Source organism: Sander lucioperca, chromosome 6 (genome assembly GCF_008315115.2).
Source record: "Sander lucioperca isolate FBNREF2018 chromosome 6, SLUC_FBN_1.2, whole genome shotgun sequence".
Classification (NCBI taxonomy): domain Eukaryota; kingdom Metazoa; phylum Chordata; class Actinopteri; order Perciformes; family Percidae; genus Sander; species Sander lucioperca.
In genome coordinates, this window is record NC_050178.1 from 9,348,971 (window position 1) to 9,411,205 (window position 62,235).

Sequence of the window (62,235 nt, forward strand, 5' to 3'; positions counted from 1 at the left end):
GCAGGCAATGAATGATTATGATGACTAGGGCCATCTTGCTCCCCCCACCCCCAGCAGAAACCCTGGCCTTGGCCCTGGCTCTGGCTCCCACATGCACTAGTGATCTGGCTCGGGTCGGCGTGGGTGAAGTGTCACCACCAGGCAGGGTCTGTTCTGTCAGCTGTTGGGGATGACAGCAGGAGAGGAGGGGAGAGCAGAGGAGAGATGTACGTAATAGAGGGTGAGGGAGATGTACAATAGGTGAGGAGCAAAACATCATGAAAAGATAATTGGTAGAGTGAAATCATGAAAAGCCAACAGAGGGAACAAGAAGAAAGGCACAGGGGAGAGAAAAGATAATATTGGAAGGCGCAGACTGAAACAATGGATAGAAGGGAACAGGTTTTGTGGAGGTGTCATATCTGCCAGGCCTTATGCAACCTAGAGCTCATGCAGATGGCACGACTGCTCAGAAAGCAGGGTAAACAGTCCCAGCTAACGGCTTGCCCCCTCTTGACTCAGTACAGTGAAAAGAAAAGAGCAAATCACTGGAGAAAACATTCCCTCATGGGGATTAAGAATCTGTCAGGTCAACCACTGTACAGTGGATAGGGTAAGTGAGCAGGGTTGCAAAGGGTAAATGTGTGGGCTCATTTATTAATGGCAACTTTTCACAGTGTTTTTGGCACTGTCAGATCACTGCAAGGAAGTGATTACTTATCTCAGCATACTGAGCAGAGAGGAGGGGTTGCCAGTTTCTGTGAGACTGAGGTTGGAAGTACACATGTGGATAGGAGAAAGACCTGCAGGTTTTCCACTGGCTTATGACAAATACAGAGTGATTGTATACAGAGAAAAAATAAAACACAGGAGGGTTACACGATGGTGAAATTTATTTTTTCCCACAGAACATATTCCTAGTCTTTTAGTGTCCAGAAAACAGCACCGCAAAATACATGTGTGCGTTCACTCAAAATACGTGGTTGTGTGAGCCAGCTGATATAACCTTCCATTTTGGTTCTCTTCGTCCACTCAAAGGTCAGCAATCTCAAGACAGTTTGCAATTGGTCATTCATCAAAGTTGTACTCCATGTGAAAACAACAACATTATCATTCATTTGGAGATGCCACCATTTAAGTCCAATATTGACTTTTTTTTAGCTGTGTTTTTGGTATTTGCTAACCCCTGGGGGAAATATCTAGCTTTTAGCTGCTAAATGCTGCATAATATTTCCCAGCTAATAGTTGCTACCTTTGTCTGTATGCTGTTAGGTGCTGGGCAGTGAGCTCACAATGGATTATAGCTGCTTTAATTTGTCCTTAACCCAGTAACTGTACCCAGTAAGACTTTCCATATACTCATGATATATTCCATTTTCTTGGCATGGGCTTTTATTTGAAAATGGCACAATGCTTACTACACATTAGTTTGCATGTTGAGAATTATTTGGTATTATGGGAGAGGGTTACTTACATCTTGTAAAAACTTTGCTAACGCTCAGTAGGTTATACGTTCAGACAGTCACTCAGTCAGCCAGTAGGTCAGGTCAGCTGATTTGCTGTGTAACAGTCCTGCTGGGGTGATTAAAGGAACTGTGACAAAGACGCTGAAAGGCGATGAAGGGGGGTAATGGCCAGCTGTCACACACAGAGGGACCATAATGGTCACTGCAAATCCCACCACCGTCTGAGCCTCTGAGTTTCTTCTTTGACGTCAGCTTCCTGCTAACTGACTAGTCATCTCTTTGTTAACCTGTCACTGAGCTTGTTGACAAGATGAGTTAGATGGGACATTGTTGTCACAATCAAAGGTTCAGTCTGGATTGATTCATTGTATGAGTAATTCACTGAATACATACTACACATGTAGATTTAAATTACACCGATTGATGGATTTCAATGTTGAAATAATAAAAGGTTATTTGAAATAAGAAATGGGTCTGCAATGGTAGTTCAGGCAATCACAATGTAACTCAAACAACCCCATATAAATACATTTGGTTTTCATTCTTTATGCCTATACCCCTGCTGATTCTTTGCTGCATGCTTCCCCCCACTTCTACAGCCTTCTCTTGCAATACATATATGTGATTTCAACATGTTTTCCATTCAATGACAGTTGTGTTAATTTTACTGTTTTGGAGTATTCATTCCTCTCATATATGTAATTACAATGTATTCAAGGTATTACAGAACAGCCTGTTCACAGTAACATTATCTTCTTCACTTTGTTGTGTCTTGTGTTCTCAGGCAGGTGCAGGCAGTAAATGAACTGTGCATGGTGCACCTGCCGGAGACTATGTGGGTGGGTGATCCGCAGAACTATAGAGTCTCCCCTTTTCATTAAAACAGTAGGCCTAGTTTCACTGGCAACATCGTTAAAATGTTCTCCAAAGCCAACAGTAACATTGTTTCTTCTATTAGTACTTCTTGTAAATGTTGATATCCACACCTTATCTGTGGATTGTACCTTCACACTGCTGTTAAGTCATTAACAAATGAAAATTATTTCCTGATGTATTTTTATCATGCTTTTTCATTTCAATTAATGCTCCCACTACATTTGACAGGCAAGTGAATTTAATTTATCGCAAGATTCTAATGCAGGGATCGGTTTTGGTGCATTGTTATTTTAATGACACCAATGAGAAAGTAACATTGTCACCATTGTAGAATTTACCCATAAGAAAGCAGTATTTAAGTTTGAAGAGTTAGCGTTAGTTAGTTTGTGTAAAAGATTAAAAAAAAGCAATCTATTTGTTGATTCATTTATTACTAATCAAATTTGAGGATGCACATATACAACTATGTTTCTAAGTGCTTAAACAATAGCTCAAGAATGGATTATGGGAAATAAATCAGTCATTTTTAAGCAGGGATCAGATCATGTGTTTTTTTGGAAATATCATGCATTTTCAGCATAGTCAGCAGCATGTGACTTGCTCCTGACGCAGACACAGCAAGTAGTGACTCGCTTCTGTGTCCCCAAACTGTAACACCCCCTGCTCCTGTGCTCCACATCAAAACAATTAGTGGCCCTTGGCCCCAAGCTCTACACAAAAAGGGGGGTGAACCTGTGTTCCCCTCACACAGAGGCAGTAGCCGATGGCTCCTTGGCTCTTCCATAGCAGGAGCAGTAGGTAATGACTCCTGCCTGCCACGGTGGACCTTAATTTGTTATTGTAGCAGAGCAGCTGTGCAGCATGCAGCAGAGAGCAGGTGGCAGCCTGGCAGGAGTGGAGGATGGGGGGCTGGAGATGAGGGGGAGGACAGGAGCGTGTGGCATATGTGGGTGGCTGTAGGGGGGTGGAGGATGGAAAGATGAGGGTGGATGTTTATGTGTGTGTTGGGGGTGGTATAGCTCACAATCATCTCAGCCAACACTGACATATTATGCTTTTAAAAAAGAATAACACGTTAGACTCTAGATGGAGTCCAGATCCTTGTGTACTGGCTTATATGAAGCTCAACAGATGACACACAAAATATTCAACTTTTGTTTTTACCTTTATGCTTGGTTGTATGGTGTTACATTTTAAATTATAATTCATCATTTATGACCACATATTATCAAGTGCAATGCATCCTTTGCATCGTTTCCTCAGGCTCTCCCTATCCTTCGATGACAATTTGTGGAGGCATTCCAGACTATAGATTTAGACTCTGAAAAACAAAATCAATACACCAACAAGTCGAGGTCATAAACGACTTTGCTCAAGGCAATGGAAGTGTGTCTGCTGTGAGGATTATGTGAGCTGAGCGCTGGTGTCCTATTGTTGCCGCTTGGAGTTAATCATTGCAGAGACGTTTCCCTGCTGTAACAACGGAGCGTTATTGGCTTTCTGCTTAAATGCTGACAATTAGTACCGCCCACTCAAATATTCTCTGTACCTGATTCCTGGTGGTGGACCGGATCGATCGTCTCCTGCAGGTTTCGTTCCATTCTATTTAATTCAAAAGAAGTTTTTTAAGTGTTTTAATCTAGTAGATGCTCTGTAGAGAAGATAAACTAAAGGATTTTGATCGTATCAGTCATAATTCTGCCAAGAGGAAGAAAACTCAAAGACAGAGGAGCATGGTCGGAATGCCGAGTGCTTTAAATTGTAAGTAGACCTTAAATTATGCTTAACATGCTGTGTAAAATGAAGCATTACACTTTACTATTACCAGAAATAATTTACAGGCTATGTACATTTGCACCTGTACACTATCATACATCACGCTGAGTTAAAACTAATTGCCCGTATGTGCTTGATCTCATTTCTATGTTTTACATATTAAGGACCAGAATCTCACCTAAAAGGCTGTATTTGCCTCGTAATGAGCCTCTCTACATAATGTGGACAGACAAAACCCCCACTCTATTATTTTCAGATTCTTCTCCAGGAGCAGGCTAAGTCCTCAGAGGAGACCTTTGAATGTGTTACTTCAGATCATATCAAATCATTATAATGACCAAACAAAAACTCAGTCATTCCTTTGTCTGCTGAGATCTTATGCTCATTACGATCCATTAAAGAGTGAAAATAAACTATGCATAACACACTCTATTGGATGCATTATCCCTTATAAAAGCCACAAGACAGCTATTATGCTCCCATTTAATTGAATAGCAGCTTTCTGTCTATGTGTCTATTCAGTGGAGGATTTGGAGCCCTTAATCCACCAGGCAAAGTTTTTTTCTCTCTCTTTCCACCATCTGGACTTTACAGCTTTTTAAGACAAAAACACCAGGCGGTGTGAAACCAGGCTGGAGCTGCTGCTTGATGCCAGGAGGAGTTTTTTTTTCCCTTTTCGCCTGCGGTTTCTGCCTGCTTTAAATCAGGGGTCAATAGTACAGTCCTGCAATGCAAGTGGGGTCAGCAGGGCCCGAGGGCACGGCTGCAGGCCTCCATGTGTCACTGTGGCTCCCCTCAGGACTCCAACTGGTCCCCTTTCCCCCCACAGAGAAACAAATAATCGCATGACAAAGACATGACTGTAATGCTGATGGTGATGTTGTGGTGATGATGATAATGATGGGGCTACAGTTGCCACCAGGGAGCAGCAGAGGGTGTACTGTAATATAAAACTATAAACATGATGGATTCTGAGTTTGAAGTTTTGGGAAAATGTGGTTCCAACTACAATCCACAAAAGCTCAAATATGTGTGTTCTTCTGTTTTATCGTAATCGTTGGAGTAATTTGATGTTTTGCAGAAAGCTAAATAGCCCTCTGGGAAGCAGAGAGGATGTGTGTACACTGCAAGAAAATGTGTTAAAGAGAATGAATGCTAACATTGCTCACACTAGTCAATCATTTCCATTCAACATTGATTCAATTAGCTCGACTTAAAAACATGTGGATGATTTGGAACCCCATGAAAAATTTCCCTTTTGCCTTTTTCCTTCTTTTCTTTGGGGTGGGTTATAGAGTCAGATTCCAATCCTCTGACATTAAAAGGGGAAATAAACGACAAAGGGGCCCTGCAGGTTTGCATTAGAGACCTAATTGGTTTTGGCTTGAGTGGGCTGTTAGCGTTGCCAGACGTGGGCCCTTTGTGTTGTGTTGCATGTGGGAGAATGTGCCTGTGCTGGAGGTAGAGAGAGGTGCCTGCAGATCTTCTCTGAGTCATCCCTGCACAGTTTCTTGTCTTTGTGAGCTGTTTGTATGCATGTGTGTGTGTGTGTGTGTGTGTGTGTGCGTCTGCTGTTTGTATGCATGTGAAGTGTCTTTTCAGGTACATCTGTTGAAAATGTATGCAAATGCATTGTGTTGCGTGTTTTTTGGCGCGCTGCAAATGCTTGTTTCTGTGTGTTGCTTATGTGTCATTAATGTTGTGCTTTTGTAATATGTGTGTGCTTGGGTGTGTGTTTGTGTGTGTGTCAGGCTGCTAGCCCAGTATCCTTCTTACTCCCTCTGGTCTCTGCGTGGGTCTTTTCCACCAGCACTACCACCTGTTAGTGTTTTACTCGGGCCCCAGGGCTACAATGACTGCAGAACCTTTCAGATTTGCTCATCAAGCCCATCAAATCGGCTCCCTTACCTCAAACCTGGCTCCCATTTCCTATCACAGGACCAATCTGAGCTGGATTCCCCGGTGCACTTTAGCTGAGTCAAGATGGTGTGCAGTTGAACTGGTTTGAGCTGAATTTGATTAATGACTCTTGAGCGACAACATTCAGTGTGCTGCACTGCTGGATCGCACTTAAGTGTTTGCAAAGTGTGGTTTTAGTGGGAAAGGAGATGTTTAAACACTTACATTTATGGGGTCATATTGTTGCCCAGTGCTCCACATGTGAGAACCACAACAAAGAATCTGGCATCTTCTGTTGGAGTAATAGTATGTGACCAAATGGCTGTTTAAACAGATTTGAATTGCGTGTGTCATATCTACTGTTATGGATCACATGCTGTATACAGTAAATTGGAGTCTAAGATTTGAATAAAGCCTAATTGTAATGAAATGTTTACTACCCAATGACAGGAAGAGAAAATATATAATCTCTGCATCCTATTATCAAGTTGCCGTGTGTTGAATCCTAAAACCACTGCAAACACCATCATCAGTCTTTTCAAACAGATAGGATTTGTCATGTTCCGTGTTTCGTGAGACCTCCGAGCTTTCTGTCCCATTGTCTGTTTCCAATTCAGCACACTGTGTTCCCCTGCCTATTACTTCAGACAGTGTGGCAACCTGAAGCAAAGCTTAAAAAAAAAGAGAAAGAGAAGGAGTGACCGAACAGTTAAAGGGAAGAAGAAGAAAAAACAGTGAGAGAAGGGGAGTAGAAAGGGATTAACTGTCAGGGAGAATGTGAGGCTAATTGAAGCCAGTTTTGCACAGCTGTTTCTTGTTGCTGTGCCGCACAGCACAGAGCGGCTAGAGAGGATAGGATCCAGATGTGATCTTGCGCCAAGCATCACCCGCCAATAACAAATCCTCAGAAATACCAGCCGTACAGGAGACGTGCGCAATTAGGGTGTCCGAGCTCACCCACCTCCTGACAAAACATCACATGTCCCGCCTCTGAAAGATAAACCCAGCTCTGTGCTTCTCAGTCATGATTGCAGGTCTCAGCCTGGCTCCTGTGTGTTGTTAACACTGTCATTTTGTTATACTGCCAGCCACCGCCATGGCCTCTGTATTCAGGTGTCACTCGGTAGCGTAAACATCGCTTTGACACATTTGACTATTATAAAAAGGCGCCTCGCACGGTTTGGAGAGTGTTTTTGCATATTTTTATATGGCTTTTGAAACATTCAACCAAAAGGGATAAAAGCTTCTTTTGTGTGTTCTTCTGTGTTAAATTTGAATCATCATGAAGCAAAAAAAATCATGTATCCTTTATCAGGATGGCGGCATGCAGGTCCCAGGATTGTGTGCAGGCATTTATTCGGTCTTCTACTCTAAGTGGAGGGACATTGGCTGTGAACAAAAGGGCCCAGTCACTTCAGAGTGAATCAGAGTGGTCAGAGCAACAACAAAAAAAAGTGCAAGTGAAAGGAACTTATCACCACATTATGCTTTTTTAATGCCCCCTGTCTCTCTGTTCCCACTCATCCTGCGTTTAACTGCCCCCCTCCCCCCACCCCCCATCATTTCCCACTTGGCTCAGACAAAGAGGGGTTAGCATTGGTTCCCCCTTTTCTCCACGCCTTCCAGGGTTACCCCAGCGCTTCTTTCTCACCTCCTGTTTCTGTCTGACATTCGGCCTACCTCCATCCGTCCTTCTTTGTTCCCCATCTTTCTCTCCCCGTTCCTTTTCCATCTCATTTTATCCTTTATTTTTGTCTCTCCATCCTCGCTTGTCTGTCTTGGCCGCCACGCAGAGAGTCCAACTGCAGCTGGCCTGTCATCAGCCAGAGGAAAGCTGACATCCAGCTGTGTACAAGCTCTTATTGAAGACTCTGAGAAGAAGTCTCAGTTCATGGTTTGACAAGATATAGGCAAAAACACACAAAACCCTATTCTTTTTTTCTTCTTCAATTTGCCATTTCCCCCTATTTTCTAGAGAAAGTCACTCGCTTATTCTTTTGTCAGTAATATTTCTGCATATTTAAGCAATATACATGTTTCTTTTCTACTTAAAATGATCATGAATTATTAGCTAGAACACATGTAATGTTTATATAAAGCACATGCAGCAAGCATATCCAGCAAAGTCTGACCCAGATAATGACTGCTTCACATCCTGACAGATAACGATGAAGATGATGTGTGGCCTTGGCCTTGTCACACTTTATCAGACACTCACAGTGAATGTGACAGAGGATCTAATAGCCTAAGCCAATATCACTCCCAAGCTCCCGAGTGTCAGTTGTGAGTTTTATGACTTTTGTCAAGTTCACCTCGTCTGTCCCTTCTCTGATTTCACTCCTGCTGGGCCTTGTGCTGTCAGAGAATGGGACCTGCTCTCTCATATACACACATAAACTCACATTGCACTCTGTCTGCTCTTGCTCCCAGTGTGGAATGTGTTCTGGGTGCTGTTGTTTATGTGTCTTGTCCTCAGCTGGTGTCTCTGCTTGTTGTCTTTGCTTGTTTGCTGTAGCGGAGTACTGTAGCGAGACGTCATACCCGCGGTGGGTTTGCAAAGCAGGTGCTGCCACAGTCTCCTGCTGTCCTGTTCGGAGATATCTGTATGATTTTGTCTGCAAATCTAAGCAGGAATGACTGGGAAGGCAGGGGGAGGTTTAGTTGGATTTGTTATGTCTTGAAAAGTAAAAGAACCAGAACAAGTAAAACTGTAAATACACTCCCTCTCCATTACACAACACACACACACACACACACACACACACACACACACACACACACACACACACATTGAGGATTGTATCACAACATTGACAAGCCCAAACATCCCTGAGGCTTAACCTTGGGAAATGCCAATACATGCCTCTGAATGTGTGTCTGTGTGTGTGTGTGTGTGTGTGTGTGTGTGTGTGTGTGTGTGTGTGTGTGTGCGTGCGCATGTGCGTGCGTGTGAGCAAAGCCAACCGTTATCTTTGCTCAGCTTTAATTGAGCCCGTCAGAAATCCCCAAAACTATTACACGCACACGCACACACAACACACCCACCCACCCACACACACACACACACACACACACACACACACACACACACACACACACACACACACACACACACAGAGTAAAGGCCGGAGGCTCTATCTCTGCCTGGCCAGGTGTTCCTGGCTCCGCTGCCAGATGAACCACCTGCAGATCACAGGTGTTGCCATCGCCAGGCAAGAGAACAACACAGCTGCTCCGACAGCCTCAGGGAGAGAAAAAGAGAGACATGGAAGCGTTATATAGAATCATAGTAGCAGGAAGCTTCACATCAGGCAAAAATACACAGTATAAAGGAACATTGAATCGTAGGTGGTGTTGTCATCACATGCCTTTCAGTAAAGACGACCTTCCCTTTCTTAGCCTCACTGGCGATTTGAAACAGTTTGGTGTGCTGGCTTTGACAAGAGTGGGAGTTGTTATGAACGTTGACACAGCATGTAAGTCCATTTATTGTAATAACATTGAAAATAGAAGGATATCCATGCTATTGCATTGTATAATTTGTTAATGGCTGCTCTTTTTTTCTGTCCATTAGTGCAAGACACATTAAGGCAAGCTGCTACCTTTGAGCAGTTTGCCACCTAATTGTTGAGTCATTTTTTACACTCAAAATAATTTTATAATTATTATACTTACTTAATAATGCTTCTTATAATTAAATTATTTCATATCTGAACCCTGGGGCAAACATGTATGTTTTGCATTAGTGAGTATGGTGACAGAGGGAACAAGATGATATTAGTTTGTCTTCATAAGGTGACACCCTCTATAAAGACTTAACCCATAAATTATGTCATTTCAAAAATCACAAATCTTTTACTGGCCAGCTGTTAACAATACACAGTACTGTCACTAAAATAAAGCCTGTTGTACTGAGAGGAATGCCCAGTGCGTAGTTACTCACTGTATGTGTTATGTCTGTGTGTGGGCTTGTCCACATCTTAGCGAACGCACACTCACACACAACTTCTCCCAAACATGGAGTTGTTTATGAGCACTATTCATTTTTATGTGCCAACAATTGGGTGAGGCTGGCAAGTTCTGATCCGCGGCATCATTTTCCAATTAGCGAAATTGCTGCATTTAAGGTTTTAACTGTGAGTGCCATAGATGGATATCCCTGACAGCGTATCTGGTACATAAGTTAAACAAGAGAGCGGCTGGAGAGAGACTTTGAAAAGTGCGTTGGTTGTTGAATATCGTTTAAGGGGAGTTATTGGTGAGAAGGGTTTGGCGTCTGGCTACGCACTTGGCTTCCCTGTGTGGAAACTTTAGGAAGATGCAGCCAAGTGAGCATGAAACCCACCGCTCATAAATTTTAAGCACACATTCAGCCACTCTCATTCTGCCTCTCTCATACCAACACACAAACAGTTTCTCACTCACTTTCCCTCTCACTTATAAACACATGCTTGTCTCTCTCTCCCTCCTACCCGCACTTCTTATATTTACTCATCTCTATTTGTCCCTGTCTGGTGTTTACACACACACACTAGTTGCACCCTAAGAGCAGCCGTGTGTCTCCCCTCTGTGTGCAGAGTGTAATAGGAGATCTGAGGGTTTTCCGTGGGTGAGTAGGCGGGTCAGACCTTACTTAAACTAATGGCTCCCAGCAGTGTTGAATAGCCAGACACACTGGAGCCGAGGCCTGAGGTTTTGGAATGCCACTGCCGGCTCAATGCCTGCCTTTCATCGGCACCGAGTAGGGGAGGAAAAGAGAGAGAGAGAGAAAATAAGAGAAAGGAGGGGGAAGAGGAGGAGGAGAGAAGGGAAAATACGGGACCCGTTTGTTTTGGGTGATATGAGGATGCCTGAAAAGGAGGGCACAATAGTCATGGAATGGACGGACAGAGGGGGGAAAGGGCGGGTTGGTGGACTGTGGGGAAAGAGGAGAAGGGAAAGGCGTGTTTGGGCTAGTGGGGTGTCAGGACAGGGTTAAAATACCAGTCAGTGGTTGTTTTGTGTCACAGCACCCATTTGTTTTTAACATCTTTGGGATGAGCTATGAATGAGATGCTAGCAGTGTGAATTTCCCTGAAGGAGCGACCTTTTTGTTGTCTCCAACCATGTCTGTGTTTATTTTAGAAGATTACAAGGCCATACAAATGTGTTCAATTCAGTGACATAAATGCTATTTGCTAACCAAGGCACATCATACTTTTTAAAATGGTCAGGATATCTCAACGCACTACGTATGATTGGCAATTGTGAACCATCTACTAAGTGACAACAGAAAGAGGCACAGAATTAGAAGCTTTGCTCTGAAAACTAATCCTATGTTATCAAGCAGGTTTGTGAAAAGGTCTATCCATTCAGCCACACTGCTTAACAGAATCATTCTGTGGTTTGTCAAATGCCATTTAAAGGTTCCCTCTGGAGTTTTAGACCTCTATGGAGTTGATTTTCGATGAGTGGGTCCCCATTTTGTTTATCTTGTGCATGCGCCCGAGGACACACATGCACATTTGGGAAACACTATACACAGTTCTACCAATGGTGTCGCACTATTCCACTGATCAAGGGGGGCAGTAACACACCGAAACATGCAGCACTGTGCCAGCAATGTGCCAGCAAAGACAAGAAAGAAGAAGACTGCAAGCTTTTAAACATCAATGTAAACAATGCTGGATTTAAAAATACAATTTTTTATGAGGAATGTTTTTGTAGATCTCAAGGATACACATCATGCATTTTGGTGAGTAACACTGAATGTAAACATAACTTTTCTTTGTTTACAAGCAAACTCCACAAGTGGAAGAAGATTGAAATGTTTTTTTTCTTTGGTATTTGAGTACGTTGAAAAGCAAATGTGTGTGTGTGTGTGTGTGTGTGTGTGTGTGTGTGTGTGCCATCCTCCAATACTACTCTTTAAAAAGTTCACTGTGCAGAACCAACACATACAGTAAAATCTGTTTTTTCTTTATATGACCTATCGTTTATCTGACCCTGCGGACAGAGAGAAAATAGCCCTCACTTTAGTCTTCATTACTACCGAGAAGCATCTGATTGGATCGCTAATTGTGTTGTTTGCGTTGTTGTTGTTTTTTTTTTGTTTTTTTTACAGTAAATGGTCCTCCAGACAGACGTGGACCTGGAAAATAACGTGTCCCTATTAGATAAATATGCTGTAGAAGATGTAATGGAAAATGTGGCCATGTGAGATCAGACAGGGAAATCTATGGCTGCATCAGATTAGCGAACATCAGGAGTCTGAACAGTGATGAGATGGAGGGAAAGAGGGGAAGGAGAGGGAGGGGAGCCATGCTGGTAAGATGGTTGGGGGGAGGGCAGGGATGATGAGGCTTGATGGGAAAAATAACTACATAACATGGATAATTAACCAAAAGAGACATGTTTATCAGATAGCTAGAAAGAGAGACATCTGGTTATTTGACAAATTGTAAGGGGCCCTGATGCACAAAACCAATGTTCTTTGACCGTTGAGCTTTTGCAGGTGTCAGAGTGGGCAGTGATTTTGCTGTGTGTCCGGTACTGTTGTCTCCAGTCAGTTCTTATTAGCAATTGAGCCTATTCAGCAATGTGATTGGTTGTTCAACCTAGCAAACCAGTGATTTAAGCCGGTTGGTGTGGTTGCTCCTTCTCTGTCCGTCATTTGTCTTTGTGGTTTTTTTCAACTTTATTATAAAAGGTAAGTCATGGTGAAGCGATACAAAGCCTTGGTGGACCCTCTAGAGATCTCTGGCACGTGAAACCAAGGGGGAGTTGGGCCAGAATTAGCTGTTCTGGCTCACTTTCCACACTTGTATGACCATAGACAAGCTTGATAACTGATAAGGCCACATTGACATTAAAGTGCGGATACTCGACCCGAGCCCGACGGGATATTTAGAAATGATGTTCGGGTTCGGGTCGGGCTCGGTCACATCAGCGCGATAAGGCATTTGTTGTAAAATGGTGCTGCGGCTCCTTTAAGAGAGCTCAGTGCGTGTGTGTGTGTGTGTGTGTGTGTGTGTGTGTGTGTGTGTGTGTGTGTGTGTGTGTGTGTGTGTGTGTGTGTGTGGAAAGTGGGCAGAAGAGAGATAGAGAAAGAGGAAGCAGACGTGTAGATGCGACCGGAGCAGAGTTGGTGGAATAAGTTTAAGTTTTGTACACAGTGTGTGCGGTGTCTGAAATAAACCCCAGACTGAAAGCCAAGTTCATTTATTTGCTCACCAGAAACAGGATTTTAACCCTGACGTTATTCATCATATATGAATATGAATATCAACGATATTCCCCTGGTTTTCTGATCACAGTCGGAAACGAAGCAATCAGGAAAGGTTAACACATTGAACATTTTAAATTAAACAGCTTATTAACGTGTGCTTGTTCCCCCGTGTGCGCTGATGCGCTCATCTGTTGACATTTCCGAATGCCTTCCTGCAGTTGCTTAATAAAAGCTTTCCACACAAACAAACATGTGTCATTAGTATGAGAAAAAAATTTGATTTTAACTGTGTCGGACGCGGGCCGGGCTTGGACAGAAAAATGCGGCCCGATCCGCACTCTAATTCACATCTAGAGATAAAACGTATGAACATTTTCATATCAGGGTTATAGTGACCAAAATGATCATGGTTATCAGTATTATTTCAGTATTGTTCAAATGTGCTATAAATAAATAAAAACAATATCAGATTTGTATTAACATTAAAGATGGCAGAAAACAGCAATAAAAAAGAAATTTCTTCACATTCTATGCTCAAGTAATGAGATCTAATCTTTTACAGATTTGGCAGCACTGGTCATGCCTGACCAGATATGCTAAGAAAGGGACATTTCACTGTTTCATGCATCGCTTATGGGAGGGTTTTCAATTGTCCAGCCCAACTCTGTGATTTAGCTTGCAAAAAAAGATATTTTTTTCATGAAAAGTTTCCCTAGTGCAGGTTTAAATGAACACCATCTTAAGTAAGCAAATCCAATATAAAAGCACCACAACCCTTATAAGCAAAGCAATGTAAAATTGTGCATGTAAGAATTATGCTGGACAGAATATACAATGAGTTTTTAATAGCACAGTAATCAAACACGGTTTAATGATAATTAAAATTTGAAATGGTAATACTAACCTTCAGGAATTTTACCGTGGTTTATCATAAAACCGGTAACCGTTTCATACCTATTCACATCAGACACATGCACTACACGCACACAATATCTCACAAAGATTAACTTAACACAGTGTGAAGTGGAAAAGCTTCTGATTGTAGGAAGCTGTGGCTGGGAAAAAATACAAAGCCGCAGCACAGGGTTTTTTTTAACCTATGAAAATCTCTGTCATCGTTTCACACTGATTTGGCAGCAACTCTCCCAGTGAAATCCCATCAGCCAGATTACCCTTTCAAACCCCTCCATGAATGCTGAGAACAAAATGCTCTCACTTGTATTGCCTTATGAAAACAACGTGATTCCAGTTGCACAGTGTGTGTTGGAGGCAGAGTTTCGGTTTTCTTCAACACCTAGCGGAGCTGACGTGGCATGCTGCCCAAGAGACCTTGTTTCTTCAGAGGATATCTCATATGTCCCACACGGGAGGACTGCTGGTGAAAATATTAAGTATGGATTAGGATGTCCATACGAGACCAGGATCATGGGTATGCAATTCAATGGAGGGGTCAAGATTGGGAAAACATGACGGTTACATAACTTGTTGGTATCTTATCTTCTTTACCTGTTGCAACATGCCCACATCAGTGAGCCCTTGTTATTTTGCTATTGTTGGTGTGAAAGCCCAGATATCAGGGGTTAATTTGCCTTTCAATAAAATGAAGGTTAGCCATTACATTCCCTTTAGAGATGCAATCTCCCATTCCGAACACATGCACCACTTGTGTATGCCATTCATGCAGCCATGGGCAATCTGCATCGGCATCTAATGTCATGGTAATGGAAGCTTAGAAAATACTGTTCCCCTAGAGGCACATGCGCATCCAGTGATTCAGGAGTGTAAAGACCGTGGTAAAGGTGAATGCATGGAGTTTGTGGTCAATTACATATTTGTTTTCTTGGTCCATGAAATATCAGAAGGCTGAGGCCACTCTACTTTTTACTCACCTGTATGAAAACATTGAGCAATACTTTGAAAATGTCTTTAAATGACATAATTGAAAAAAGCAATGCAAATGCATGTAAATGAAGGCACACACACACAAAACATTGAACCTTTATTCCTTCTGTGGTCTTGAATGCACAAACACACATGGGGACGTGGAATGTTCTGACTTTGGTGATATCTCGTTTACTCAATCACCAATTCTTAAAATTCCCTCTTGTCCTCCGTCTCTGCCTCTCATTTTTTTCTGTCCTCTAAAAAATGCTGTTTACTTTTTCTAAAAGTGGAAGTTTGGCGAGGGAGCGTGTGAACCGAAACAGATGCTGCATACTCTCTCTCTCTGTCACTCACTCTCTCTCTCTCTCTCTCTCTTTATCTCACTCGCATATACACAATGGCAAACAGCTGCGTGAGGCTTGAGCAGCTACAGTAAAAGGAACCCATACAGTATGCATACATAGTATTGTATGCACAGTATTGTTTACTCTCTTGTTTGGGATACTTTTGAAAAGACCAGTGCTCAGACTTCAGGACAATATACTTCAAAGTGCTGCAAGAGACCTTTATCTATATGTAAAAGTGGTCATAAGTACCTTTCTGATGATTGTACATGGGGAAAGAAAAGCGGTTGCTTGAGTGCTGCCTGTAAATCCAATATTGAATGCCCTGTAGCCTCTTAATTGATCTCTTGTAGCTTACAATGACAAATTCTACTGGCCTATATAATCCCCCCCATCACAATGACAACCAGCTTCTCACATTTCCTTCAAGGGTAAGCAGAGATTCAGACCGGAACAGCCCTGCGTTAAACCAGTGCACAGGGCTACGTTGCTGGGGGGCGTGTTGCTTCAGGTACCGGTGAGAAATACGATCCAGGAAGTTCATCTGGAGTAACAGATTAATGTGTTTTAAAGGCTTATCAGACACATGCTTGTTTCTGACAGTATTTAGACTTAACAATAAATAGTTGATTTTCATGAACTGATAATGAAAATAAATTGTTAGTTGCAGCCAGTTTTAGTGTTGTTGATCATACGGCCGAATAAAAATTCTTGAATAAGACATTGAATCACATTTGTTTTTTATGTTGCCACTGTTGTCGTACTTCCTGTAAGTTCCCCTACAGCTTTTTTGGAGAAAGGATAAAATCAGACATGATTTAACTTAGTTTTCAGCCTACTGTGGAGAAAACGGCAATGCAATCCAATAAGCACGCTCACTGATCAGCCACCTGCCTGCCATTACACCTGGGTTATAATCTAAATCTGCTGTTAGCCTTTGTCCATCGGTGGGATCAGTTGGAGCTCACCACCTTCTATGTGCTACAATAGCATGTGGGTTACAGTATGCAGGGCCTTCCTCAGTTCTCCATCTTTCCACCCCCTCCATCTCTCACAGCCACATGGCCCTTCCTCTGAGCCTGCTGGCTGACCAGATGCACCCTGAATAAAGCAGGCCTACAAGGAGAGAGGAGGGGAGATAGAGGTTATTATGGATGATTACTCAGTCTAAATCTAGCTTTCGACAACCCACTGAAATGTAGCAACCCCCAATAAGTTTTTATGTGTGATTGCTTAGAAATATTTCACATCAGTGTCAATTTTACCTTAAGGGCAGAACAAAAAAGAATTACATCTTAATGCTGTTCATAAGTGTGTATTGTGCATTTGGGCAAGAGAAAGGGGCAGCACCTTCTCCTAATGAACTGTTTGTATTTATCCTACAGCATTTGCTTGTTTGTTTACACAGCCAAGTGCCTGTGAATTCTCACACGTTGATCATGTTCTCTCAATTGTCGGTTGTCTAATTAAAAACAGATTAAAGCTTTATTTACCCCAGGCTTAGAATGAACTGAGCATCATCCTCTGCACTTTCCAGAAGTAAACTGGTGAAGGAAATAATAGGCAGGAGTGAATAAAGCATGCAGGCTGCCCAATCTCAGCCGGGCTCCATTATCTTAACCTGCATTGTGTCTAGAGCAGCACTTGTGCGCAAGGCCGGGTATAAATCAGACAGTGATTTAAGTTTAACTCAGTGAAGATGGAGCGCAGGGGATAAGAGAGTAGAAGAGGAGCGAAGAATAACTCATTCATGCTCCTCAAGTGTCCCACAATGGATTGGCTGGTGAGGCAGCGCTGTGCGCCGCATTAAGAATCTGAGACAAAAGAGGGCATCAATGAAAGAGCCTGGAAGGAGGGGGTACTTAGTATAAAAACATTTTAAAGGGAGAGCCCCTCTTCTCTTGAAGGGGTAAAGGGGAGGGTGGTAAGGAGTGGGGTTGCAAAGGACCCCCTCCCTCACACACACACACACACACACACACATGCAAATGCAAATGCACGCACACACACTTTTGTCTCTGTTGGCACGGCCTCTTGTTTAGCCTTTAGGTGCCAAAGCAATTAGTTATGTTAATTGCAGGGGCCATTGCCGGTGAATGCAGGTTGAATAGAGCCAGTCAGCAGTGGATGATTGGCCAGGATCCATGGGGGAAATGGGTAGGGGGGTGGGACAGAGGGGGTGGGGGTTGTGACATCACAAAAACGGAGGAGAAGACAGTGTGTGGGAAAACAGGGGAGGAGCTAGAGCCGAAAGAGAGAGATTGAGAGAGGGGGAGCCTCAGAGCTTGAGAGAGCGAGCGCAAGAGAGGACGTAAAATTCATTGAGAGAAAGAGAGTTAAAGACAATAAATACAACAGCGGAGGCAGATTGAGGGGAAAGAGATAGTAAGATAGAGTGAGCTTCACATGAGAGAAAGAGCAGCAGCAAAGACACACAAGGAAAGTGAGAGAGAGAGAGAGAGAGAGAGAGTGCGTGTAGTGCAGTGTTGTGCTGGTCTACTCGGTTATCTGTCTCCATCTGGGTGCCATCTGTGTCTCTGGCTCTGGCCTTCGCCACAACCGGAGCTCACATATGTGGGAATGCAAACACATGCCTGACATATGAAGGCGTGGAGTCACAAAAAGAGACAAAAAGGAAAGGATAAGAAAGCAAATCCCCGCCACTGCAGCTGACTTTCTCAAAGGACTGAAGAGTGGACTCTACTAGAGTGGAGGTAGGAGAGAAGAGTGGGGATTTCAACATGGAATTCGTGTCTGTGTTTTTCTATGTATTTTCAGCAAATAATTATTACTATTTGTAAGCGAGTTAAGTGTGTTGCTTTTGCAAAGGATGCATTTATGTGCATGTGTGCGTCTGTTCCATCCTAATTCCCAGAGCTACTCTGTACTGCTGTACAGATGGTGCCTCCTCCTTTCCTCTTATCTCTTCATCCTTATCTTCTGAGGTAGGAGGGATGAATTTGTCTGCCTGCTTCCTTTTACCAGCACACAAAAAAACTTCTGCTGCCATATGGACAAGCTGATGATTGTCTCTGAGGCTCTTTTTATCCCGTTGTTGAAGTTTTTATATGATTATTTTCTCTAGTTAAGCTTTTACGGAATAATTTCTCAGGGGAACTGCATAGAGGTAGTCCAAATGTTCCCTTTCCTTTTTCTGTTTTTGTCACACCATATAGCCACTAAATCAGTCCGTTTTAACTGATTTAACTGATTAACTGAACTTTCAGTATTTGGATTCATAGGGTAACATCTGTAGCAGTAGCAGAGTTTTTGAAAATGGATGCTGTGGCAATCTGCTACTAAGGTTTTAGTGATTCTTCCAAAAAAAAAACTCACATCTTTAGTCAACCAAAAGTATCTACATAGCCAGGTTTAGCAGCTAAAACATGGAACCTTCCTCTCATTTGCTTCAACTTGTGGCAATCAGAAGAAAAGTCGAATCCACCTGGAATGATTATGATATGTGGGAACAGACTTTTTATTTCTCCTATATAAGTAATACTTGTGTGTAAACATCCGAAACTGCTACATCAACTGGATAAATAAACACAGCAGTTAGATTGGCTCTGTGTGTGAAAGGAGATTATCCTGCTCAGCTGTCATTTACTCAGATAGTAATCAGTTTTTCCACATGGCAAGCAGAGCAGAAGAAAATAGGTAGAGAAGACGTGTGCATCTGTTGTACAGTATCCCGGACATATGGGAAAAGGAGGGAAACTGCTGTGTCTGTCTTTCATGCTGTGCCTACATGTTACACAACACCGACATCAGTGGGATAATGCGGATCCCAAAAGTGCAAATGTCACATTGTTGCACTATGGATATTGTGTATCAGTAACTTGAGTTACAATGTTGGTACACCATTTTCTATATTACCCATCTACAGTACCTTGCGGGAGAAGATGTGTGGATAGAGGGAGGAGGAGGAGGTGTGTGAGGGAGCAGCAGATAGAGAAAAGGCAGAGAGACCTGGCTAGTGTTACGCCAGACCAGACCAGTCCATCAGGGAGATAGGAGCGACTTACTGTCGGCTGCACAGTCTCAAACCGGAGACCCCTGTCTGGTCTGCTGGACACTGTCACACTCCTGACAGCGGGAACTGTTGTGCATCTGCATTTGTGTGTTTGCGCAAAGGTCCAGCATATGTGATGTTTATTTTAGTCAGACATTTTATCTCACATCTATTCATTCGTGTCAGGCAGTTACTGTTTTTGTCCTGGATTTATGTGGCTTTGAAGTTTTTGATCACATACTTGATATCTGTATACGTAGGTGAGTCTAAGGAAGTGAATGTGTGTGTACCAGGTGTCTTGTAGACATTGTGTCTGCTCAAGTACAAGGTTGTCTTATAGCTCTTTGTAACTCTTCCTCCGTCTTTTTGACCTCCCTGCCAGCTGTGAGTTTTTCTTCTGAAAGTGTAGTAATAAATGGAGAAACAGAAAACCATGACCCTTGCTCACCATGCTACTATCTGAAGAATTCATGCACAGAATACCCCCCCCCCCCCTTTTTTTCAACACACACATGCACATACACACATAACAGAGCAGCTGCTTCAAGAGTTTGATGCAGGAAGTGCTCTATTAGTTCCAGTAGTGCGGACTGTGATATCTGGCCCCAGGGGTTCAATGAGAGGTTGTGTGTTTGAATGTGTGCTCGCTTATGTGTTTGCGTGTGTGTGGACATGAAAGGGTTAGGTCATTTACTCAACAGAAACAGCTCAGTCACTACAAGTAGCGCAATGAAAGATTGTTTCATCACGGGGAATGTCAACTGACAGAATAAATGGCTCTGTGTGTGTTATGAGTGTGCAGACGCGTATCTGTGTCAATGAGCATCTAACCACCTGCGCCCTCTCCCAAAAACCCCAAATCCTCTATTGCAACCCCATTGAAATTGTATGGGAGCGTCTCTTCTTGTGCTAAGTGCATGAGTCAGAGGCCTCTTGCTGGGGTCTAGTGACCCTTTGCTGGCCTGAGAGACCCGCTCAGTGACCCAAGTCAAGGACTCTATTTACTGGGCTGTTGTGGTCTCAGAGGAGAGAGTATCAGCACATGCTTTAAAGGCTTTAAAATGACCTCAATTGAATTCTTCAAACGAATCAATTATAGGTCTGAAGTTCTAAATTGAAATTAATTGTCTGTATGAATACAAGAATAATTCATCACATACAGTAGCATGTAATGCAAAAATTGTAATCTGTGATCTAGTACCGAGGGGCTCTTCACAGGTGCAGAAAATTAAAAAGTTTAAAGTCAACTCTGAAAGTTGCTGTAAACATTTTTATAAACAAAATAAGTCCACGGGGCAACAAGCGCACGTTAACACAGGCGCACACCTACATAATAAGCTTTAAATTTAAAATGTTCAATGCCTTATCGCGCTGATGTGACTGAGCCCGACCCAAATCCGAACATGATTTCTAAATATCTGTCCGAACCCGGCCCATCGGGTACCGACGGGCTCGGTTCGGGTATCCATCCTCTACAGCGCACACAGTCCAACATGAGCATCCATTATTTGAATGTATAACTTCAATATCTGTTGAAGCCTTCTAGCTATTGTTGTATCCACCGATACCCAAGAAAAACATCTGTGTATTTAGCTTGCAAGCTAGTTCAACTTTTGTCTAATTATTGGTAGCATGTACTCAGTTTGTCAGAGCATGTTGGCTGCCTCACTTTTATATTTGGGATTAATGAGAGTGGTGAGATGTAACTTGCAGTCAACAGGTACAAATTGTGCTTTTTATCAGTGTGTTGGGCAGTATTAGGTACTCTATGACATTACACTCAGCCATTTGAATGTTAATATCACAAATATCATGTAAGCAAAAATGTTTAACCAAGCAGGCACAGATAAACGGAAGGAATAGTGGCGCTTTGTGCAACAGGATGCATTTAAACTTGTGTTACTTTCCTAAAAAGACAGTATAATTTTTACAAAGCAAAACCCGAAAGGCAAGAGTTGATACTCAAGAGGACATGCAAGAGCCAAAAATATTTAATGTGCTTGAGTTGTTAGGTGTGTGGGTGGACAAGAAATGGGTGTTGCAGTCTCTCCATGAATTGTCTGTCATAGTCATTATTTTCTCTCTTTCTCCATATTCCTTTCCCTCTTTCTCCTTCTGAGAAAGTGGAAAGAAAATGGGTGCATTATCACAAACAAAAGAAAGAAAACTCTTTTCATTTGGCTGGCTGAGACTAAACACTTTGTAGTAGACCATTTTATGTTGGAACAACCGTATAATCGAGAAGAAGTGTGTATGTTATCAAAACATATACAACAAATACAGTGTTCTTTAACATATGTGCGCTCAAACCCATACACACACAAAACGATAACACTAATTAAAACACGTCTCTGCCCACACGTTCGCAAACATACACTCATCCTCCCCAGCTATCTCTCTGTCTCATTCTCCTCATTGTTTTGAGCACAGCTGGCCTCTTTGTTTTACTTATCTGTCTCTCTCAGTGGTTGTTGAGCTCTGGTCTTTTATACAGCTGGGCTAAGCTTACACACAGCTCTGTTTATGGACTCTATGGACCATTACCTACTGCTCAGCTTTGATTCACTGCATCCCCAGAACCTAAAAGTGACAGATCAGCTGTATAGCCAATGCTTGGAGAAAAGGATAATGTATTTGTTTTACTACAATACAGTTAGTAGAATTGTTTGTGTTTTTTTCCTGAGCTTTGCTTATGTGCTCAGTGACAATGACTCACTTTCAGTGTGTTTCACATTGACTCACAATAAATGTTTTCTGAAAGCCCGATCAGAGAAATGCAACAACATTGCACACCCTGATATACCTTGTGACTTGACAGAAAACATCAAGTAGTGTGTGGCAAAATACTATTTTTGAAGTCTCAAAACTGAATGGGAAGAAACTTCTACCTACATGTTCATTGTAAGGCTCTCTGGATAAATGTCAGTGAAATGCCTAAAATGTTGAAATGATACTAAACTCAAACTCATTGCGCCAACGCTCTCAGTCTGGGTCAAGAAGACCGTGTAAATGTCTTCAGCATGGCCCGTGGTGATAGCAACATCTGGTTGGACCTGAGCCCAGGCCATTTGGCTGTTGAGGCCTCTGACACCTGGTCTGAAACAGACCAGTCTTAATGGTTGCTTTGTTTTCTCATGTCTAGAGCTCGTATTTGTTTTATGGACTACCGTAACTTACTAGTTCAGAGCGTGTGTCCACGTAAGCTACGTCTGCCGAAGTACGAAGCTGAGGAAAAACATTATTTTGCCTGACTGCAGGTTAAATTGATTGTCTGGGTTTTTAATGTATAGGAGCCACCCAGTCTTAATCCTCTAGACACACATGATGATATACATTGACCCTGTGTCAGGAGGGCTTTAAAAGCCTGTCCTGACATCATATGATTTGGTTTCACCCTGAGAATTAAAGGGGGAAAAAAAGAAAATACGGACAATGCAACTTCATTTTAATACTTTAAAGTCATGCTTCCATATAGCTGATTGTTTTTCACTTTGCAGTCTTGGGTTTAAAGACTCACCAGGCTCATGATGATTGATGGGCAGGCTAACCAATTAGTTACGGAGAGGTGAGAAGGCTTGTAACCAGATAGGCAGATAATCTACTTGCCCTCGGAGAAGGGGAGCTGGTGTGAGAGAGTCACAGCTTTTGTGGTACTATGTCATGATTGACAGATTTGAATTGTCTCTGTTTTGTCACAGTTGTTATTTGTGTGGGTGTGTGTACACGTGCCTCAGGCTGGCCATTTCACAGGTGTGTGTGTGTGTATGTGTGTTACTTAGGGATAACTGTCCTCTCTCCACTAAGCCGATGACAGACCCAACACCTGGTAAATGGGGCCAACACACACACACACACACACACACACACACACACACACACACACACACACACATGACACACATCCGCTTCCAGCTCTATCCCTTGTGGCTCAGCTGTGTGTGACGCAGGCGTGCGTCTGTGTTTAAAGTTTGTGCCACTCTGGATAACACACATCCCTTTGACCCAGTGACAGTGGAGCCTGTGACAGAGGACGAATGCAGCTACACATGAGTGTGTGGGTCTATGTCAAATACATTAAATTTTACTACATTTACTCTACATTTACTCTACACATGGGCCTTCTTGTCTGCTTATTATTTGTTTTATTTCTGGGACATAGACTATGCTATTACTTTTCTTCCTTTTATCCTTTAATTTCAACATAGGGACATTGGAGTCTATTTAATAATTTATCTACACCACAGGTTTATGTTATAGTTACAGTTCTTCATGAAAGAATCAGATATTCTTACGTGTTGTTCTGATATGGTGACAGGGTTTGAAAAAGTTCCCACTCCAGCAATGACACACTTAAGACGCATTATATTTGGCTGTAGTGTTTTGGAGTGTAAAGTCACTAACTTAAAATCCCATCCAGTATATTCTCCCTGCGGTCTGACCTCATGTACACGTGGACACTGTCCGTTCTCGCTATGCAGCCGCTGCCAAACCTCTCCCGTCTCTGCTTCCAGCATCACATCACTGTGCCTCTTTTACGGCTCATTCTTAGTTTTTTTATGGAAGACGTCTGTCTGCCTTGCCGTCCCCTCTTTAGTTTTCTCCCTTGCTCTGCCACTAAGTACATTTCCATCCCTGGTTCCCTTTTTTCACCATGTGGCATGCTGGATTGCAGCAGTGTTATTGTAGTTTCTCACTGAGTGACAAAGTCATGCGAGGGCTTCGCTCACTGTCACAGTGAAATGTGATGAGTTCACTTCAGAAACACTTTTCTGCCTCTTCACATGTGTGCATGGAAGTCACAATGTCCCTTCCTTCACCTACATGTCTATTTTACATTTCTATTTCCCCCTATTTTTCTTCCTCCAAATGTCACTCCTTTCTCTCCCCGTCCATGTATACATCTTTCTCTCGCTTACCCCCCTTACTGTCAACCTTGCAACTTCCCCATCTCTCCCCTCCCTAGCAGAGTGAGGAGCGGAGTGTTGACATTGGGTTTTGTCCAAATATGTAGTCTATGGGGCTGGAAGGTGGTAATGAGAGCCAAGAAAAACAGCCTGGCTCTGAGTCTGACAACCAGGCTTGTCTTTCTGATGAAACCAAATGAAACCAGTATTTTTTTATCCTTGTTATTCCCTCCCTCCCATCCTTTCCCTACGTGCATCCCTCCATCTCCACCTATGGCGCCTCTAATTTGCAGAGTAATTTCTTATTAAAGTCGGTGCTTGTTTAACACTTCTGCATGGTCAGTAAAAGTGTTACAGTGATAATACATAGGCAACTTCAGTAGGGATTTAATACAGAACCTAATTTTAAAATAATGCAACAATGGATGTATTTTTTAAAGGACCCGCATAAACATAGATTTGTGACATGTAGCGTGTCATTATATTGTAAACCAATATTTTGTATATTGTATCTGATGACAACTTAGACAGACGTGAAGCACTGTATCACGGCAACAGTTGAGGAGGTGTCAGTCCCAAGAGAGCAATAGTATAAATTAAGTTCATTGAAATAAACAGAGGGGACACGTGTCTAGTGATTTTCAGACATTTGACACCATGCACAAACCGAAAGCCTCTAAAATACTTGTATAGTCCTTGTTGTTTCGCTATGATGCTATAATGACAACCTGACACTGAGAGATGCCATGCACTGTCAAATGATCTGTTTTATAAGTGGATGTGGTTGTGTAAGGGTTAGGTGCATCCACCCTTGTCTTTGCTGTGTGTGTGTGTGTGTGTGTGTGTGTGTGTTTGTGTGTGTTTGTGTGTGGGTGGAGGTCAGGAGGGAGCGCAGGATAGAGGAACAGATGTGTGCTGTATTGTGGTGGTGTGCGTGGACGGACGGGGACCAGGTGCAGCCTTTGTCTCCCCGGCATTTAAGTCCACTCGCTTGCATTCAGCCGCCTCGTGCCTCCCCCCTCCCCTCCATGTCCTCCTCCACTCCTTGGAGGGAAGGCAGAAATGTGTGTGTGTGTGTGTGTGTGTGTGTGTGTGTGTGTGGAGGAGGGGCTGCCTTGGCTTAGCGGAGAAGGCTCCAGCAGTCCCTTCTGCACCCCCCTCCCCCTCCCTCACAGGTGACTGTTGGAGGTCCCAGCTGGCTAGCTTTTGGCCGATTAGATCCATATGGTACAGGAGGAGGAGGAGAGAGAAGTGCCCATCAGTTGCATGGGTGCTAAGGGAGCTGTTAACTTGTCCTTGTTTTGCCTGAGCTTCAAGACAATTCCTCAGTTTTTCTTTTTCTATTTCACTTCATCACTTTTTTCCACTCCTTATATGTCTCACCATTCTTTCTGTTTACTCTTGGGTTTGTTCTATTATTATTATTCCCCCTAGTTCATTTTCAAATCTAATGTTGGTCTACTCTCTGCTGATTTAGTTAACATGTTGTTTTCATTGCTGATAATGTGGGTGTTTAAAATTAGGGATTGTTTTTCGTTTCAAATGGTGCGAGTGTGGGGGGTGATGGTGGACAGAAAAATGCAACACAAACATTTTATTAAACATTTTAATAGAAAGTTAGAGAGTCGATTAAGTTTAATTTCTTGACAAAGAGTAGAATGTGTGTGTCTGTGGGTGTTAACCTATTTCTGGGCCCGCATAGTTGTAGCATTGCACATGCTCTGAATTGTCTTTTTGCTGCATGATAAATTAGTCAGGCCTGTGTTACATCTTCTCTCACCTCATCTACAATGACAGGACAGAGATAGCAGTATGGCATGATAAACACACACACAATCCTACATCACCACACACCCTTGCACACACACACACACACACACACACACACACACGCATACACATGCCTTGTGACTCACAGCTGCCACAGAGTTGAAACTTCAGAGTTAAACCATGAGCTTAATAAACCCTAACACCGAACACATTAATGTATACATCACATCAAGTGTATTTTATTTTTACTGACTCAAAGTAGGTTATCCATCCTCACTTCACGTAAGGTGGTTAATGAATGTTCTCTGCAATTTATTTGTTACGTCATTTCCAATTTCATTATTTAATGGATTGCCTTCAGTCACAGCAGTGGCTCAGTGGGAATATCCCTCTCTCTCTCTCTTCTCTCTCTCTCTCTCTCTCTCTCTCTCTCTCTCTCTCTCTCTGATCGCTCTCGGTCTCTTCCTGAGCCTCATTCTAAATCATCACCTGCAGAGGCAGAGGCAATTAAAGCCGATTGAATGTTTTAATGCAGACGAGCATCACCTGAAGCAGAACAAACAAGGAACACCTGGCTAGCAACAGCCATCACCACAGATGCACACTATAGTTTTCCATCCGTGCAATAACAACTGTTGTAGAAAGCAAATAAGTAAGCTATAGTAATTTACAAGATTATACAATTTCATATGTAGACCTGTATATCATCTGTTTGAGAAGAGATGAGAGAACACAATAGAAAGAACAACAGCACGGAACGGTGAGAATAATTTATACAAAATATTAATATTATTAAATGAGAGTCGATAAAGCCTTCTGGTTCCCAGCTTTATATTCAGAATGCATTGGTCTGCTCACAGTGTTATCCCCTTTGCTTCAAAGGGTTGTCTCTATGCATCGTGGCACTTCCATGTAATCCTGTTTATGTGTAATGAGGAGCTTTGTGTACCTAGCCTTTGTTCCATTAGAGCAAAGATGACAGGTGGTATTTAGGCCAGACAAATGCCCCTCATCCTCCTCTAAGCCAACATTCACCTGAATTAACGTTAGACCACTTTGTACAGTGTGTGTGTGTGTGTGTGGCTGCTGTTTAACAGCTGCTTCCCCTGACAGTGTGACTATATACGATGAGCTCAGGTGCTCACAAGCCAGATTAAGTCATCCAGCAATGCACACTGTCTAATTGACAAGCAGAGGCAATTCTCTATGGGCTGTCAGCACTACATGCACACACACCTGATGTCTCCATGTTTTGGTGATTACCTCTGGCACAGCAGAGCCTGCCACGTCTTAAGATGCACGACGCAGCTGTAACCTAATTTACTGACATGGGATGCACAATAAGACATATATGTACGATAAATTTGTATTTGTTGTGCATGTTTATGTTCTATGGCATCACGTGGACCTGTCAAACACAATTGGCCGACATTAAGCTTATACAAGGATCATCAATTTGGACGAAAAACTACTGTTCACTGCCACTGGAGAACTGTTGATGATGTGTTAACATGTCAACTTGTGAATGCTGTATAGAACAAGCTGACCAAATTCTACCCTTGTGTACATATGAAGTTGTTTACATGGTAGCAGTCTTGACATATGCCCCGTTGATTCTGTTATTGAGATGTCAGTCTAATTTCCTGGCCATACGGATGGAGTGTGCAGAGCTTTGGAACCGATGTGTGTATGTGCGTGCTGAAGGCTGCTTCCTGCGGTGCACTGGCAGGCCGTGCATGTGGTGGGTACGACAGTCCAAATGTCTGCATAGATCCCTCCTTCCTGCCCCCTATGTTGGTGAACAGGTGGAGCGATGGCAGGCAGGCCACAGGGCTGAGAAAGAATAAGAGGGAAAGAGACAGAGGAAGAAAGGACTGCAAAAGGAGGAACATTCAACGCTGTATAATGAGTTGCAGACATGACAGATAAGTTGCATAGGACAGATTGAGAAAGTTTGCAGATTGACTCTTTTTATAGGGAAGAAAAGGCTAAGGCTATTTTTATGTGTGCATGCTTTTATATATATCATGCTTTTGTAATTTAACTTTTCTCTGAATTCTAAATGCATTGCTTTTTGTATGTTTTTAGATTTTTTGCACTCACAAAATCAAAAATCCTTTTTTTATTCATTCAATGGGTGTAATTTCTCCTTTTGAGTTCTCACGAGTTACCTACTGACAGCTTAAACCTTCCAACGTAAGCCTTTATAAACTGGGACCCTGTGGCTCAAGGCCATGCAGAGTTCATAGCTGTGAAAAAGCTATAAAGGGTGCCATTGAAGCCAAAGCCCTAAAACCATGAAACCACATTTAAAAAGCTGCTCTCTGCTGACCCATGACCTATGAGACCATGCTTGTCTATTAATCGTCCATTCTTGAAGCAGTTAGAAAAGTCTGATCCACTCTAAATGGAGACTGGACCCGGCCTTCATGGATCTCCAGGAGACAAAGACGGCTTCTGATCCCACATCTCCCCACCGGCACACCCTCATTTCACTTTCTCCATACCACTTATCTGGTGGTCTCATTCAGCGGCAATAGCATATTGAGAAGTTGCGTTTAACATTCAAAAGCTTTGCCGATCGCGTTAGTAAAGCGTGAAATAACCCCATCCCTTTCGCTCTCTGTCTCTTTTTTCTCTTCCCCCCATTTGCTGGGGAGCTCAATAAGGGGGCATTCTTCTCCCACACAATAGGCTTCTTCAGCATTTCTTCTGTTGTTGATCTGAATAGTTGGGAGTGAGGGGCTAAACTTTAGACATCTGGCTCTTTGATGGGAGGAGGCAGGGTGGTTGATGCCCTAGCAGTATGCGTTGTATGAAGCGAAGTGGGCTGGGGGGTGGGGGGGTGCATTTTTGTTTTCTTTTGTGGCTATAGACCAGAAGCTTTCGCATTGATTCAAACTATTGAGCTAATGCAAAAGTGGTCTTTTTATTTGCTTGTTTATTTCTCATGTGGGCGCTTTAGTGAGTTAAATTCCTTCATTTCTTTCTGTAGTTTTAAACAAAATGATTATCTTGTTAAACTTGTTTTGTACATTTGTGTGTGCGCTGTTCATTTAATATAGAGAAAATGATACAATGTGACATTTTTAAAGGGTTCTGGTTTTTGACCCACAACACGGACCAACAAGCTGCGTCAACTCACTCACACACACTCTCTCTCTCTCTCTCTCTCTCTCTCTCTCTCTCTCTCTCTCTCTCTCTCTCTCTCTCTCTCTCTCTCTCTCTCTCTCTCTGCAGACAGTAGAGAGAAGAAGAGCCCTGCCATGCCCGGTTCTCCTGTGGATGCTAAGACTCATTCCAGATCAGCCCCCAGCAGCGCCAGCTCCACTATGCCACCCCTGCCTTCTGTCAACCCCAGCGGCCCTCGCCCGGCCTCCTTTTCCACCACAGCATGTAAGGGTCATTCTTGAATTTGTTGTTGTGCAGAGTTTCTTTGATTCTATCCCCAGCAAGCCTGTGGCATTACTTATCTTGTCATTTCCACCCAAAAGTTTGAATTCTCATAAGTAGCTTAAGCTAAATTTGTAGCTTGTGTTTTTTGCAAATGGCATCCTTCATTCAAAGCATTCGTCCACTTTATTATTTTAATTCCTCCCCCTCTTGATCTCACCTTTCCTCCCCAGTGACCAATGGGAATCATCATTCCCCACCAACCCTGAATGCAGTGCCATCTCCACCGCAACGTTACAGCAACGGACCGTCCTCTTCCTCTTCCTCATCGCTGGCCAACCAGCAGCTGCCGGCCACCTGTGGGGCTCGCCAGCTGAGCAAGCTGAAACGTTTCCTGACCACGCTGCAGCAGTTTGGCAACGACATCTCTCCTGAGATTGGAGACAGCGTCCGAAGCCTGGTTCTGGCCCTCGTGGTAAGTTCTTGTGTAAAAGATAATTATTGTAGAAAATGTATCTGTTGTATGCGTCTTCTCTTCAGGACTTCGTTTTTAAAACTTCACCATCCCTGTCTCCTAGAATTCGACAGTTACCATTGAGGAGTTCCATTCACGGCTTCAGGAGGCCACCAACTTCCCTTTACGGCCCTTTGTTATTCCTTTTCTCAAGGTAAACACATCTCCAACCTCCCCTCCATCTTCCCATATTTGCTTTGCATTATTCCGTTGGACTACTTCCTTTTTTCTTTGCAGCCGTATTTTTCTTCCCCCTCTCAGTTTAATTTTTAAACTTTACACACTATGGTTAGCCTGTAGCCCTGCTGAGAAAAACACCCTCACTTCTCTCGGCTGAGGTTGTCAACTAATGCCGCGTTATTAATCGCAGAATAACAAGTGATAAAGAGAAGGTCCTTGACACCAACATAACCCTCTTTCAGTATGATCTGAATAATCTATGGGCAATCACATCAGAGCTTGTGAGTCATGATGGAAAAGTAATTAATTAATTACACTTTATTACTGTGTTTCCAGGACACAGTGCAGTAGTCTATAAATAGGCATCTGTGTAGGTTTTCTAATTGAATTAAATGGCTTCTCGGCAGTTCAAAGTAACTATCAAGATTTGCATGTTGACTTGACAAGCAACAGATGAATGTGTCTGTTAAACAGCCTCTCGAGCCCCTTTGTAACCAGGGGAGTCTGCAAGAGTATACATTTTAGGAGCTCCCCTCACTAAAGCAGCCCATAAATCTCAGTTGTACCGCTGTAACTTCAAGCTGTCAAAATCTGCTCCTTTTCCACACTTACCTCTTACTCACCTTTGGAGCCGCTCCATCTGTCTGCCTGAGAGCCCTGAGACAAGAAACCTCTGTTCCCCTCCTTCTACTAATTTATTACGAGGGGGTGGGGTCCCCACAACTTAATTCCAACTCCTTGAGAGTAGTCTGTCTTAAGAAAGAAAGAACGAGTGGGGGAGAAATAGACAGATGGGACAAAGTCAGCGGGTGAGGAAGTGGAAAAGAGAGAGAGGTGGGTGAGGAGGAGAGAGGGAAAAGTGGGAAATCGGAAGTGTGAAACATGCCTATAAAGTGTTCCCTTCCCTTTTTATGGGTTTCAGTGTGCCATATGGAGCCGCTGTCCCGTTAAAAGAGCATTCAGCTGCCATGGCGCCGCCAATCTAGCATCCGCCCCGCTGAACCTCAGAGAGCCCTCTGCTCAACTGACACACAGCACATGTGTCCGTTAGCCAGGGCCCCAGGGAAAGAAGGGAGGCAAAGGAGCATGGGAGGCGGGCTAAAGAGATGGCAGGGGTGTTACACAGAGTAGACCATAAAGCAGAGGTATCAGCATCGTTGTGAAGAAGGTACTCCTATAGGGAGAGATGCTGTAGCTGGTGAAGACAGAGCAGAACAGGTCAGATTAGAGGAGAAAGGGGCACTAGGTTTACAGAAAGATAATGGCTGTCAGCGCTACGTTATAGGAGGAGGGCAGAGTCACAAAATGAGAACGATATGGTTATTTAGTTGGTTGCTCAAGAAGACGGAGAATGAGGGAGTGAGGAAGCGGCGTAATTGCAAACACACCAGAGTCTGTTCCTAATTAGGGAAATGAATGGAACAAAAGCGAGATGGAAAGATAGGACGGACACAGTCACAGATAAATAAATAAAAAAAGAGAGAAGGTAAGGAATGAGGGAGACGTGGAGTCTGTGTATCATTTGTTATGAAATGTTTCTAAGTTCTTAAGCCTCTGTATCATCTGTATAATACAGTATATGTGACCAAAGTATTGCGCTTAGTAACCAACTTCAGCAGTAGCTTAGCAAGGGAAGCCGCAGCCACCATGGAGGCAGCCACAGAACAACACCCAGACCCAAATTGAGCCTTACAGCCAGACCTCAAGGAGTCAACCCCCCCCCCCTTAAAACCCCCTTACTCCCACTAAGGCGTCGTCCCCAGGAGGCATATGTACACTGTGTCTTTTAGCTCTGTTACAGTGTGCAGGTGGTCTGTCTAGGACAGTTCTGGTCTGCTTGCTTCAGAACTCCCCTCCACTACTTTAATAACAAGCTGACTGGTGCTTCTCTTTTTTATGTCTCGACCTGCCTCTGAATAAGTATGTGAGGTATGACTAGTCTTGCATTGCCAGACTATCTCCACAGCGCTGTGAAGTAATGTTTGGCAACACCACACATACATTCTAGCATAGGAGGAAAAAACGCTCTGCAAAATAGTCTTGGGAAGGAACTTCTTTTGGTGGAACATTTGCACCCTGCAAAAGAGAGCGCCACATCCGATATTAAATGAAGTTAACTGTTCACACAATACAGTAACGTGAGCTATTTAAATTTGCTGAATAGATGGTTAAACCAAATTTGCGTCCCAGTTAAACGTATTCTTTATAAATCTTTACAATCATTCCCCAAAAGAACCCAGCAGGTCTTGCCATTTTCAGCATGTAGCATGTAGACTGATATGTGACTGAATAAGTGAGCGGCAGACATTTCAACAGGAATGCTCTATCATTTCAAATATAGGCCGATTTCTAAATGGTCCTCTTCCCAGTCTCTCAGTCTGTATAGTCTTGCAAATTAGAATGAAACCTCACCAATTGATTTACTTCTTGCCAGGCAAACCTTCCCCTTCTGCAGAGGGAGCTACTCCACTGTGCACGGGCAGCCAAGCAGACCCCAGCCCAGTACCTGTCCCAGCATGAGCATCTCCTGCTGAGCACTACGATGGCCTCCTCGCCAGACTCCTCTGAGCTGCTGATGGAGCCTCCGGAGGCTGTTACCAAGAGACACAGCCCCAACAGGTTAGATTAAAGTATACCAAATTGGAATGATACACATACTGCCTTCATCCTTCTGTACAGTTTTTAAACCCCCCACCGCTACCTCTCCTTCAGAGCTAAAGAGAATGGTTTCCACGAACGTCCACCCGCAGCCATGGAGCCTGCCGCGAAACGAATTTGCACCATCAGCCCTGCTCCCCGACACAGCCCCGCCCACCCACTGCCCCTCAGCGCCCAGCTTCACCCGACCCCTCCACCCTTGCAGCACTACGCCCTAGATGACATCGCAGCACCACACATCCTACACCGCGAGCACAGCCAACGCATGTTGGAGATCCGCGAGCTCAAAGACAGGCCCAGACTCCCTGGTACGTGATGCTTATTAAGTTATTTTTTTGGCCAAATTTCTTGGAGTCATTTTTTTTCTTAACATTTAGAGTTAATGACTACTGACATTTTATTTATTCCTGAAGAGAAGTTAAGTCTCAATCTCAGTCATGGCTGCTGGTAGTGAAAAAAGTTCAGTTTGGAAAAAACAAACAGCATCTGTCATTTATCAATTTTTCTTCCTCATTTTGTGGCAGTAATAAATGATAGTTATAGGCTACCATACATCCTTGTGGACATTTAACCAGTTATTTAATAACGTAAACTTTGATTATTCAAGAAATAACATTCCTGCAAATTACTTGAATACCTTTATTTATTTATTTTTACTTTAATCTGGTTTTTCGCAGCATTATGAATGCAAGTGGTTGATTAATTAAGATTTTAACATGCTTGCATGAAAACAGACACACAGCGATAACGGGTGGTCTGTATGTTTGTGTAGCCGTCCCCATATATATCGCTGGAGTCCACGTGTGTATAAACAGAGCCATACTGTCCAGGCAGGGTTAGATCTACTCTGGTGTATATCTACCCTCCATTTGGGGCTTGTCAGCAAGCAGTGGAAACAGCAGTAGCTCACAGGCGCGCGCACACACACACACACACACACACACACACACACACACACACGTACAGAAACACACCTTGATATGTTCGTGGAAGAGGTGCTGTGTTTACGAGGCCGTAGTCCCATGTCTGACAGCCTCCCGCCCGCCTGCCGCCACTTCACACACACACACACACACACACAAACACATTTGTGGCTTTGAACTGATTTACACTGATGAGAACCAGGAGTAGAGATGAGGTTGAGGGGAAGGTGTGTGTGTGTGTGTGTGTGTGTGTGTGTGTGTCATTATTTTTTTCAGCAGGCCTAGTGTGCATGTGGCCTCTTGTTGGCCGTTCGTTACTCAGTTTTAAAAGATTGTGGTTTGCTATGTCTTTGTAGTCAGTGTGTGTCTCTGTGTATGGACATGTATCAGGACGTTTTGGGGCTCTGCTTGAGCACAAGCTTGTGTGTGTGCAAAGTATTATTGCTGTTAAATGTACAATTAGATATTGCTTAAGCCATAGTGGTGTGTGTGTGTGTGTGTGTGTGTGTGTGTGTGTGTGTGTGTGTGTGTGTGTGTGTGTGGGGTTGTAATGGTCCACAGTGTCAGACCGGCTGGTTGTGTTTAGAAGTGGAGCCACTCCACTCAGCCTGAGTGTCTCCCTACTGGAATGCTGTGAGCTCCAGGAGGGGAGGTGCTAAGGGAGACGTTTGGTGTGTGTGTGTGTGTGTGTGTGGTTGACAGCTGACTTCCAGATGTGTGCAGGCTCTGGGTGCTGGAAGTCTGTTTTGCATCACAGGCTTCTCCTTTTCTTGTTCACCCCACCTTTCTCGCTCACAATCCGACCAGTCAATCTCTGCATCTTTTGTTTCTTATTTTTTGCTCCCAATTTACTTTACCTCATCGCAGCCACTCTTAATTCTCGATGTAAGAGTCACATCTCTTATGCTATGTGAAAAAAAGAATTCCAATGTATGACCATCACAAGATATCTTGTGGTGAAATACTGAAGCCGCTGTATCTAAAATCAAGGAGTTTGTTTTGTCATCAGACACACACAAACCTTTCACTCACTTACTGTCACTTGTGGCTTCGCTACATTAAAAAGAATGTTAATCACATTGGCCTGTGGTCTGTCTTCTGTGTGTTTTAATCAGGCACTAACGGAGGCTACCGCGAGGAGCCGGTGGACCACAGACTGACAGACAGAGAGTGGGCTGATGAATGGAGGCATCTGGACCATGTAAGTTTGCAGACAGGCACCACTACTGCTAATGACTTGTGATATAGAAAGAATGTAAAATGTAATTTGTCTTACTGGGGTCCTACACTAAAGAGTTTTTAACTTCTCACAGCAGGAAAGCAATGACACATCTCTAGTACATCTGGACATTATACATTGAAGCGGGGAATTCATATTTTGCTACTAATTGAAACGGCAACCCCCCATACATACTGGCCTCAAATTCTTTTACATTTAATGAGTAGTGATGAGATTTACTTATTTCATAAATAGCCTTAAAGCACACTCAAGTCAGTAACGTGTGTGTCCTTCATCCTCTAGGTGCTGAACTGCATTGTGGACATGGTGGAAAAGACACGGAGGTCAGTGAGCGTGCTCAGACGATGCCAGGAGTCAGATCGCGAGGAGCTCAACTACTGGAGACGGCGTTCGAGCGAGCAGGAGGACCCGCGCAAAGGCGGCTCAGGCTCAGCTCCCTTCTCAAAGACACACAGCCCCCACTCTGCAGAGTCGGGTGGGTACCTCTATTTTTCAATTCAATTATGTTGGTATGCTGCAGAAACCAATAACTCTGTTGTCATGTCTGTGATTGGCGCCTATTGTGGTCCACAAAAGAAGATTGCTTCATGAACCCCAGGATGAAGCCAAACCAATGGAAATCAGTTAGTTGTTATGCATAAGGGGTCAGTTCACCCAAATTACAAAAAAATCATTACCATGCAGTTTTATTTGCCCAAGTTTTGAGAACTTCACATAATTTCCTCCATGATTTAAGTTTTGTATGCTGGGCACTGATTTGGATGCTTATTTGGGTGACTGATCCTTTTATGTTAAATATAAAGGAGCATCATAGACGAGCATCAGTCTCAGATCCTGGAAAAACAGACATATCTTGGCAGAAAAGTTACACAACCTGAACTTAAATGCTGAGTGTACTTTTTATAATATGATATGTTGATCTGAACATTCGGAGGTGTACTTACTGGCCATGATGCTGAAAGGTCTAAACACCAACCATTACAGCCTTTCTTCTATTTCATACTCTTTATGCCGTCTGGTGGTTATTTAAAGAACTGCAGCTAAGTCACAGTGTTAGTGAGTCTTCTACAGTTAGTTCCCTAGTCTGCTGTGTACTGGCACGGTTCTTTCCCAGTGCCAGCCTTGCCTTCCCCCTGCTGGTCCATAGTCACAGACAGGTGCCAGGACTTGCCTCGGCCATATCGGCCACAGAAGGGCTGTCCTGCCGTCCTGCAGGCTCAGAGACCCAGAGCTGGCTGACTCGCCTGAGCACCATCTGGGCCCCCAGCCGGGAAGCCAGCCTGCCTGCCTGGGCTCGGGCGGAGGAAAACTGTAGTGGGGGTGGAAATGGCGGCAGGGAGGGTGTATGCACTGCAGGCCTGGTTGAAGAGAGAGGATATAAATGAAGGAAAAGAGAGAAGAGAGAGAGAGAGAGAGAGAGAGAGAGAGAGAGAGAGAGAGAGAGAGAGAGAGAGAGAGAGAGAGAGAGAGAGAGAGAGAGAGAGAGAGAGAGAGAGAGAGAGAGAGAGAGAGAGAGAGAGAGAGAGAGAGAGAGAGAGAGAGAGAGAGAGAGAGAGAGAGAGAGAGAGAGAGAGAGAGAGAGAGAGAGAGAGAGAGAGAGAGAGAGAGAGAGAGAGAGAGAGAGAGACTTGTTGGTCCGCAATTCCCTCCAAGCCAGACGCATTCCTTTCTAAAGCTGTCAGATCAGTCCAAGACTGATAAACAACAATTACATTGGTTGTGTGGCCTAGATATGCAGACTTGTTTGCATCGAGGATAAAATAAAAAGACTGCATGATGAAGATAATACCACTGTCTGCCTCTGTGTAAGCACCTGTTACCTTGATTGAGCTGTCAGTCACAAAGTCAGCCACTATCTTTTACAATTAATCATGTTAATATCTTTCTAAGCCGAGGCAGGTGCTAATCCCTTCTGTCTCTGCTTTCCCGCAGACTCCCAGCGCGACTTTGCTCCACGGCCAGGCTCAGCATACGTTACAGATGAGATCTGGAGGAAAGCTGGTAAGATCACCAACAAATTTTGAAAATTGAAATCTTTGATGTGTTAAAAGCTTATATATTTAGTTAAATAAAAAAGGTGATCATAATGCATTTTATTCAAGCAATAATCAAGATTACAGAGGAAAATAGATGACGTAAATGTTTGGAACGCACATAACATGAAACTGCTGATCCGTGGTCTGTGTTTGACTGATGTGAGTTTTCAGAGTTTAAACTTAGAACACTTGTCTCCCCTGATATATAGAAGAAGCTGTGAATGAGGTGAAGCGCCAGGCCATGGATGAGGTTCAGAAGGCAGTAGCAGAGGCTGAGCAGAAGGCTTTTGAAATGATTGCTTCTGAGAGGGCTAAGATGGAAAAGACTCTGGCTGATGCGAAGAAGAAGGCTCAGGAGGATGCCATCATGGTCATCAATGAGCAGGAGGATTCCAGTGAGGTGAGCAGAGCTATAGATGGTGGAGATTCTACAGTATCCTGCAGTCATAGTGCTGCATTAAAAAGAGCATGCATACATGATTATTTGTTTTTACATTTATCTTACAATTAGCCTGCACTGTTTTGGGTCACTCCCATTGCTGTCATCAGTGTTGTGATGCAGACCGCTGTTTTCAGTTAAAAAGCTCTAAAACGCCACTGTTCGCCATTCACCCAACAGCAGACAGACAAAGACATAGTGGAGCATTTAGCAGCTAAAAAGTTAGATATTTCCCTCAGGGCTGGTGGAGAGCAAGACAGAGCTCAAATGAGTTAATGTTGGACTTAAATATATCAGGTGGCAAGGTACACAACTTTATAACAGCAGCGTTGCTCCATATGCGGTTGATTTGTAAATTGGCAAATGTTCAGTTTCCGCTTTTACTTTGGAAGAGGCTTACCTATGTGAGGACACAAATCTGCATGTGTGGCACTTCTTTCCTCTCCTTACATTCCTGTGAAAACTTACCGTCGTCTCTTCTTTCTCCCTCAGTGTTGCTGGAATTGTGGCCGCAAAGCTAGCGAGACGTGCAGCGGCTGCAATGCCGCTCGCTACTGTGGCTCCTTCTGCCAGCACAAAGACTGGGAGAGACATCACCTCATCTGCAGCCCAGGACTTCAGGCTCAACCCAAACCAGTTTCCGCCATCACCGCAAGCAGGGCAGCAGCAGTAGCCGGGGTGTCTCCTGTCAGTCTGGTCGGGGTCAAAGCCCCCGACAGTGTTTCTTCAGTCTCCAGTCCTGGGGGAGAGAAGGCTTTGGTCGCTTCTCGCTCCTCCACCCCTTCCACCCCCGCCTCGGCCCCTGAGACCAATGGACACTAGGAGGTGAAGGACATCAGTGGTGAACGTGTCACCTATCCTCTTTCTTACTGGGGAAGAATTGAATCAGCAGCAAGAGGAAACTATTTGTGGGTTAAGTTAGGATACCAGATTTTTCATCATACTCTGGCAGAAAAAAAAGGACAGATTATGGATGACTGTTTGAGTGATATGTCAACTGGGACTTTGGCTTTGGCAAAGAACAGAAGGACTCGTCTCGAATGCATCTATTGGATGAACAGATCTCCCTGAACAGATGGAAACGTGTCTGTCTTCGTCCAAAAACCCCAAATCTTGGATCTGCAAGGGGCTGAAAAAAACTGACGACTGATCTGAGTTTATCTCCGGCCGTGGGGAGGAAGTTATAAAGGGGAGACATATGAGAAAAGACAGAGGAGCTAAAAAAAAAAACGCCCCCCAAAACCAATATTCTCACTTTTGATGTCTATAGATTTAAGATAGGGAGGTGGTGGTGGAAAATGTAAACAGTGTAATAGTACCAGCCATAAAGCATCTGTCTTTGTCCTGTAGAAAAAATCTGACAGTAGACCGTAAGAGTCGTCTCTGCAGCTCCTCCTCCTGTATACATAAATATCTGCTCGCCAAATTCTTGTCAGGTTTTTCATGTGTGAATGCGTGTGTCAAACGGTTGTGCCGTCAGTGAATATTGTACAGCATATGATAACTTTTGTCAAAGCAATATTAAAGTGAAGTGTTCAGGTATCACAAGCCGTTTCTGCATCACCAAAGTTTTTAGTCGCTAAAGAGAGAGTCGTCATTGCCTGTAAATGTCCTTGTGAATCAGAGATAATTATACACTAACCCCACATCATATGTACTTTTATAATGACTCTGGTCACTATTTTTAATTTCTGATCATCAGTCATCTTCAAAGAACAGAGAAAAAAGTGATGGTGATTGGATCAAGTAAGCGCAGGAAGAAGGAAGGAAGGCAGAAGATGAAGTTAAGACTTTATTCTGGTTGCGGTTTCATTTTGGCACTTGTTTGCGTCACCAGTTTGTGTATGTCGGGATCGGATGTTGCTCCAAATCTTACACCATTGCAATATTTGCATCGGACAGCTTTTCAAGTACAGTTTTGAACAAAAGGAGAGATAAGGGGTGACAATTAAATCTGTTTTACTTCATTTGAAATTATCAAAAGGGAGAAAATTCTCACTGGTGCTTACATTGCCTCGGTGAAGTTTTAGAGCAGCGACTCTGTCCCACGGAGAATCTCAGGAGCAAAACTGTATTTGTATGCACAGATCATTCTGTCTTTTCTTTTGTCGCAGTTAGGTTCAAGTCAAACGTTTATTGTAGTCTGCTGTTACAACTGAGACATTGTTCTTGTTTTTCGTTCGTTGTGAGATGACTTTGTAAAGAATATTATGAGAGAATGCCTTTATTTTGTGAGCCACGATTTTCTTCGTTCTTTAAACACGTTCTTTTGTTATGAGGCATAACTTCATATGAAAAAGATATCTTGACATGAAGTATGAAATAAAGAAATAGAACTACAACATTGTATGTTTTCTCTGATTGACCTCATATAAGGAATATGTGATGAAGTAAAGATCAACAAAATAAAACACCTGTCCATGAATATAGCCTGACCTAATTAAAATGTATTATACACTGCCACAGTCAGTAGATCTCACAACTAACTTTACTTGTTCAATGTTAAAAAATATATAATCATCTGCTATTGTGTATACATAGTCAGTGTAAATCTTACAAAGGCTACATATCCATTTATAAACTAAATATAATTTTATATATATTCATTAGAGCTGGTTGTTTACACTACAGTTTGAGAACAAGAGCACAGCTGCTGGATTCTCATGCCGTGGACGCAGTCCATCGCAGAGAGTCATGTGAGGACGGTTCACTTCGTCTTCTCTGGCAACCAAAGTAAAACCCACCCGAGAGCGAGCCAGCAGCAGCAGCGGCAGCAGGTGCTGACGACGAAACAGAGGCCAAACTGGATCAAGAAACAAATCAGCAGTAGGAGCAGACAAGGAAGAAGAAATGGATTCATGGAAGGGCGTAACGCTGGCCAGTTTTGATTATTGGGGCGGATTTAAATATGTCTTCCTCTGAGGTAGAAGCACACTGTAAGTCAATAGTAGTCGAGTGGAGTTGCATATTAAAGCATAACTCTCGCCAAAATGCAACCTAGGGTGTTTTTGTGAATGTACCCGAGTTGAAGAGACATATTTAGGACGGAAGCGCCACTTTTAAGATTTCCCGTATTTTGTTTTTTGGTCAAATGGCCTTTTGAATGGGAGTGCTAGGGGCACTTTTATGCTAGCCTCAAAATAGCTATTTTTAAAACACTAAGAAGGCTCAACACAACATGAGACTTTGCTCCAAGTATCACCGGGGGCTCTACACCTTAATTACACCGGTGCACAAGGGATATACTAAATCTGTGGCTACTTGTTTTGATATCGACTCGTTTTGACTGCCGAGGTGGTAGCGGCCGGAAACAACAAGACCTACGGTGAGTTGTAAAAAACCTCTCTTTTTAGTAAACTCTGGGTACACAAACAATGTTGTCAATGCTTTCGTTAAGGTGTAGAGACCCTGGTGATACTTGGAGCAAAGTCTCATGTTGTGTCGAGCCTTCTTAGTGTTTTAAAAATAGCTATTTTGAGGCTAGCATAAAAGTGCCCCTAGCACTCCCATTCAAAAGGCCAGTTGACCGAAAAACGAAAGTACGGCAAATCTTAAAAGTGGTGATTCCGTCCTAAATATGCTTTTAAACGAAAGTTTGACTCGGGTACATTCACACATAAAAAAGACCCTAGGTTGCATTTTGGTGAGAGTTACGCTTTAAAGTGCCCATATTATGAAAAAATCACTTTTTCTGGGATTTGGGGTGTTCTTTTGTGTCTCTGGTGCTTCCACACACATACAAACTTTGAAAAAAATCCATCCATGCTGTTTAGAGTGAGATACGGTTTCTGAATGTGTCCTGCCTTTAGTCTCTGGGTGAGCTGTTCAAAATCGGCACGGCTTGTGACGTCACAAGCCGAAACGAGCAGGCTAACCGCAACCATTAGCTCGTAGCGTTAGCATGCTAATGCTAGCATGCTAACGCTAGCATGCTACCTCGTTCTCAGTAGCAAAGCACTGCTACAACACACACAAGTTCACCATAATCTACAAAAGAACTACTTACATGTGAAGCCTCATTTAGAAGTCTCCCAGCTACTCCTGCCTTGTAACTGACCGAAGTTGTAGAAACAGCCTTTCTTTTACTGTCTATGGAGCTAGCTAGCTGACATGATCTACATCTGAGCTACTGGGCATGTGCAGTGCAATCAAAGATAGTACAGAAGAAGAAGAAGAAAAGAGGTCTGACTCTGTAGCTAAAACAGAGACCAGGTGAAAAGAGGATCTGCAGCAGTGAGAGAGAGCGGTGCAGTACAACAAAAATATGGTGTTTTTTGAAAATTAAACCATGTAAACCTATTCTGGTACAACCTTAAAATACAATTATGAACCTGAAAATGAGCATAATATGGCTGCTTTAAGTGGTTATATATATTAATATATATATATATATATTTGGTTTGGTGTTTGTTGGATTTAAGGAGTGCCGAGCAGAACAAATATCACTTTGATACTTTTCCTAAAGAAGTGAATTAACATTAACATATTACTTATATATAACTGTATTCAATATGTTTAAAAGTGTCTTAGAATAAATCAAAATATAGACAGCAGTTGCTTCTTCAATAAACTTGTTTTACTGCACAAATGGCAAGGTTCTTCTCAAAAGCCACACACGTCTCTATTTTCTGCATCCTCTTTGTCTGAATGTTGTGAATCATTCAGTGACTCCTGTTCAAATATGCAAGAGCATCTTTGAATTCAGGTATGAAATAATAAGAAGGCTCTCCAAGTGATTGAATTATTCTAAAGTGGCTGGAAATTCATGCTAAATGTTTAATGTTTTCCACCTCTTAAGGTAATCAGTATTCAACTCAGTTCATGCAAAAGTTCTGTGTTAAAAGGAACGGTGTTTTCAGGAGAAGAGGATACTTCAACAGTTACTGTAGTCATCATTGTGTTTGACATCAAAGCAGCTAAATATTAATTCAAACAGATGCCAACAGGCAGCAGAAATATCTAATATTGTATGTAACCACACGGTGGCAGTATAAGCTATATTTTAAGAAGTGAAGCGTCATTGCTTTGAATCTCCTTGCCAAGTCAGAAGATCCTATATGTGGGTGACTTGTTGCAGAAGTCTGTGATGAAAGGCAGTAGGTGATCTCTGTGACTTCAAAAACTCATCAATCCACAATTCCTCATCTATGGCATTATAAATTCTACAAAATAATCAAAAAACATGATTTTTTTAGTCTGAAGAGCTTTTTGGTCTCACAAAGACAATGAATACCAGTAGTAAAACCACACTGTGAAAAAATACTTCATTACAAGTAAAGTACATTTAATAATATTCTTAATCTGCAAAGAAACCAGTACCTGCAGCTGTCAAATAAATGTTTTTTTCCCTCTAAAATCTGGAGTAGAAGTATATAAATACAGCATACAATGGAAATACTCAAGTATAATAACCTGACATTTGTGCTTAAATACAGTACGTGAGTGACTGTACTTGGTTACAGTCCACCACTGTAGGTATAGGCATAGTTTGTAATTGCCGATAACACATCTTAACAAAAGCAGCTGCTGTCTTTGTAAGCAGCATTGCTTCAGTTTAAAGCACAGGTCTACAAAAAACACAATTATAAAAGTGTATTTACTGATAAGTTGATCTAAAAATGAAACATGACTCATCTGTTGTTTGTAGAGGTAATTGTGTGTGTCGGCATGTATGCCAGAATCAGCATTACTTTTTTCGGGGCCTGTCTACCAGCATAATCGTGACGTCTGTTTTATCCTGAAGATAAGATATTAAGTGGTTTCATGCTGTGGCTCGGATGTCACATGGACGCAGCAAAACTGCTTGTAGGTTTCTATCTGGTCATTAACATGGATCTGTATACGCAGGTGTTTTGCACACTACACATGTTAGAAAGTATCCTCAGACTCATTTCCCCATAATGATGAAGCAAAAACTGAAAAACACTGAAATATCGACATTGACATAAACCCTTGACTCTGTAATTTGGCGATACAGCCTTGAGCCTTTTAGGGTATGACGCAACAGGCTTTGCTCACCTGGATTTGGGGATTTTCTGCCAGGATTTTCCGCAGATCCTCTCATGCTGTGTCAGGTTGGATAGGGGCCATAAATAGACAGCCATTTTCAGGTCTCTCCAGAGATATTCGATTGGGTTCAAGTCTGGGCTCTGACTGGGCCAGTCGAGGATTGTCACAGACCCTAAGGCCGGCGACAGACTGGATGCGTGGCGTGAGCGTGGCGTTTCTGTTGTGTGTCAGCTGCGTGGCGGCTGCGTGGATTTTTCTATGTCTTTACACACCAGAAGACGTGTCGCGTGAAAAATAGCCGTCGGTTCTATTTCTAGCAGGCACGCGTTTTCGGCGCGGCTCGAGCCGCACATGAGACGTGCGTGTCACGCAGGCAGTGTGTAAGCTCTAACCTGTTAACATGGGAGCCGAAATAAAAATGGACACGCCACGCAGCTGACACGCTCACGGCACGCATCCAGTCTGTCACCGGCCTAAGTCACTCCTGCGTTGTCTTGGCTGAGGAGAGGCGGCAGAATTTTCCTGTTGCCTCTCCCAGATCTGTGCCTTGACACAATCCTGTCTCTGAGCTCTGCAGGCAGTTCCTTCAACCTCATGGATTTTGCTCTGATATGCATTGACAGCTGTGAGACCTTATATAGACAGATGCGCGCCTTTCCACGTCCAGTCAATTGAATTTACCAAAGGTGGACTTCAATCAAGGTGTAGAAAAAAATCTCAAAGGTGATCAATAAACATGGTAGGCACCTGAGCTAATTTTGAGTGTCATAGCCAAGGGCTGCATAGAGTAGGATGGCATAACTTTCTGAATGCAAATATGCCATGTGTTCTGAAAGTTATACAGGCCTATGTACGAGTATTGGACACTTCCTCTATTTACATTTGGAGTTGTTATACCTATATATTTCGTGAGACTGTTTCATATATTGTTCTGTTCTGCAATAAAGTTTTTTTTGTTACCATTTTATGAATTGGTAGCTCTTGGGCCACAAGTCTCTGCTGAATGAAGAGGAAAAGTTTGCTTTTGTCCAAGGGGGTCAAACTCAGTGTGGTGAGGTACTTCTGCTTGCTAGTACACAGTAGTGTACTGATTGTGGAGAGAGACCGGTTTAATGATGTGCCTACTGTAGTTTCTGTCCTAACTTCTTGCTGGCGGCAGAGTGATGAAAGTCTACATTTAACAATTTCTGCGTATAGCAGTTATATCACAGCAACTAAAGTACACTGAACCTTTGGCAAGTTTCTCTTGAATGCCAACTTTTTCTAAAAACATTGTTGTTTTAAGGGATTATTTTATGTGTATATGGAATATACTGTATGTTCTTGGGTCCTACAGCATTAAGTTAATATCTTCAGTTTGATTTACTCACAAAAGCTTGGCAACCAAACTAACATTTAACACACTAAGATCCAACAGTTGTTGACAGTTGTCAACAGTTGACATCTCACTAAAATCCAAAAATGTTTACCTCATGGTGGAGCTAGAAAAAAACTAGGATCATCAAAGTCAGTAGGATTTATCATCCGGGGAGCATGAATCTCTGTACCAAATGTCATGGCAATCCATCCAATAGATTATGAGATTATTCATTTTCTCAAACTCTGTTCGCTTCAGGAAACAACAACCAGAACCTCAGAGCTAGCAAGCTACATGCTGAAAATGGCACACTTTTAAGAAAATGAAAATAAATGAAAAATAATGTTCACAACATTACGCTCTAAATGACACACAGATCCAGTGAATTACGCAAACAAACTCAGAAAGGTAGCGATGCACAGGGAGCTAACATTGTGTCTGTCACCTCTGGTCAGCATGATGCTTAAATTATATGATCGTGTTGAAGGATCTGTCACAGTTTGTCATCACAAAGATGCAAGAGGACACTTGAGCTGTATCTTACTCCCATGCTGGACATCACATGACATTGAAAAACCCATTTTGATGATAACACTCTTCTTCCCCATCTGTCTTTTTCACATCTTCACATCTCTCCTCACAGACAGTTTTATTACATTCTCTGTTCCTTTGTAAAATTTGCAAGTGGTTTTTGACAGAACGCTTTTATGAACACTTAATGTACCTCAAGGACAGGAGTGACACAGTAATTGATTTTGAGAATTCTTTTGTAGACTGCTGCTGCTGTGCTGGGCCTACAGTCTAACAAAGACACTGCATGAAATGTAGCTTTTCGTATGTTCTGCATAACACGACAATGATCTATTTGACAATCAATACAGAAACATTTGCAAAAACCCAAGTCAGTGTAAGGAGTCTTGAAGTAAAGAAGGACGAGTGACTCAGCCTTTGAGAGGCGAGACGCCCTTTCAACATGTTACCTCCCACACAATCAAGTTTCCAGGGTGAAGGGAATGAAGATACTGAGGCATGAAATAGGACAACAGCTGTTCCTATCTCACCTTTGGCCCACAGTCTTTGGGTTTCGGTGGAGATAAATTGCACTTGAACACGTCAGACACGCAACAATAATTTATCATCTTGTGTCCTCTTGTTAATCTCAAGAACTTTCTCTTTTTATTTGCTGTTCTTCAACCTCACATACGGTTGTATAGTTATGTCCGTGAGCTGAAACACTCTGACAGATCAGATTATAAAATATCTTGTGCCTTTGTGTTGACATTGTTCAAGGTTTTCTGTTATCTCCTACATTCACAACTTTTATTCTTCCAACACAAACACAGAGAGGAGACACAAGCGTTTGACTTTGGATGCCTTCTTTGCTGCCTTCTGCACAATATAGTAAGGAGGAGGAAATGGCAATAAGGAGGAATGAAACAGGACAACAGATGTTGTTTGGTCACCTTAGCCGTGGCCCTGGGCTCTCTGAAGTGATGACCTGTGTTTGCCCACATCAGAGCCAAGGGCACCTGCCTGAATAAAAAAAGACCTCTGTTGTTTTTTCCTGCAGGAGGAGAGGTGCACAGTGGTATTCCAATAACTGTATGATTTGAAATAAAAAATAATTGGCTATACATCAGTGTCCCACATCCCTTTCCCCCCACAGAAAAGCATGTTTCAAGAACAGAAAATGAATCATAGGAAAATATGATTTAATTAAAATAAGTACTGAAATGTGCCATTTACTTTTTATTTATTCAAACTAATGTATTGAATTACAGCTCACATGAGGCATCTATCCAGCAAAAGAAGTCAGTCGGTGCTTATGTTGTTTCAGTATCTCATTGGAATATGCAACTGCAAGAAGAAATCTTCTGAGACTCCTGGGCTGTATTTTCAGAGAATAATGCATTCCACAGGTGTTTCACTATACACATTTCTCATCCAGCAGCAGCAGCAACAACAACTGAATCCCTACATTGTCTGCAAAAATGAAACAGAGACTCAGTGAGTTAATCTCTGCTGTATCTCCAAGATATATAATAAAGCAGGTAGAACGCTGTGTCTGTAACTGTTTGGCTTGGAGAACATCAGTTATAGCATGAGGTAAATATTGTGTATAGCAGGAGGTTATTGGGAGCTGGAAACATTTTGTTAGAGACTCTGAGGTGTTTACATTTAGAAGCACACTTGTGATGTATTTAAAGTTACAATCCTTAAGATTTTCATGAAATCAAACCCCATTTTTGAATAGTGATAGTCATTGTCACACAGGGTCCACCATTCCTGCACTCGATTCAAATATAGGCTACCTATGTATGAGGAATTCATAGCCTCACTGAGTTTAGATGTTCTCATTGAAAGGAGTATTTCCCAAATATTGAACTATTCCTTTGACTTCAGAGGAACAGGTTTGAATGAACTGTATATAGCTACAGTTGCTTTTGGGAGAACAGTTGAAAAGAGGAAAACAAATACTGTAAAACGTACATGATTTGTTTCTATCAAGAAATACATTTGTATCCTTCATCTGTCTGTGACATCTGCTGGAAATATTCCTCTGAATTCAGATTTTTTTGTTAGCTATAATTTGTTGTGCATTGGACCCTTCTCTCCAGTGTTGGTAATATATGGAGTGGTGGCACTTCTCCCTAAGCGTTCAACAGATGAGGAACAGGAGGTGTGGGTACACCTCCTTCCAGCCTCATCTACATGGCTGTCCAGATTGCCACTATATATTCATTCTGTCTTACCAGCAGACAGCCTGCCTGACAGGAGGCTGAAGATGATGGGGCTTCAATTCGCCTGTAATCATGCAATGTATATATATATATATATATATATATATATATATATATATACTGCAGTGCAATGCTGCTACATTTGTGTTGCAGCATTTGGTGTTAACATACAGGACTTTCAAGCCAGGGAGCTGAGTTTGCTTCCCGGGGAAAATGATTTTTACCCAGGAAATGTGTGTTCCTTGGGAGTATTTTAATACAAACCACAATCTTTTTCCTAAACTTAACTAGTCGTTTCGGTGCCTTAACTTAACTTTCGTTGCCGCATAACACTCACTTTTTCTTGCCTAAATTTAACCGTAATCTCCGCCGAAATGACCAGCAGCTTGCGATGCTCTACCTGGCTCACTGCAGTAACCTATTCTCAGTAACTGAACCACCAACTACCGCTGACCTGACGGAGCACAATGCGGAGCACAGCAGCCAGTGTCGCAGAGCTCTGTAGCGGCGAAACACATCTACTAGCTGTGACGGAGGTCTGTAGCCACGTCACGAAGCTCTGTAGCCGCGTCACGAAGCTCTGTAGCGGCTTAAACAGCTAGCAACTGCAGCTCTGTAGCCGATGTCACATGACCAGCCGGCTGTCTCCTAGTTGTCGTATGATATCATACGTGTTAGCGTGCATAACCTTTCGTACAATATCATACGAACCCGTTCATGAACCTGGCGTGGCTACAAGCACTCATAGTTGGATCTGTAGGACTCAATAATTCTCCTGCATTCTGCTCACACAGTTGGGTAATCTTGGTCAGTGTCTGGTGTGATCCACAGAAAACTCAAATGCATTTCAAGCGCTGTCCTTATTTCAGTGTTTTGTCAAAGTACTGTCAATGTAAGTAAATGGAGTTTCTATGGTTAATAATTGTAAACCATTTCAGGCTAATTTGTTTTGTTTTGTTGTTTATTGGATTATTTGGATTTCTATACCTTACTTGAATTAAGTCCAGACTTATCTGGTATATGCAATCACCTCAAATACAGTGGTGCATTAACAACTTTATCAGTTGACAATTTGTCCAAGTTAAGTGCACTATCAGAGAAAAATATCTGTCAAAATGAAGATTCAGAGGCTTTTTCACCTGTCAAAACAATTAGTAGCTTTAATGATTTTATTACAGTTGCTTTTTAGTTTGCTTACAATTGGTGGGGTACATTACGAAACTAAGACACAACAGAAATATGAATATATCTGTGTTCCATATGTACAGATGGAATACTCTACCATAACCAAAATAAATACATTAAATATATATTGTCGTCATAACTTAGTGATGCAATGAAATCTGTTAAATTGAAAGTGTTAATTCCTTTTAATATCCACACTTTTTTAGATACTTTTACATTTGAGACAAAGAGTGTGTCTCAAAGGAGATGTAACTAATATAAATAACTGACCACTAGTATATACTGCAGATGTCAGGGCAGGGGTAGCTTTTTTATCGATAGCTTTTTTTGGTATTCTGTGCACATGACAGTAGCTAATGAAAGAATAACAGTGCTACAGTATCATACAGCATGTACAGCCAGGAGTTAAAGGAACTATTACTGAAAGCTCTTGGCCACAGTCATCAGCATGCATGTTTAGGCTGCAGAAACCTTCATCTTTTCATCCTCTCTGCTGATTCTTCCTACTTACTGTAATTGTATTCAAACAGTAAACAACTCATTAAAAGCACAATGACACTACTGGCATGGTAATTTTCATCCCAAATGGATGTGCTCTAGTAGCCTATACTAGCATCTTTTTGGTTGTTCGCCACTGGCATAATACCAGACAAACACTGCAGGAGCGAGGAGGCCGAGTAAGAGACAGGCTTTTGCATTGAAGAGAATCAGTCACTTTCAAGTCAATATCGGCTATAGGGTGCAACTATCCCTTCTGATATAAGCGGCACAATAATAAGCTGTCGTAGACAGAGGAACATTAAAATATGCTGCTGGAGAACGCTCTATGACACCATTGTCTCTGTCTCCTGTTGCTTTCAAACACATGGATGCCTTTTAATTTGTCTGTGTGCGTGTCTGTGTGTGTGTGTGTGTGTGTGTGTGTGTGTGTGTGTGTGTGTTTGCATGTTACATGTGTGGGTGAGCGGGTTGATACACCAGTGTGTCTTTGTCCGTGTGACAGTGTAGGCAGTAGATGTGACATTCTGGATTCACTTGCTAGTTGTTAGTCATAATCCACCAGGAAGCTGAGGAAACACACATACAGAGAAAAAGAGTTAGGTCACCACACACCAATCTACTGTATAACTCGATTTATGACTCCTGAGGGAAATGTCATGGTACATTTAAAAATAGTTTTTTTTTTTAAACATTTTTCCAATTTATCAGCTAAACATTTCCATCAGCAAACTAACGTGTACATGATTTTCATCATTTGGGGATGGTGGCAATTAAAACATGTAATCGCAGGAAAATCACAGCTTTATAGATACAGGACATAAGATCATGAGGTTGTGTGCACATTGTTCTTCTGTTTTCAAACTTCTTCTTTTTTGATAGTCAAAGTGCAGCAAACACAGGGCAAATACAAAGCAAATGATTTTACAGTATGTACCATGGTGTCCATTACAGTCCAAGAGTAGCACTTGCTTAAACTGTGAACAGATTCTTAGTGGTAATCAAACAGTTTGACAGAATAACAATGTACTTAAAAGACCTGGCAGCAAGTGCAAAGCACCTCCTGGAAAAAATATAAAGGCAGTGCCGGGGTGACTGTCTCAGACACACACACAATAATAGCCGCTGCTATGAGCAGCAGAATGTCGTATTTTATTTATTTTTCTATTATTGACTCCAGAGTCGAATCCTTCCTACGCTTCTGACGTACACCGTGTAAACTATATCCTCCCTCTTTCTCCCAATCAGGGCATTGTTATCCTCAGCAGCAAGTAACCTACTAATGATGTCTCTCATTGACAAGAACAGGCTATGTCTCAACGCAAATGTTCCACAAGAAGCAGCTTAACAGCTGTTTCACTGAAAATGCTACACAGAATGCAAGCATACCTAACGCCAGATAACAATCACTTAGGGCTGAAGCGTTTCCTCGAGTATCTTGAGTAATTCAATTATTAAAAATCATTGACGCAAAGAGTTTAATCCATAAAACTATATACAACCTGCTGTGTTTCACATGGATACTTATAAGTGTCACAAGTTTGGGATAATTTCAAGCTGAAACAAAACCAAAACTCTGTAGAGTGCAGGGCGTCAGTGTTTCAGCATCTCAGCAGAAAGCATCCGGTCGGACGTTACGCACCCAGTCCACGGTAACGTTAACATTAGCATTTAATGTAAATCAATATGATTGCTAGTTAAGATCATAAACTGCATAACATATGGACGTAGTATCCGTGACGTCACCCATAGGTTTCTGAAGAGCCAAAATAAAGCTTAAAGTGGACGGCTCCCGTTGGTGATATTTCTTTTCCTAGAACAGCAAAGGCATGACCCACATTAGACCCAGTTAGTTATTTACTTTAAGAGACCTGTTTTATTTTCTCTTTTGTATATTTACTATTGGGTAAAGTAAAATATTTCTTATCCGATTACTTTGTTAATGGATGAAATAATTGGTACACTCGACTACTCAAATAATCGATAGATGCAGCCTTACTACTGGTTGTCAATAACTCTAATCAAACTTATACATTTTTTTATAACTTATTACTATTCATTACTAACTCAGCCAATGCAACTACAGTAAAACCAGGTAAATGTGATTATTTTAGTGTCACATTTCAGTTTCACTCTGTGTTCATGATTTCTTTTTAGTTTCATTTTAGTCAGTTTAATTGAATCAAATATTGACAAAACATATATATATATATTTAAAATTAAATTTTTCTGGCTTATTTAAATTAGTTATAAATCTGGAAACATTTCAGTTGTATTGTAGATTTTTCAAAAACACAAGGTGAATTTTTGCATTTATCTTAAATAAGCACTTAAAGACTAGAGGATGTTCTAGGCGATCTTCTAAGTTAGAAGGTTGCCTCTCCATCAGCTCCACAAATGCACAAATGCTAAATTGTCTATTTTCCAAATACTAGTTGGGCTTTATGTGGTTGACGTTGGAGACAGTCAGCATGCATGCAAGTCACAGATGTGTACGTAAACAACCACGTACAGCACCTAGCAACGAGTGCAACCCGTGCAGCCCACACAGCTAAATCATCATCTGCAATGGACGCAAAAGAGGCAGAAATAGTAATTCATTTCTGAAGCATATTTAGAGGCGTGCAACAAATGAATCAAATGTCAAGACGAGAGTGAAGAGTCATGATTGATGCCTGGGCTCGAGTATCAGTGATCCGTGCTACTCTGCCATGTGTTGGTCCTGCTGAGGACTTGATGACAAGAAGATATGTGCGTCAGATAGACGTCACATTGCTAATAAGGTTGCCTGCTGGACTTATTTCCACATGCAAATGTGTCTAAAAGAAGGCAATACACACATATCTGCAAAACATCAGAACCGGCTCACTGTCAACAGCCAGTGTGAACATAGCCCAGAGTGTTTGGAGAGCATATCCCCGTATGGGATATTTATTTATTCGGAAACATTGAATATTTGTACAGTGAATGCCTTGATTTGAAAACGTTTTCTACCTTTAGGCTCCCCAAATTCTCAAAGTGATTTATTGTCAGGAGGCCAAGAAACTCTAGACGCAGCCCCAATTTCTACAGATGAGAGGTTTTAGTACATCTGAACATATAAAATACCTGGATGTCCTACTGCATCCGGTCGGGTTTTGCTGTATGAAAGCCAGCATGCTTTTCTGGCTATTCTGACCCACAATTCCGTGCGCAGCATATATAAAGGCAGTACATACTAAAAGTAAAAAGAAAAAGTATGTGATTTGGAACTCAGCCTTGGATTTCGAGTGTTGACTGTTGATGTATTGTCCCCCAATGCAATGCAATGAAGGAGCTACACACAGCTGAAAATGTAAGATGGTGGTAGATGGTATTGAAACAGATCCAGAAAGATTTTTGGCAAACACAACAGCAACGGTATTAAATGTTTTACACAAATTCTATCATTTCCTGTTAGTATAACACGGCTAAACATTTTGCAGCATGACCCAAGATGTCGAAAGATAGGCTGAATAGACAATTTCAAAGCCTTGCAATGTGTGGTGAATGTAAGCAGATCCCTGATATGGATACTTTTGGCAACCATTTACAATTCCACTATAAAATATCAGGATATTTTTCTAAGCAGACCTCTACACATGTAAAGGAGATAAAGGAGGTAAAGGAACATCCTACATAAACACATGAAATTGTACAAAACAATAAAGTAAAAGTAAATGTCACAGAAACTGTATGCTAAAACTATATCTCACTGAAAGTCCGACTTGCACAATTTTGGAGGTTTGGATATATCTTACATGTGTTTATCCCACACTGAGGCAGACGTAAATGCACTTACAGACACACATATACAAACCTGGGAGCAACATGGTAGAAACTACTTCAGCATCCTCCAACATGTCAATGACACAGCGCTGAAAGTCTTTACTGCTGTTGGACTGCAGGTAGCTATAGAGACAGAAAAGGAAGGCATGGAATACGAGTAAAAAGAGAAAAAGAGAAAAAGAGACAGCTTAGAGGAAATCAGATTTGAGCATCACCTGTAACAAAATGAATTGTTCATTCCTGTTTATGTTAAAAATTGGAAATTAACATGAGATATTTAATGTTAACTGTTGATGTTTATGTTTATTGTATGTTGACATTGGAGGCAGTCAAAACTGTACTTTGAGTTGTTAAGTTTGCAAAGAGTAAATTATTTTGTTTGACTAAACAAACATGTAAATGTTCATACTAGTTATTGAAAATCTTTATTATTTTTTTTAAAATCACGTTTATCAAACACAACAGGTCTGTGCGGATTAATATATATCCATTGATATGCTTACGCCATGGATCGGTTTAAACCATACATCCATGTGTCTGTGTATGTGTGTGCTAAGTGAGAGATGGGCCATCTGCTCATCTTCACTGGTGGGGAACATTTTCATCAAACAGTTAAGAGTGCCAAACAGTCTGCCAATATCTGAGACACACACACACACACACGCACACACACACACACACACACACACACACATACACACACACACACACAAAATACTGACCTCATCCAGGAGATGCGGTCTTGCCAGAACTCATACATTATGTAACTCAACTTTCCCGGGAGCTTCTGAACGGACACACTGTCATCAGGATAAAGAAGAAAAGTAGAGTGGGACAAGAAGAGGGTACACAATTACTGTAAAGAGAGGTTGCACTTAGCAAGGCTCAAGAATCTTTTGAGAGATGTCAGTTGTAACTTGCAGGGAGCAAAGCTTTTTGCAAGACAGCAGGTGGCATTACAGTAAATTAAAATTTGCCCTAATTTCTATACAATAAGTTAGTGACAGTGTCACTTTGTGAAAGTATTACTGTAAATGGTTATTAATGTAAAACAATTTAATTAATTTTCAATTAAGCTGCTCACAGTTTGGGGTCTCATAAAAGCTGCCATAACATCCAAGGACGATAGATGATGAAATGCTAATGCGAATGGGAATATTTCGTTGACACTAGCTGTCTATCCGTTTTATCCGGCATAGTTGGCATAATTCAAACCCCTGATTCAACTTTGCCTCAACATTCAAAAAGCTACCTCGGCAGCAGAGTCTGACACAGTGTTTACAAGATATGTAAATTTTTCTGACAACAAACAAGACACTCACTGCAGGTTGTCAGAGTGGGCTGCGGTGACATCGATATAGCTCTTCAGAACTTTCCGGAAGTTGTCAAAATCTTCATCGGTCACTGACATCTGCCTCTGAACAAGAAGGATGTTCTGTTGGCAAGGATACAAGAGAGAGGAAAATAATGAGATGACACACTGGCTGCCAAAGAAGAGTGTGTGTGTGTGTGTGTGTGTGTGTGTGTGTGTGTGTGTGTGTGTGTGTGTGTGTGTGTGTGTGTGAGACATCACCCCCTGAGGTCCAGGTGTGCGTGTGTAGATATTTTCAAGATACTTTTAAAGTGTTTGATGATGAACTGATTCTTCCTTCTTGAGGGTTCATATCTCACTATCACTGACTATGAAATCATGCAAGCCCCGCATATTTTGCGCGGAAATCTGCAATTTATGCGGCGAAAGTGCGGCGTATTTGAAAAAATGCGGCCCGCACATAAATATGCAGACTTTGGCTGATTATGCATTGAATTATGCAATCGTATAATCACGTTTTTCTGGAGGGACTGAAGTTAATGGTACATCTCTTGGTATTGCGCTCACTTAAGGCACTTTGGCAGTACATTCAGTTTTGTTTGTCAATGTATCTGAAAGCCAAGTGGAAACAGCTGCACACAGTAAGATGGAGGCACTAACTATAAAGCAATCTAAGTGAAATTTAAGGACCTTTCGTAAATTCTAAGCTCTGAAAAACACAGCAAAGTGATTACGTAACACAATGCTGACACTACCTGCACTATCAGGTCTAATTTACACTGGAGACACTGGAGACATGTCCTCACCACTTGGTCGCTTTTGTCAAATTTTGAAATTTGTGAGCGCTACAAATCTCCTGGGAGAGGACCTCCAGACCCCCTGCAATGTATGTGTCTCCGCCCAATGTTGAAATTACATCTAAGCTCTTGTATGGTTGACATTGTTGTGCATTTTATGCTGAGTAGCCCTATTTTTGTAGTTTGTATTGCCCTTTAATGAGTAATGCATTTTAATTATCTACTCTAACCTCGTACCGATTCCCCCATTACATACAAACGTGTGTTTTTATCCGAGACCTTATGTCCCCATTTTTTAACAAAAAGTGACGTCCTTGTGCACTATAATAACTGTGTTGCCATGATACCTCATCTGTGTCATCAGGGCAGTTTGTCACTTTCTTTATATAATACACTGTGTACAGCAGGTTCATGTATGGATTACTGAACTGTGCTGCCGGGCACAGGCCTAGGGCCCCAAAGTGCCAAGGGCCCCGGTCGCCTTCACCTGCAAAATGTCCCTTGAAGAGATGTGCCAACCAGGCAGAGACTCAAAATTACCATAAAGAAACATAAAATGACTACAAAGAGACACAATATAACTACATAGAGACACAAAGCAATTACAAAGAGACACAAAATGACTACATAGAGACACAAAGCGACTAAAAAAAGACGCAACATGACAACAAAAAGGGGCATAACAACTACAGACAAAAAATTACTACATAAAGACCAAAAAATTACTACAAAAAGACCAAAACAATTACAAAGTGACACAAAATGACCACAGACACAAAAACCACAGAGATATGTGTAACAACAACTGAAAGTGGCTTGTGGAGTTCCCTTGTGAAGACAGCACATTCAACTTATCAACTAAATGTGCCATGAAAATATTTCATGTAACACCTGCTTTCCATATCGATCCATGGACCTCCTGACAGAGGAAAAGAAAAGACAGTTTGAAATCATAAAAAAAAAATGTTTTCCTTCATCGATTGATGTTCCAGCTAACGAGCAACTGGCAGTGATACAGCACCCTCCTCAGGGGACTATGAGCTCCACCTGGTCTCCGGATGCAGCACGTCAACCTGCTGCCCTCTTTACTTTCTCAACAATTCAATGCAAAAGTGAGTCACCACTGCATCCAGCATAAAGTGAAACTTGTCTTATGGCTTATCTTTTGTAAGCACTGTTTTCACAGACTTGAATGAGTCTTACTGTAAAAGGTTGGTTCACCTTCATTACAAAAATACCTATTTGTGGTTGCATGTGCCATGTAGGTTTAGTTTTGAGATCTCCTGAGATTGTTGTTGCCACCTCAATACAATGGAGGAGGATGGATCTATTTCATGATGCTCATAGCGTTTAAAAATGACATTGAAAAAAGCGAATAACCCACAGTCCTCGCTGTGAACGGTTGTCATTAAAAATAGTATGAATGAGAAGTGCAAATTTTCAGTGTTCTGAGGAGCAAAGAAATTACATTCAGCTCAATTGTACTGCAGTGGCAGAAACATTACAGGTAGATAAATCAAAACCAATCTGCATGACCAGACTCCACGAAAGGCGAGTGAGAAAATATGTAGTCTATGTGCTTTTATTTCAAAATTGTTTGCTTTTTATTGGGTTTTATTTTGGAAGGATAACTCTAAAATCCTAAAAGAAACAGAGAAAGACATCGCTCTTTCTACCATTTTCATTTCTTCAACCAGATGGAAACATGCAAAAACACTCAGGGCCCTATCTTGCACCCAGCGCAGCGCAGCGCAAAGCCCAACGCATGTGTCTTTGCTAGTTTCAGACCGACACAGTTGTCAATTTCCTGCCCAGCGCCTGCGTCGTTTAAATAGCAAATGCACCTGCGCCCATCTTTGCGCCCATGGGCATGCTGGTCGAGGCAGCGGAAGGTGATTGCGCCATTGACCAACAAAAACCTGGTCTAAAGTCAGCATTTCATTGTTATTTTAACAGCAAATTAGTCAAATGCGCCTAGGCTTATGCACAGCGCGCACACACTATGCTTGTTACACACAGCAGCACACATACATGCAGAAGATTACAAATAAAAATATTACGGTGCAAATTTGCCATCACAATAGCAATGCGCCAAGGTACAAACGCGCCTGGCTTTTAAAGGGAATGGGAGATGACACTCTGATTGGTTTATTGCATGTTACGCCCAAAACACACCTATGAATTAATGAAGACACTAGTACAACCATTTTGAACCATGCGCCTGGCGCACGGACCCTTTTTTCTGCCGTCAAACTAGCAAAAGTGGATTTCGACACGCCCTAAACACGCTTCACGCCATGCGCTTATATCGTTAAAATAGGGCCCTCAGACCCAAACTCAGACAATCTTTTATTTACTCTTGCTTGTTTTAATGTGAGCTTTGTGAACATAAGCTGGCCCTTGTCTGCTTCACATTGCACACGTTTATACCTTGAGGCTTGTCATATATTGATTTTCATAGCTGGAATGAGCTAGAATGAGTGTAAAAGTTCCCAAATAACACAGACTTTAGAAATGCTGGTACATGAGGTTATTGTATCATTTGGATTGAGAAGGAACAGTGCAGCTGAAAAATTGTTTAAGTGATATCTTGTCAGCTTTTTTGGAAAATACTGTAACTACTAGGGTTGTCACAATCAGAAAGAGCAAAAAGAGGAGTAACTTAATGGAGTTCAATCACAAGTTAAATAAGTAGCTAGAGTGGAATAATGCCAGCAAAGGTGAAATGTTTTGAATAATATTTTCACGATTAGACAGTGCCACAGTGGTAGTGACTCAATTATGTTGTCCAATACCATGTTTGTCCACTCCTTGTCTTTTATGTGGAGATATGCAAAATAAAAGTAAATGAAAACAAGCTAAGTGTGGTTCCTTTAAAATGAACAAAATGTGAAAATACTGTTTTAATCAGCAATTATCCACTAGAGTGAGTCCTTAATTTACTTGATTTGCAGAGTGAGACGCAATCAATGTAATCCAGCCACTGTATAGTCAAACAAAGAGAGAGTTGTTCTATAAACGTAATAACTCTGCTGTACAGAAGCCTCAGGCAGAGAAGTGTCACATTTCAACATTACATTGCAAAAGCCTCACCATATAGTTCAACCTTGAGTGCTGGACTACTGTGAAATGCTGTAAAACACTTGGTTTATATGGACAAGAAATCTTTGCAACTCTGTTCCTGTGTGTGTGTGTGTGTGTGTGTGTGTGTGTGTGTGTGTGTGTGTGTGTGTGTGTGTGTGTGTGTGGCGCTACAGAACATTAATGAACCTTTAAAATTAGTGTTATATTTTGCTTTAATAACGTTTATAATATGTAAACAGTCCATGTGGAGAGCAAAAGAGGCGAAAAAAATGGCCGAAATGCAATCTCTGACGACGACTTAGCTTAGTTTTTTTTTTTTTTTTTTTTAAGTATTTGTCTGCATTGATATGCAGATATTTTTTTATACAGTAGATATTAGCCAAAATGTCATCTGGACATAAAACACCTACAAAAAGTATTGACACTAACTGGACAATGATGATGAGGAAGTCTTGGCCCACTGGCTACACAGAAACCCCTTAGAAATGTTTCCTCCAGAGGCTAAATCGTCGTCATACCGATGACCAATGGGTTCCGAGACTGAGTCATAATCACTAACTGTCAAGACAACAAATCATTCTCCTTTAATCATGAAACTGCTCAATAAAAACAACCTGCCACAAAACAAAATGTTTATTGACTGTTTCTTTACTGTGGTCAGTGTTCCAGATACAATTCTTATATCAGTGCTGACTTACAGACTTGTACGTGCTGGCCAGTGTGTCCTCTTTCAGTGGCTCCAACTTGGGACCCTGAAACAAGAAGGTATCAAATATGAATATACAGTATGCAGAACAAGATTTTGGCTCTATTAAACATCTGGGAAAGAATGGTCAGTGGTGCAAGAGGTATGGACATTATTTACTTTATTCTTTAAGTAATTATTCTTTAAGTAATTTATACAAATTTCACTTAACTGAGCTTGTGTTGCATTGCATAAAGTTGCATGCCATTCCAAAGCATCAGCTACTTTTAAAAAAAGTAGCCAACATCACCTCATCATTCCAAGAAAGAAGTTACATGAGGACAAAAGAGTACTGATGGATTATGCATATATGCATGCAGTCATTTGCACCTCATGGCAAATTGCACCAGTTTGCAGGCTGAGGGCACAAATGGGGTATATAAGAGTAGGCAAAGGAAATGGACTAAGTTTGTGAATCGCACCTGTTACTGTAATGTCGTTTTTTTCTTCCTTTTGCTCTGCTATTATATGATATCTGATGGGTTTGGGATTTGACATTTTTCAAAGGTCGACAAATTCCCAGGGCTATAAAGGTTACATTCATTCATTCAATAATGCCATTGTAATTTTAAAGAAAAACAAGTGGAAAACATGTAATTCACCACACGTGATTTATTTCAACCATATCCCTAGGCTATATGCAGTCTATAAATGTATGATGTTATGAATGATGAAATACAGTATATGTAATTTAACAGAATAAGCTTTCCATCTTAAAGGTTATGGTTCTTGCGCGTGTGTGTGTGTGTGTGTGTGTGTGTGTGTGTGTACAAAGGGAATGCAACCTTTGAGGCAGAAAACTCATTGTGTTGTATTTGAGAGAGCAGAGAAAGGGAGCAAGATGGACAGAAGGTGTGTGTGATAGTGGTGGCGGCGTTGAAGTGTGGGGATGGTTATTGCACTCAGGACATTCTGCAGGTTATGAATTGCTTTTGATATTGCACTCTGAGTCCCACTGGGTTGGCAAAACCGAGGGTTAGAGAGAGAAAAATGCTTTGAGAGATTCCGAAAGGAGAGGAAAAATGAACATCAAAACATGGGGATATCAGGAGTTAATGAAAAAAAGAACAAACATAAAGAGAATGAGATGGAGCAGAAGTTGTGGCAGGAGAGAGGGAAAGAGAATTTAAGACGTGGTAGCAAGAATGGGTCATAGGATACAGAACGAGAGGTTGAGAGGTGACTGTGCTTTGTGTTTGACTGAAACACGGATCTGCACAACACCTCTTGGAAACGCATTGCTTTTACATGCTTTGAGTGCACCATTCGCTGTTTTTGATCATTACAAACACACAAAAAACATGTTCTGAATTATGCTGTCAGTGCAAAGTTAAATAGAAATGTACAACATTTAACATAATAGACCATTCATGAGACCTAAATGACTGAAAACACACAATGGGTTTGTTCAAGCAGGCTGTTGTTTTCCAAATCATGGCTGACACCATTCGATCACTTAGCTGACTTTGTCTCAGACATAATTGTGAAAACACAACATTAAACTATTCAAGTGAAATCCATGTGTCTGAAGTAATCTTGCAATTGTATAAGTAGCCTTGCAGGCAGGTTTACAGATATCGCTGTATATATGTGCACAACCTCAAGTGCTGTGTGTGTAGCCCAGCGGTGTACTTCTCATATTCTTAACACATTAATGATTCTGTGCCCTCAAAATGTTTGAAAAGCTAATGCATTAGGCGTTATTATTTTGCACAAGTTATTTAAAGGTGCTCTAAGCGATGTTAGGTGACGTCACTTCTTGCTGACGTTTCAAGTATTGTCAAACAAAACGGAGGCTAGCTCGTCCCTCCCTCCTCCTCATCCCGTCACCAACCCCTCCCTTCCTGCTCACTAACCCCCCAACCCCCACCCCCAAATCCTTCTTGTCGGTTATTGGCTGGAACACTGTTTGTTATGTTTCGTGGTGCAGGTTGACACAGTTTGTTTTTGTTGCCGTTTGTGGAGCCTGGGCTGTCTACAGAGACCGTGTTTTTTTACAGTGTTCAAGGGAGGCAGCTAGTGGATAGTGAAGAGATGTTTGCTGTATGTGACAAAAAATGTTCTAGCCTAAATAACACGTGACATCGCTTAGAGCACCTTTAATAATGAAAATGTTTTTTAAAATGAGGTGACAGCACGGCAAATTGCCCACACACAGCCTTTGTTATTTCCTATTAAATTTATTCCATTGCCTGCTCAACAAAGTTAATATTGATGGCTGCTACATCCTTTATTTGTATTAATGGGAATTTTATGCATTCATATAAATCTATGGGGGACAAAAGGGTCAAAATATTATTGCTCTATTCTCATATTTCCTTATCCCTCGTATTCCACCTAAAATTATACAGAAGGAGCAGTTTCATACCTGACACTCCAGTTTATCCAGCAGCGTCTGCAGCCTGTTGATTTGAGAACACCAGTTCTCTCCCTCTTCCATGCACACACCTGAAGACAACACAATACTAAATCATCAGAATGTATATAATGTGTCCCAGTTTCATTGTGCATTCTGCTTCCAACTGAATTTGAGTAAATGCAGTATCAGTAGTACATCCAGCAGTCTATGTTTTATAGTATTAATGAATTATTTAGAGTTGGAAGCCCGCTGAGAGTTTAATTATTTGATTAAAGATGTCAAGAAACCTCAATCAGTTACGTCCAAACAGATGGTGAATCAGGTTCCAACTTCTTATTCCGTATACGAAAAAACATCTAACTTCTGATACAGTTGAATGACAAACTCAGGGTTCATATTTTTCCATGCAGGCTCAATATCTGATGTTCAGTCTATCAATAGTGACGGGAAAAACAAATGAGGCTCAACATCAATTAATTGTCTCTACAAAATGTCAATATGATCTTTCTAGGTTAAAAAAAGTCCTCAAAGAAAGCTTACAGCCGGCTCTAATTATGCACAATATGGCAGTGATGGAAATAATTCATTTGTACACCACTGAACACGATTTCCCCAATGGATGACAATAACAAGAAGTACATTTCATTATTGATTTGCTTTGGTGGGTATGTAAAACTAAGTATAGAGATGTTTAAAATGTTAATTTATAGTATGGTGTATTTTGTCCAAGTGGGAAGACTTTGACACAATGCTGCATGCATTTAAGGACAAACCTGATATAGCTTATTCCTTTGTGCCATGGAGCTTTATTGTTGTCTAAAAAGTATAGGTACAACTGAAA

At 41.9% G+C, this 62,235-nt stretch overlaps 2 protein-coding genes across 4 annotated transcripts in view; one reads left to right on the top strand and one right to left on the bottom strand.

Annotated features, from left to right (window-relative positions):
• Positions 1 to 3,881: 3,881 nt before the first annotated feature.
• cbfa2t2 (CBFA2/RUNX1 partner transcriptional co-repressor 2) lies at positions 3,882 to 39,842 on the top strand. Of its 3 annotated transcripts, none has more exons than XM_031301793.2 (11): positions 3,882 to 4,082; positions 29,358 to 29,513; positions 29,744 to 29,985; positions 30,089 to 30,178; positions 32,639 to 32,823; positions 32,917 to 33,170; positions 34,901 to 34,986; positions 35,308 to 35,500; positions 36,958 to 37,026; positions 37,271 to 37,461; positions 37,993 to 39,842. In XM_031301793.2, the coding sequence occupies exons 1-11, from the start codon at positions 3,968 to 3,970 to the stop codon at positions 38,320 to 38,322; spliced, it is 1,911 nt and encodes a 636-aa protein (XP_031157653.1). In that variant the 5' UTR covers positions 3,882 to 3,967; the 3' UTR covers positions 38,323 to 39,842. The 3 variants fall into 3 exon arrangements, with proteins under 3 accessions (XP_031157653.1, XP_031157656.1, XP_031157658.1); XM_031301796.2 differs by lacking the exon at positions 3,882 to 4,082 and adding an exon at positions 17,701 to 18,145; XM_031301798.2 differs by lacking the exon at positions 3,882 to 4,082 and adding an exon at positions 26,692 to 26,877.
• Positions 39,843 to 48,738: 8,896 nt separating this feature from the next.
• Positions 48,739 to 62,235, bottom strand: part of necab3 (N-terminal EF-hand calcium binding protein 3) — a 36,676-nt gene continuing 23,179 nt past the window's right edge. The window contains exons 8-13 of the mRNA XM_031301802.2: positions 61,404 to 61,483; positions 58,989 to 59,042; positions 54,420 to 54,532; positions 53,820 to 53,897; positions 53,129 to 53,220; positions 48,739 to 49,859 (exon numbers count right to left, since the gene is read on the bottom strand). Coding sequence (XP_031157662.1) covers positions 49,831 to 49,859; positions 53,129 to 53,220; positions 53,820 to 53,897; positions 54,420 to 54,532; positions 58,989 to 59,042; positions 61,404 to 61,483 — 446 coding nt within the window. The 3' untranslated portion in view covers positions 48,739 to 49,830. The remainder of the gene's footprint in view (positions 49,860 to 53,128; positions 53,221 to 53,819; positions 53,898 to 54,419; positions 54,533 to 58,988; positions 59,043 to 61,403; positions 61,484 to 62,235) is intronic.

Excerpts from the sequence above, each read along its gene's own strand:
- cbfa2t2 (XM_031301793.2), top strand. The coding sequence starts at position 3,968 with ATGCTCTGTAGAGAAGATAAACTAAAGGATTTTGATCGTATCAGTCAT. Across the intron at positions 4,083-29,357 it reads AATGCCGAGTGCTTTAAATT|ACAGTAGAGAGAAGAAGAGC; the intron begins GTAAGTAGACCT and ends CTCTCTCTGCAG. Across the intron at positions 33,171-34,900 it reads AGACAGGCCCAGACTCCCTG|GCACTAACGGAGGCTACCGC; the intron begins GTACGTGATGCT and ends TGTTTTAATCAG.